This window comes from Schistocerca americana, chromosome 3, assembly GCF_021461395.2.
Source record: "Schistocerca americana isolate TAMUIC-IGC-003095 chromosome 3, iqSchAmer2.1, whole genome shotgun sequence".
NCBI classification, from domain to species: domain Eukaryota; kingdom Metazoa; phylum Arthropoda; class Insecta; order Orthoptera; family Acrididae; genus Schistocerca; species Schistocerca americana.
In genome coordinates this window covers 399,107,661-399,179,749 of record NC_060121.1, presented here as the reverse complement: position 1 = coordinate 399,179,749, position 72,089 = coordinate 399,107,661, and positions in this window count along the sequence as shown.

Here is a 72,089-nt window from a genome sequence, read left to right as displayed (position 1 = left end):
AACCAAGCTAATCGATTACACAGGGCGATTTTTCCCACCGTGTACAAACTCTAGGGACTGGTCGAAGAGAGGATACGGAACAATAAAGGTCTGATGAACGTAGGTCCGGAGACGCGGGGTTTCCATTCTAGAGATCATTTATTCAATCATACTTTATTACAGAGACTGTGGTCTAATACGCGCTGTACCATGCACCCACATTTACAGTATGCACGGTTTCCTCCTAGGCGATGGTATTGTTCCTTATACCTCATGCTCTAGCGCCACCTCCTGCCAGAGTAATTGGTAATGGTGTGTCCGATTCACTTCTCTTGCTGACTCTAGTAGTGGACGCAATACATTGTTGTACACAATGGTTCCGTACTCGACATGGTGTTTACACACGGAAAGGCAAATGGCAACAAGCGGCGGGCAGCAAGTTTGTATCAGGGGACCTATCCCCGACGCCAACAACCACAGCATTGAATATCTGCAACAGTATTTCGCCATTCGTCTGAGACAGGTTCGTTTCAGGAAGCAGGAAATCATGAAGGACGTACCCGAAATGTTCGGATACCAGCCTTGTATGAAAATGTGATTAACACTGTGGAAAGCGTCCGTGTCAGAACAATGCAGTTGGCCCGCCAGACCAGGGTAAGCCAAACGAACGTGTGGAACATTCTCCACGAGTCCTAGGGCTTATTAGCGACAGACTTTCCACATCGTCAGCAGTTTTATCACTCGTTTCTTCACCGGGCCACCATGATTCCAGAATTTGTGTCACCCACGCGATTAACAGATGAGGCCACCTTTACGCGAAGCGGTATCTTCAATTTTCATTACATTTTTCTGTGGAATTGTATGCAGAACCCCTATGGTATAGTGACAGCGAATGATCAGCATCGGTACATCAGTAATGTGTGGGCCGAAATAACTGGCGACCGTACTTTGGGACCAGTCTTCCTTCCACGTCGCCTAACATGCCGGAACGCTCGGCATTTCTTGCGGATGACATTGCTGTTCCTGCTGGAAGAAGTGCCATTGATGAATCGAAAGGTTATGTGGATGCTACATGGTGGTGCTCCTGCCCACTTGACCGTTGAAGTCCTGACGCATCTCAATCGTGTATTCCTTGGTCGATGGATCGGACGAGGGAGTCCACTTGCATGGCCTGCTCGTTCACCAGGTCTCAACCCGTGCGATTTCTGGTTATGTGGTCATTTCGAAAGTATCGTGTATGCAGAGCCCATTCCAGATATGGAGACACTGGAGTAACGTATTCATGCGGCGTCTGACACTGTTCGAAGGCAACCTAGCCGATGTTAACTTGTGAAACAGAACATGATACGGCGAGTACACGTATGCTTTGAGGCACATGGAAACCATTTTTAACACATACCATAACTGTGGCTCCATGGTGAAGCACGTATTAGACCACAATCTCTGTAACAATGTGTTGTTGTTGTGGTCTTCAGTCCTGAGACTGGTTTGATGCAGCTCTCCATGCTACTCTATCCTGTGCAAGCTTCTTCATCTCCCAGTACCTAATGCAGCCTACATATTTCTGAATCTGCTTAGTGTACTCATCTCTTGGTCTCCCTCTACGATTTTTACCCTCCACGCTGCCCTCCAGTACTAAATTGGTGATCCCTTGATGCCTCAGAACATGTCCTACCAACCGATCCCTTCTTCTAGTCAAGTTGTGCCACAAACTCCTCTTCTCCCCAATTCTATTCAATATCTTCTCACTAGTTATGTAATCTACCCATCTAATCTTCAGCATTCTTCTGTAGCACCACATATCGAAAGCTTCTATTCTCTTCTTGTCTAAACTATTTATAGTCCACGTTTCACATCCATACATGGCTACAGTCCATACAAATACTTTCAGAAACGACTTCCTAACACTTAAATCAATACTCGATATTAATAAATTTCTCTTCTTCAGAAACGCTTTTCTTCCCATTGCCACTCTACATTTTATACCCTCTCTACTTCGACCATAATCGGTTATTTTGCTCCCCAAATAGCAAAACTCCTTCACTACTTTAAGTGTCTCATTTCCTAATCTAATTCCCTCAGCATCACCCAACTTAATTCGACTGCCGTCCATTATCCTTGTTTTGCTTTTGTTGATGTTCATCTTATACCCTCCTTTCAAGACACTGTCCATTCCGTTCAACTGTTCTTCCAAGTCCTTTGCTGTTTCTGACAGAATTACAATGTCATCGGCTAACCTCAAAGTTTTTATTTCTTCTCCATGGATTTTAATACCTACTCCGAATTTTTCTTTTGTTTCCTTTCTTGCTTGCTCAATATACAGATTGAATAACAGCGGGGATAGGCTACAACCCTGCCTCACTCCCTTCCCAACCACTGCTTCCCTTTCATGTCCCTCGACTCTTATAACTGCCATCTGGTTTCTGTACAAATTGTAAATAGCCTTTCGCTCCCTGAATTTTATGCCTGCCACCTTCACAATTTGAAAGAGAGTATTCCAGTCAACATTGTCAGTGGCTTTCTCTAAGTCTACAAATGCTAGAAACGTAACAATATATGACTGAGTAAATGGTCTCTAGCATGGAGACATTGTTGTTCCGTATTCTCTCATCGATGAATCCATGGACTTTGTACACGGTGGGAAAAAATCATCATGTATATCTGACGAAAGTACCTCCCCGACGTGGGTTCCATACAATAATCATTGTTCAAAATTGGTCGATTATCTAGTAAGAGATGATTAGTTGTGTTGCTGGTGATTTCCATGCAACTGTGAGGCAGCCAGTAGAGTAGAGGGCAGGCCCTGCGCTGCGCGGCGGACTCTGCACTCTGCGTCGCTATCGGGCGTGCCGCCGCTGCCGCTGCCGCCGCCGCCGCCGTCGCCAGCAGCCAGTATCGCGCCGTACGGCTGGTTAACCACTGCCATTGTTTGCAGCCAGGTTGGCGTGCCATCTGCGTACGAAACGCCGTCGCTAGTCGAGCCGCGTTTTACGTTCTTTCAGATCTCTTGTATTAAAACTCCTCGTGTTAAATGGTTACAAAAATTTTCACGTTTGATACGTGTTTTTCTGAGCCAATATTTTAGGAATTTGTGCTCTACAGTGTATTACGAGTACCTACAAGAGGGAAAATGTATAGACGAATAAACTCTACAGCTTAGAATCGATATTGGATATAAAAGTAAAGTACGATTTCTTTCTCGATAGATGGGTGCCTTTAAGCACCTTGAGACCGTATAAACAGGATAAATGACCTAAAACGTGCACCACAAATATTGCAGAAAAGGAAACTGCTGTTGATGTGCGGTTTTGGCAGAATGGATTGGTAGTCAGAGGCTCTTACTGTTAGCCAATAAACACATAGAAATAATACTTGGGAAGTGCATTTTTCTGCAAACATACGCTTTTTAAAAAGGAACAATGCCTATTGATTCTAAAAAACTAAAAGTAGGGTAGATTAGTATGTCAATAGTGTTTGTCGTAGGATACTAACGCGAGTCGTTAACGAGATAACGTATCTTGAAAAGGTTCCATACCGACACCTGTTTGTGCAATCCAAAGAGAGTAGTTGCTAGATACGACGTTCTTATGTTTGATTACAGTCTGATCGTGTGTTCCTTGAGAGCACTGCGACTTGCTAGTTAGTTGGTGTGTGACAGAGCAAAGCAGTAGGTCGTGAGTGGACGCTAAGATTAACCAACGCAGAAGAAAGCAGACACGCTCATGGTGTATGGAGAGTGTTGGGAAAATGAAATTTCGTTCTTGTACGGTGTATGCGTGAAGATATCCCAATAGACGGCAATCAGGTCGTCAATTATTTATCAACCTCTTCAACAAGTTACAGAAAGGTGGTAGTGCAGCACCTAGAAAAGGTAGCAGAAGGGAACAAGTTACGACAGGAGACGGGTAAATTAAGGTTCCTGCTGCTGATCAGTTGGTCCGCACGTTAGCTCACGTACAATCGCACGCTGAGGAGGCATCAGTCAGCCAAGTGTACTACGCATTCTCCATCGACGTTGGTTCCATCCCTGTCACATCTGTCTCCATCAAGAGCTGCATGAAAACGATTATTAGAATCGTGTTAACTTCTGTGCAAGGGCAGGAAGATAGGATAGTCCAGATGTATCATGCACCTTGTTTTGTGATAAGATCGCGTTTACCTATCACGTCCAGGTAAACTGTCGAAAAACGCACTACTGGTCTGTCGACAATCCCCGTTGGCTTCATCGTGGACCGTCAGCGTCCGTGGAGTATAATTGTGTGGTGTGCGTTAGTGAACCGTCAGCCTGTAGGCCCTTTTTTCATAGACGGAACACTGAACATGTACAGTTATCGAAAGCTCCTAAGAGACAGTCTTCCACGTTCTTTCGCAGACAAGGAGGAACCTACGGTACCAACATTATGGCTGTCTAAACCATAGAGCACACAGCACTACAGTAAGTGTTCACGCAGTATCGTTGCATATCATTGAACTGAACGCAGAGCATCTTCATCTTAGCAGGCTCGTTCACCAAGTTTGTCCCCTGAAGACTTTTTCTGTGCGGAAACATGAAAGATACCGTGTGCAAGAAAATATCCAGTACTCCCAATCATGCGCAACGACTAATTACTGCAGCCTGCTGGGACATCTCCGCAGAAATGCCAGCACGTGTGGAAGCAATCACACATACCGGACTGGAAGCGTCTATTGCCATTAACGGTGGTCATTTCGAAAACAACCTGTGATGGTCAACTGTCTCGTGATTGGTCAGAATGCACCTAATAAAACGTGACCTACCACCGATATTGTACAAGTGTCGGTGTGGAAACTTTTTAAAATACGATACCTGGAAACGAGTCGCACTACAGTCCTGTAACAAACACAACTGACATTCTACTTTAGCCTTTTAATTTGCTAATGCCAATGTCATTGTTCCATTTAAAAGATGTATGTTTGCACAAAAAATACGTTATATAAGTATTGTTACAATCTGTTGATTGAATAACAACATGACTACCAATCCATTCAGTGAAAACCGCACATCAGTAGTACTTTTCATTTCCACAATATTTACGGTGCAAGTATTTAGTGTTTCTCCCAGTACACGCATTAATTAATAACCTATTAGGTAGTAGGCCTTATCCCTTGTCGACATGACATTCATAAAAGAGGCGTACAGATATTAGCTTAAGATACCGAATATTTGTTTACCATTCTTCACGCAATCCTGTATACATTGATCTGTAGCTACGTTTGTGTAGCTCACAAATGACAATAAGGATGACATAAAACGTATTCCTTTTTAAAATGATAGTTTTAGAAACGTTTCAACGTATAAACGAAGCATGTTAACCATAAAATACACGAACCTTTTTGGTAGTAAACTGAGCAAACGACGGCAGTATCTTCGTTAACATTCTGCTTTCTCAGGTGTAGGTAGGGTGATGCAGCTTGGCGAATGATGGAAAAAATACGACAGACCTTTCCTGTTCGTGAGCTTCGGGCATGCTTCTTCAGACATCTGCATGTGGCTTTCCGTCTGATACGACCCAGCTTGGGCCCCTGATGCCATCAATATAAACAAAACTCTTCCACGTTAGTTAATTATTAAACCAATTACGAAACAAAAAACATTATTTTCTGTTCTTCTGCAGGCGGCATTTCAGTAATAATATTTTACTGATAGCCTTTCTAAAAGATTAGTTAGACAATAAAATTTATGGTTTGTTTACAAATACTTGTCTTTGTAGGCACTATAAGTCAGCATCGGAATGAACCAAGAGCAGAATTAAGTGGCGAGATTAGCTTCTGATATAGTGCCGGAGTGATATCACTAAAATTACTCGCACCAAGTCCAGTGTTGTAGATCTTGTTTTGCAGTGCAAATACCTTGAAAGCCCTTATTCAGACATTCGAACTGGTACGCGTCAAACACGTGATTATGGACAGCTAAATTCTGAAATGTACTTCGACATTGCGAACTCCACTAAAGACTTTCGTTGCATCCCATATGACGTGGTCAACAACAGAACGGTCCGCCAAAATGCCACTGATCACAAGAGTGAATTCAAATCCGTGGTCAGAAAGTGTAGCCATTGTTCAGTGGAGCAGTGGAAGAATATTACAAAGCAATGACTTACATTAAATAGGGCGTATATTGACTTTTGGGCACCTGCTGATTACAGGCCGTAGGATGTACGTATGCGCTGGCTCAACGGCTGCAGGCTACGCGGACGGTGTGTGTCGCTCTGGATTTGGTGGTTTCCTTTAGGATGGTCCATCGAGTGGAGGTTAATCGTAGGCGCAACTGGTACGGCCACGAGCTAAATTATATTTCCAGCTGTGGGCAGGCTTTCTTCGTGATCGGATTTGTCAACAGACACCAGCATGTTCCTTACTTACGGGTTAACAGTGAGAGGACACCTCAGTTATTAGACTACGTATAGATGCGTTAACAATTACATCAAGAAGACTAAATGAATACCGGGAGTGTTTCCGATCCATGGCATAATTAACAGAGGTGACTACAGTCGGATCATATATATTTTTTTTAAATGTGGTCCGAAGTAGAAGAAACAAATGGCTCAGAGATAACTGCGAGAATATGGATAATAACGAGAGCAGACGAAGAATTCGTTCTCGCCCGAGCGCTCAAAAACACGTACCACGCACCGGCGTACAAATCGAGCCATTTAAAATACCACCGTTGAGAAATCACTCACGTTTGCACATGAAATAAACAAATTGCAATATGCAATAGGTGCAGGTTCTGATACACCAACTCCTCTATGCTTCTGACATCCATCATTGCTAGTATCCATCAAAACAAGCCATTACATTTCGTCACTGAGACGTGCGACAGAGATTTGTGTCTCTAACGCCTCACCGCTGGCGAAGGCGTAAGGAACTTGATGGTATGATCCGACGGAAAAGTTTATGTTCGGACATATACAGCAAACTTTCATCGTGGAGAGTCGACAAAATTAGCTACCGGTACTGTCCTAATCACATTTTGTCACAGCACTAGGTCGAAGGATAAGTCTGACTAACAAGACCAGGTCAGAGAGTTTGTTTTTCCTTCATCTCTTCCACCCGTAGAGGAGTAATTGAGGTGTTGGGCGGTGATGGATTGTGGACTTCGTCCTAAAAATAAAAACAAACACCTTTTACTTGAAATTCCACCAATCATAGCATCAGCGTTGTACTTTTTGCTCACAAGACAGTCCTCTGATATCAACAACTATCAAATATCAACAGCTGTTGGCAATGAGAATACGTAGCGTCAAACATATATGAAAATTCTGTAACAGATGTTCCGTTTCTAATTCTTTATGGTTGTTATCAATAATGACCGGCTTTCAGATCCCAATAGGGAATACTTTTTCCAGAATTTCTATGCCGTTCAGCAGCAGACAATTAACTTCCCACTGGCTGCTTACTTCCACTTTAATTGTACACTTCATCTCATGATAATCAAGTCAGCAAGTGGACTGGCTCGGCTAATTGTTTACCAGAAGAAGAGACTGCACTCCAGTTGCTATAAAAGATCAGTTCCTATAGGATGCCTACACTTCGCTTCAAGATGGCAACTAGGAAACTCGCTGAATTAGGCTTTAGGACGACGCTCCCAGCCACATGATAACTGTATAAGATTTCATATAAGAAAGACATTTGTCATTTGGAGAAAAATACTGGTGTCAGTAACTTTTAAGAATTACATGTTGTAAAACCATTATCAAGTTTATACGATTATTAGTGTCATATCCTCTCATCTTCAAATAGCCAAAAACATTTACATCTCATAATCCCTTCTTCCAGTAAAATTTGTTTCTTACTCTATGCGACAATGACTTATGTATTGATCTTTGCGACAGACTCACATGGTAATTCCTACTGCTACAGTAACATATTTTATTTTTCCTTCAAAATAATCCTGGATGTGTAAGGACATTTTCCATGAGCATTTGTCTTAGACACAACATTTCTATGTAACATAAATAAGTAAATAAATGAAACCACTACTTTATTAGGACATCATTTCGCGCTCACTTTTGACTACGTTCTTTTTTTGTTTTGAAATCGCGTAGCGATGTTAATATTACACTATTCTTGTTTTTCAACCGTGAATCCAAAAAGGATGATGTCTTAAAATTACCTAAAACACGTGGTCACACACATAAAAACCCCAACACGAAAATCGCCTTTTTAATCCTCTCTAAACCTCACGATAAGAAGGGGAAGCCGGCCGATGTGGCCGTGCGGTTCTAGGCGCTTCAGTCTGGAACAGCGCGACCGCTCGCAGGTTCGAATCCTACCTCGGGCACGGATGTGTGTGATGTCCTTAGGTTAGTTAGGTTTAAGTAGTTCTAAGTTCTAGGGGACTGACGACCTCAGCTGTTAAGTCCCATAGTGCTCAGAGCCATTTTTGTTACGTCCCATACTGCTCAGAGCCATTTCAACCAATTTGAAGAAGAGAAAATTCAGCGGCAGGAATGAAAGTAATGTGGCCGAACCTGTGGCTGGCTAGTAACCGGATGATTCACACGCTGTGCAACACACTAATATCTTCAGCCTACAAGCTTAGGCTGGGTTTCAGACACTGTACAAAAACCCAAAATTTTTTTCCCACACTTATCCCATTCTGCAGTATAGAATAAGTGTCAGACCGTAGTTCCTAAACAATTTCAAGTAAGTTGTCAGTTGTTTGGAAAAAACAAATCTAATAAATTTTCGCAACAGCAGACATAGGAGGAAAATCACTCGATGCCGTACCGGAAGGGGATATGCATGCAGGTAATACTAACAGTATTACGCAAGACGAAGGGTTCTGCAATGCCGTGCACAACGCCAAATATGCCGTATAAATTTTTTTGATTCGGGTGTACATGGATACGTTGGGAACTGTTTCATGAACTTTTCAAACCACTAATCCTGTGCCCACCATATTTGAGTTTAGTAAACCATGTATTAATAGTTCCTGGAAGTTGATAAGACAGTTTCAGTTCTGTACCTTCCCAATTTGATTTCGAGTATTTCAACCATCAGAATAACTCTAACTGGTTTCATGAAGCATTAGTGTTGTTCCATAACAAATGCAAATGCCTCTGTTTTGTGCCACATTGTTGTAGTTGTTGCTGTTGTCTTCAGTCCTGAGACTGCTTTGATGCAGCTCTCCATGCTACTCTATCGTGTGCAAGCTTCTTCATCTCCCAGTACTTACTGCAACCTACATCCTTCTGAATCTGCTTAGTGTATTCATCTCTTGGTCCCCCTCTACTATTTTTACCCTCCACATAGCCCTCCAACGCTAAATTTGTGATCCCTTGATGCCTCAGAACATGTCCTACCAACCGGTCCCTTCTTCTTGTCAAGTTGGGCCACAAACTCCTCTTCTCCCCAATTCTATTCAATATCTCCTCATTAGTTATGTGATCTACCCATCTAAACTTCAGCATTCTTCTGTAACACCACATTTCGAAAGCTTCTATTCTCTTCTTGTCTAAACTATTTATCGTCCATGTTTCACTTCCATACATGGCTACACTCCATACAAATACTTTCAGAAACGACTTCCTGACACTTAAATCTATACTCGATGTTAACAAATTTCTCTTCTTCAGAAACGCTTTCCTTGCCATTGCCAGTCTACATTTTATATCCTCTCTACTTCGACCATCATCAGTTATTTTGCTCCCCAAATAGCAAAATTCCTTTACTACTTTAAGTGTCTCATTTCCTAATCGAATTCCCTCAGCATCACCCGACTGAATTCGACTACATTCCATTATCCTCGTTTTGCTTTTGTTGTTGTTGTTTTTGGGGAAGGATATCAGACAGCTAGGTCATCGGTCTCATCGGATTAGGGAAGGAAGTCGGCCATGCCCTTTCAGAGGAACCATCCCGGCATTTGCCTGGAGTGATTTTAGGGAGATCACGGAAAACCTAAATCAGGATGGCCGGACGCGGGAATGATGCTTTTGTTGATATTCATCTTATATCCTCCTTTCAAGACACTGTCCATTCCGTTCAACTGCTCTTCCAAGTCCTTTGCTGTCTCTGACAGAATTACAATGTCATCGGCTAGCCTCAAAGTTTCTCCCTGGATTTTAATTTCTACTCCGAATTTTTCTTTTGTTTCCTTTACTGCTTGCTCAATATACAGGTTGAATGACATCAGGGACAGGCTACAACACTGTCTCACTCCCTTCCCAACCGCTGCATCCCTTACATGCCCCTCGATTCTTGTAACTGCCATCTGGTTTCTGTAAAAATTGTAAATAGCCTTTTGCTCCCTGTATTTTACCCCTGCCACCTTTAGAATTTGAAAGAGAGTATTCCAGTCAACATTGTCAAAAGCTTTCTCTAAGTCTACAAATGCTAGAAACGTACGTTTGCCTTTCCTTAATCTATTTTCTAAGATAAGTCGTAGGGTCAGTATTGGCTCACGCGTTCCAACATTTCTGCGGAATCCAAACTGATCTTCCCCGAGGTCGGCTTCTACCAGTTTTTCCATATGTCTGTAAAGAATTCGGGTTAGTATTTTGCAGCTTTGACTTATTAAACTGATAGTTCGGCAATTTTCACATCTGTTAACACCTGCTTTCTTTGGGATTGGAATTATTATATTCTTCTTGAAGTCTCTGGGTATTTCATCTGTCTCATACATCTTGCTCACCATGTGGTAGAGTTTTGTCAGGACAGGCTCTCCCAAGGCCGTCAGTAGTTCCAATGGAATGTTGTCTACTCCCGGGGCCTTGTTTCTACTCAGGTCTTTCAGTGCTCTGTCAAACTCTTCACGCAGTATCATATCTCCCATTTCATCTTCATACACATCCACTTCCATTTCTATAATATTGTCCTCTAGTACATCGCCCTTGTATAGACCCTCTATATACTGCTTCCACCTTTCTGCTTTCCCTTCTTTGCTTAGAACTGCGTTTCCATCTGAGCTCTTGATATTCATACAAGTGGCTCTCTTTTCTCCAAAGGTGTCTTTAATTTTCCTGTACGCAGTACCTATCTTACCCCTAGTGACATAAGCCTCTACATCCTTACATTTGTCCTCTAGCCTTCCCTGCTTAGCCATTTTGCATTTCCTGTCGATCTCATTTTTGAGACGTTTGTATTCCCTTTTGCCTGCTTCATTTACTGCGTTTTTATATTTTCTCCTTTCATCAATTAAATTAAATATTTCCTCTGTTACCCAAGGATTTCTACGAGCCCTCGCCTTTTTACCTACTTGATGGTCTGCTGCCTTCACTACTTCATCCCTCAGAGCTATCCATTCTTCTTCTACTGTATTTCTTTCCCCCATTCCTGTCAGTTCACTCTAACTTCAAGCAACAATTATTCAATATGATTCGGGAATAATGGGAATCAATCTGCCTGTAGTGTTTCAGAACACATTGTGGTCTTTCCCAATGATAAACACGCAGAATAGTAACAAAAGAGATATCGTATGTGCTATTTAATAAAATGTCTGACGAGTTTGTAATGAACAGCAATAGCCGCGCGGGATTAGCCTAGCGGTTTGGGGCGCTGCAGTCATGGACTGTGCAGCTGGTCCCGGCGGAGGTTCGAGTTCTCCCTCGGGCATAGGTGTGTTAATCTGTGACAGTGTTCATTAATATCGAGAACGCACTGTTATTCTTGAATTTCGAAAGGTAAATTGTGTTGGTTCCGATGAGTGGATAGGAAAATACGCATTTTGCATAACTGTTACTATTAGAGTCTACGCTGCTCTTGCAAGGGGGAACTATTTCTTTCTACCGCAACCAACACCCATCAAAATGTGGAACACACTTGGTAAAAAGTAATTAAAACAATCGTTGGGATAAACAGTGATAGTTACTCTTATCTAAAAGTTATGCAGAGACAAGCCGAAATTCGAACAGCTGCCAACACTCGCGAGCTCAGCACTTACGCTATGCCAGCAGCTCCGCAACTACGACCCAAGGGCAATAACCTGCGTTTTGAGACGCTTCGACGGCACTAAACGGGCTGCATACATGAGCTCAACCGCACAATTGTCTGTCTTGTCTTGTATAAAAGCTGACCGCCCGGCTGCCCTGGGATGTCCACACGGATGGGTTTCCAACCAGCTTCTACTGTATATTAATTGCCGCTTTGAGTCTACCAGTGTTGTTCCTGTTGTAGGCCGCCGGATGGGGCCCAGGGTCGAGCCTCTGTCCGACGTGCTGGGGCACATGCAAGCGTCAGAAACTCGCATCAACCAGCAGCTTAAAAACATTAAGCCTCCGCTTCTAACACTCCGCTGCCGAACCTTGGTGCTAGTGAGACCATAGTTACTGGCATCCTCAAGACGCCGTGGACCAATACATCGACACTTGGCGACGCCCATGGAACACGGACGCCGTGGGTCGATGCCAAGCCGCGCCACCGGAGGAGGACACTCTGCGCAGCTTTTTAGAGTAACAAAGAATTTACCGGCACCACCTTTATCTCCAAAGGACTCGCGTAGCCCTTGCCAGCCGATCGAATTCACAGTGCCCAGGTGGGAAAGTCACTGCAGTCCTGACCATCAGAAGAAAAGCTCTTCCACCTCTCTGTAGTGGCCATTGCACCGCCGACACGCTACAGAACCGTGACTCAGGCTATCAAGAGACTGATAAACTGGGAAAAGGTCCATCTTCAAAAAGATTAAAGATGTAGATCAGACGAAAGAATGTAGTTAGAATTAAAGTTTCATGTGGAGTTTAAGAGCTTTGCAGAATGTCTTACTTGCTTCGTGTAATTAATGTACATACAGTGACGAGTTATCGTTGACTTTTCGTGCTGATTACGTCTTTGCTAATAATAATAATAATAATAATAATAATAATAATACAGGCTCAATACCCTGGTGCAAGTGTTTCACCTGGACGTAATTCCGCCGACTTGCTTATCCCTGTGTTCCCACGCCGGTTTTCATCCACATACTATCTGGGCCCACCGTTGCTGAACGTTAAGTGGTCGGACAATAATAGTGTCTCGTAATTAGCGACAAGGCCGTTGGAATGCTTCTCCGCTGATTCATCTCGGATGTTGACTGCTGGAAATTATACATGAAATGAATCATGTATAATATTAGCAAGCAAGGCGACTTTAACGCACAATTAGGTAAAGAGAAAAAATACAGGAAAATCACCGGAATCCATACAGCTCACAAGAGAACTAACAAGAATGGGGAAAGATTGATAAGCTTTTGCGAAAATTTCGGCCTCGTAATTATGTCAACACAATTCAAAAACCCAACAAGAAACTGTATACTTGGAAGTCGCCCAACACAATGTTGGGTGAATTCCAGATAGACCATGTGGCCATCTCCAAGAGTAACACAGCAGAAATTCTGAATGTGAAAACGAGAAGAGGATTTTTTGACTCAGACCACCATCTTCTACAGATAAAGACCAGATTACAACCCAATAGAAAAAAACCAAAACTAAACAAAGTGCTGAGACCAAACCCCGAATACATAAAACTCAACAAGGAAAACATCTTACAGGAAATTAGTCAGACAAACACCACAAACTGGACAGAACTTGTGGACGTCCTCAAATCCACAATGAAATTGGGTCAACCCCCGAGAAGGAGAAAACACAGGTGGTGGAATATAATATGTGACCAAGCAATAGAAGAAAGGACCAATGCCTGGAAAAACTTCAATAGTCACAAAACATCAGAAAAATGGCAACAATTTCTAGTAATCCGAAAACAAACATCGAAAACTATTCGGAGGGAAAAAAGAAATTATGACAAACGGCGACTAGATGAGATAGAACAAGAATTTAAGAAGAACAACACCAGGAATTTTTATAAGACGTTTAAAGAACATATTGCAGGATACCACCCACCCAATCTTTGCTTCAAGAAACTGGATGGTTCACTAGAAACTAACACGAAGAATAACTGCCAAATCCTCGCAGACTATTTCAACAAACTTCTCAACTGTGAAAGACCTACAGAGGACATTCACTACAAGACGTCTACACCAAATCCTGACGCTAAACTGCCAACCATCAACGAAATTGTAGAAATTATCAAGACACTGAAAAACAATAGAGCCCCAGGAGAAGATGGAATTATTGCAGAACTATGGAAACTAAATGATGAAAGATTAACAGGAAAAATTCACAAAATCATATTAAACATTTGGGAAACAGAACAGATCCCTTCTGAATGGAAATGCGCACTCATCCATCCACTCCACAAAAAAGGGGACAAAACTGAACCAAATAATTACAGGGGTATCTCACTCGTACCGGTCACATATAAAATCCTATCAAAAGTTCTCATGAATAGATTAGAAGAACAAGCTGACCCACAAATAGGAGAATACCAGGCTGGTTTTCGCAAGGGACGATCATGCATAGAGCAGATCTGGAATCTGAAAATGATTCTCCAGATGAGAAACACCCGAAACACAGTGGTTACTTTTGTAGATTTTAAAAAGGCCTACGACTCAATAGACAGAGTAGTGCTCTGCAAGACGCTGGAAGAATTCAGCATTGACAGAAAGACAAGAGCAATAATTCAGGAAACATTAACTGACACAGTCTCCAAGGTTAAATTTATGGGGGATATCTCGGAACCATTTGTAATCCAAACTGGAGTGCGACAGGGTGACGGACTTTCACCATTACTCTTTAATATCATTCTTGAAAAAATCATCAGGACATGGGAAAAAGAAGTCAAAGGAATCCAAATTGGCATTAGAAAAGATAATAGATTCAATGTGAAGTGTTTAGCTTTTGCAGATGACCTTGCAATCCTCACAAATAATAGAAAAGAAGCCACTAACGCCATAGAGAAGTTACACGAAATTGCACAAAGAACTGGCCTGCAAATCTCATATGAGAAAACCCAGTACATAGAAAGAGTGCCACAAGACAAATTGCCTATTGTGACAACCCATGGGAAAATCATACAAGTACCACATTTTAAATACCTGGGAGAAATCATTCAGCCATCAGGGATCAACCTAAAGGCCAATGAGGAAAGAATAAAAAAATTACAGAAAGCATATAAACTCACGTGGAACTATTATAACAAAAAGTCCATATCCACTAACGCAAAATTGAGGCACTACAACACTGTCGTACTTCCGGAGGCACTGTATGCATCTGAAACAACACAAATAGGTGGGCAAACTAAAATCAAAGAAATAGAGAAACAAGAAAGGAAAATTCTCAGGAAAATTTTTGGCCCGATACAAGAGCAAGGAATCTGGAAGAAGAGACCAACATCAGAATTATATAAATACACAGACAAGATTACAGATACAGTAAGGAAAAGAAGAATGCAGTTCTACGGACATATCCACAGGATGAATGAAAACAGAATTTCAAAGCGAATTCTTAAAGTCATCAACTCAGGCAGGGGAAAAACAAAATGGATAAAAGAAGTTGAAGAGGACCTCAGACAAGCACAAATAACAGTAAACGATGCAGAAAACAGAACTGAATTCAGGAACATCATCAAAAAACATAAATTTGACACCACAACACAGAAGAGACCAGGATGCAAATGGACAGCGGAGCGAAAGAAACAACACAGTGAACACATGAAGAAAATTTGGGCTCAGAAAAAACACAAACAATCATCATAAAGGAATTCAAGTTCAAACGCTCTCTTAAATGGGAATAATCGAAAATAATAATAATAATTAGCAAGCAAGTCTACTATGTTCGTGTGCCCATTATTTTTAAACACTGAATGTGATTTCGTCTTCTGAATTCGTCTGTACTCACCAGCTGTTTACTCCCACGTCCCCACCTTCTGTTCACTCTCTCTGTTTCTTTTACTTATGATGAGTTGTTATAGAACGTTATTCGTCATACAATTGGTAGTGCATTATTTTAACATAATTATTCTTTGTCTTTTATAATCAGTTGTAATCACCTGAGGATGACATAAGGGCCGGAACGGGTAGCATAAAATTTGGTTATGTAACTGGAGCTGGTATTCCGTTCAGCTAATGTGTGTAGGGAGGGTAGAGAAACTGATGCGGTGGAGAACATCAGAACCTCTATATCTTGTCATTTTCTTTATCAGTGGCTGTTCATACAATTTATCGGCAGGATAAAGAAGCCATCAGTTGCCGCTGAGTTAGTGCAGCGAAATGATATTAGATTTTTCACCAAATTTTGTTTCTACCGTTAATTTCTACAAGTAGTAATTATTGTGTAGTTTATTTTTATATGCTTGTATAATTGGAATGACTTTCGTACTCTGTGACTTTCATATATTTAGTATACTGCATTTGATACGATTTGGCACACAATGGCTGGGAGCGTTATATAACAACACAGTGTTATATGGTAATTTTATTGCAATTATAATGTTGAATATGTAGATGTAGAACACCAACAAGGAAATGCTAACGTCTTCGTGAAGCATCACCAAATATTTTACCTCTAAGAAACATTTTTCCCAGTTATGTGATCTATAACTCCAAGCAGTTTGATGCAAAGACCTTGAAACGCCCTGTTTGAAACAGAAATTTAAAAATTATAGTGCATTACTTCGCCAGACTTGATGCACCTTTTTTTCGCAGTGTTTGGATAAAATGGCGCAGTGCAAAAAGCGGGATACGTGTGGTTTCATACAAAATGTAGTTATCCACAAGTCATATAATTTTAGCATTGTGAGATGGATTCTCACATACTCACATGTTTCTAGACATATAGGTCAAACAGTGATAGACGGCCATGATTTTTTCAGAAACGAATAACAAAGTATAACACTCAAAAAACACTGGAAAATTTATGTGTATTGCTTTATATATTCATAAAAGGTAAGATTTTTTACACTAAGTTGGAGCAAATTTCAAACTTACAACGATTTTTTTAAAAATTATGTAGTGCTTGGGCGTCTCACTCATGTATTAGGGTTAGAGGGCCAGACACGCAATGGGTAGATGGACAACTGGCAAAACACTTTAAAAACAAATAGCAAATGGTAACTGTGGTGTCACCGCCAGACACCACACTTGCTAGGTGGTAGTTTTAAATCGGCCGCGGTCCATTAGTACATGTCGGACCCGCGTGTCGCCACTGTGTGATCGCAGACCGAGCGCCACGACAAGGCAGGTCTCGAGATACGGACTAGCACTCGCCCCAGTTGTACGGACGACATTGCTAGCGACTTCACTGACGAAGCCTCGCTCCTTTGCCGAGCAGATAGTTAGAATAGCCTTCAGCTAAGTCCATGGCTACGACCTAGAAAGGCGCCATTAGCCTTACATAGCAATTGATACTTATCGTATAAAGCATGTCTCATCAAGAACGATGTATACAACAAGGATGGATTAAAGTTAAGTATTCCAAAAGCTACGTAATTTTCTTTATAGCATTCATTACGTATCCTGTTTCAGACCTCACGCCATCCTTCGTGTGTTTATAGGGTGCATTGCGGTCCCCTCAAATCACACTGTGTCGGCACTTCTGTCGACACATCAGTAACCAATACTGTTAATGTGTGTTGATGGAACTACTTGCAACAGGTAAGTTTGTACAGAAAATTATCGGATACCACACAAATTGTTCCTCATTGGTTTAACCCAAACAGAAACCTGAACACAGTGTTATTTTTTGATTACAGCCGGTTTTTTATTGCCGTCTCGAGTTTCCCTTGGAATCTTAAACTATTTAGAACCTTTTCTGACTGAATGAGTATAATTTTTTGCTTTCTTAATAACAATTTATAGTGTTCTTCTCCCCATCTACCTTTAGAACAGTCAGTATAGCTATAGCACGTCGTCAAATATGGTGGATGAGAACCGAAGGGAAAAAAACCTGACTGTAGGATGCTCGACCTTTACAGTCTGGAAATGTATGTTTCCGTAACTACTCACAGTCTGAATTACGGAGAAATGGAAAACTGTTGACATGTTATATAATGTTAAGGTGTATTAAAAACAAAAATTCTGAAAAATACTTATTTTTGATGAAATAAGATACTGAGGGGAACATCAACGTGTAACTCGACGCAAAGACTCACTATCAACCGACGGTCTATAATTACCGTCGCTGTAACTAATATTTCAGTTGTTTGGAATTATGAATATAGAAGATCGGTCTATTGTCGATATTTTACAGTGGACAAACCGAGGACAGGAGCTACTCTTCAATAGCATGTAATATATTTATACCTCTTTATAGTGTCCCTGTATCAGGAACGGCCTACAGAAAGTGTGTGAACCATTGGCGCCAAATACTGGCCGGGCCTCCTTAAATTAACGGCTCTGAGTAATGGAAATCCTGACAAAACGGAATTAAGCGCTGAGAGCCGCTCAATTAATTTCCCCGGACTCGCGGAGCCATTTGCGCCGAAAAGTACTCCCTGCTCGGTTTATTCGAAGCCGGCAGCGCGCTCTGGCCGCTGGGCGGCGAGTAGGCTGTCCCGCTAGACGCGGGCTGTTCCCGCGTAGCCTGCCTTTATCCACGCCCATTTATTCCGGCGCCGGCGCCGCGTGGCTTTCCTCCACCTCCTCCTTCTCCTCCTCTTCCTCCTCCTGCTCGCCAGTTTCTGTTACATAAGCTTTATTTATTTATTTGTTTTATTCGGTGGGCATGAATAACTCGGCGAGCGCGGCCCCGCGCCGGCGCTGTGGCTGCGGCGGCCGACAGCCCATTCTTTACAACAGCCAGCCGCGAGCCGCCAGCCGCCTTCACCCCCGTTGCTCTGCCTTTGTGTTCTCCGCGTCCCTACTTGGCCTGCCACCGGCGGTTTCCAGACGCCTCATCTTACTTGTCTATACTGCCTCGGCTGTTCGGTGTTATTAACTGCTCTATACACGACTTGTGGCTTTCTCTACAGGTACTTGTTGCACTGACGAAAGGAGAAAATTCAAAGAGTGGAAGAAATGAAGTAGGCAAAAGAGACCACAGATGTCTATAAAATGAGACTCGCAGAAAGAGACTCTATGATGTGACCTCACTGGTGGTGGACTGGTATTCGCATCGCTCTCCAGCTTTATCCTATGTTTCTAATATTTTTTAATGTTTTTGCTAATATTTGCCCTAAAAGTAGTTTGTTACTGGAATTATATTCATCTTTGACTATCTTGTATTGCTTCGAACGGTCAGTTGTATGTGGGTATGTACAACGGTACGTCGTGTATGGAAGTCTCTCAGCTATGTTTACTTGTAGTTACTACCAGTTAGTAGTCGAAGCGGTCTGAAAGATAAGTACTGTTAGATCTCTTTTTCTGTGTTTTAGTGCGTTATTAATCTTAGAAGATTTCAACCGGTATTTCTAGAGTTTCTTGTGAAAGAACTATAGAAGGCAGTTTCGGGAAGTTCACTCACTGTGTAAGATTCAGCTTTCACTGAGTGTGAAACTTTCGTTTTTAAGTAATAAGCTTGTGAATGATTGTGATTGTAGTATTAGTGGTGAAGTGGTAGTGTAAATAGTGGTACTGGGTGATGATAATTAAAGTGAAGCTACCGAGGCAGGTCGAGTTAGGGCCGTAATTATCATACGACAGCGAAACTTCGTACAGTTGCTAACCCGTTCATGTGGAATCGCTTTACGCTGTAAAAATATTAATTCAAATTTTGGCCACCAGGTGCAAATCAAATGCTGTACAGCAGCCCGTCGACTTCTCTGGTACTCGTATTGAACAGCTTGTGTAGGCGGCAGTTAATAACAAAACAACACTATACCTGTCATACTTCTTTGATATTTTCTGCCCACATCCCTCTCCTAATCCATTACGTATGGAGCAATGTCAACATAACTTTCTTGATCCACAGTGCCAGATATGAAAGTGCTGGACAGAAGTTTGAGTTGTTTTCCAGTTTAAATCGGTTCCACAAAGAATGGGGAAGCCAGTGGGCTCCTGGAACTGCAGGATAAGTAGTAGAAGAGGAGCATGAGCATAATACCTGTGACCTTCAAGTGCGGGAGGAGCTAGATAGGGTGAGGAAGGAGAAGGGGCTGGGGAAAGGCAGCTAACAGCTGGTGAAAAGGCAGCTAGGAAGCGGATATATTCAGACAATTTGACATGGTATATCGCCAATAGATTTGAGCAAATGTCGGAGTTTACAGAAGAGGAACCTCTTGTAGCTGTAGGTGTAGGAAATAGCAGACCTCAACATTTAAGAAGTCTAAGTCAATTGTCCGTTCACATAGAGGAAAAGAAGATGGTGCTGTTAGGTTGTTCTCATGGAAAATGTGTAGGCCAACGGTTTCGCGAAGTCTTTGGGAGTGAGTACCAGGTCACGGGATTGTGAAGCCTAGTGGTGGGCTGGTTGGAGGTCTACTAACATGCGGTAGTTCTGTAAGAATTTTATTAACAAATGATCAAATCCTGATTGTGGGGATAGCTTTGAATAGTTTTAATAGGGAAGGGGACTATGACACACGTGATGAACGTGGAAAAGATAGTTATCAAAATGGTGGCACAAATGTGCAACTTATGCAGCTGTTTCGGCATCATGGCCGGCCTCATCTTAATATTGTTCTTAGGCATGCTACTGTTGGTCTTGAAGAGCAGTCATGACACAGGACATGTCTCACATTGTAGTGATGCCAGGCTTGACTAGGCATGGCCTGCATCTCGATAGGTATGGGAAGGGGAGGTTGGCATAGCTTGTAGATGTAATGGAAGGTGGTAAAATCACTTATGTAAAAATTTCGTTAGTAATTGAAGTTAGACCTGCTGCTTTTTTAAGGTCGAAACCGGCTGATAGGTATCACTGCTTAAGGGCACCCTCCCTGACAAAGGAACCACCTTCAAAAAAAGGTAAGGTGTCTAAATAACTGTGCATCTTTCATGGAGTTCTTTGGGGAGTGGGAGAGTGACCATACACATGAAAGACGGTATTCCATTGACGTATTAAAGTATTGCACTTACCGTTGAATGTTGTGCAGTGGTAGTTGAATTAAGTAAAATTAAACTTTTAGTTATAGTTGTCTGTAGGTTCCATAGCTTTTGGGACTTTTCATTCAAGCTAGAGACAGTTATTGGTTTACTTGACAGAAAATATGAGACATTAATAGTGTGTGGTGAATTTAACATTAATTTTAAACGTGTTTGTGCAAGGAAAAGAATTTGGAAGATCTCCTAAATTCGTATCATCTGATGGAGACAGTATTATTATAGCAAGAGTTCAGAGGAATAGTAACACAACTACAGGAATTTTCGGTCTTTCCTCATTACTAGAGGGGCATTCTGTAAGTAAAAGGATAAATGACCTTTCGGGCCATGATATAAAAATATTAGCATTAAAAGTAATATGTGCACATATTAATGCTAAACATAACTACTAACCCTTTATAAATGTAAATATAGTGTCAACACAGACTTTTTAAACCTCATGAAAGAGGAAGACTGCCAAGAGGAAGAGGAGGAGGAGAGATTGGTTTTTAACGTCCCATCGACAACGAGGTCATTAGAGGCGAAGTACAAGCTTGCATTAGGGAAGTATGGAGAAGGAAACGGCCGTACACTTTCGAAGGAAGCATCCCGGCATTTTCCTTAAGCGATTTAGGGAAATCGAGAACCTGAATCAGGATGGCCGAACGCGGGTTTGAACCGTCTCCCTCCCGAATTCAAGTCCAGCGTACTAACTCTGCTTTCCATTAGAACGTTTAAAACAGGGTAGTACCACTTACAGGCTAGCTAGATATCTTCTCAATGACTAATGAAGAACATAGTGAGAATTATAATGCAGCGGTAGGGATTGTAACATTAGAGCAGTAGCCCTTTACAAAATGTACTGTAAGGTGTATAAAAATGTCATTAGGAGGGCAAAAAGGAACTTAGGAAGAAAGATAGAATAACTGATTCTCAGAATAAAACTATGACTATGTGGTGGGTCGTGAAGGAAACGTCAGGTCAAGAGCACAAGATTGTTTTTGTTACCAGTAAGTCAGATATCTGCACAGTATTTAAGGAAACACTTTTTCTACAGGACATCATGTAACTCTCTTAGGAAATAGCTTTCCAAGACTTCTAACTGAGATACACCTTTGCGATACTGAGAATGGAGAGGTTGAGACTTCTGAGGTACACTTCTGTAATATTGTGTCGGAATAAGCTGAGACAGTCATCATATAGCTGAAAACATGGGTGTGATGGTGTATCTCTCAGGATAATGAAACACTGTGCTGCGTATTTCAGTCCAGTACTTAGACACTTCTGCAATATTTGATTTAAGAATAGTGAGTTTCCTGAGCGATTGAAGTACTCAACAGTAAAAAGATGCTTTATAAAAAAGGAGAAAAGTATAATGTAGACAGTTTTAAGCTTATTGAATGCTTTGTAAATGTTCTTGAAAATCATTTCTCTTATCCCTGTGACACTAGCTAACAGCTACTGTGCTCTGCGTGTACCCCCGAATATTTGTAATTGTTCCCCGTGTTCCCATAATGCGAAACAAAGGCTCATCGATGTAAAGTTTGTTGGACACATATTTCAGCACGCTGCATGGTATCGTAATATGAAGAATATTCTGGTGCAGAGTGAAAATGTCACTCTGGGCGAGTACGTCAATCAGTGGTGTACAGTCTGAGATGTCCCGTTGCGCAGCTGAAGACTAGGCGCAAAGAAATGTGTGCGGCCGTCACTAAGTGAACTAAGTGGTCTTCAGCGATTCTTACTCTAAACAAATTTCCAAAAATTCCTCAAAAAATCTCTCTTTTTTAAAAAAAATGAACGACAGTTCTTCAAAGCCGCGTTAGCCGTACGAGGTTCCTTTATTAGGCAAAACAACCGGTTTCGCACTATTATAGGGGCATCTTCAGGGGATAATCTTTATTGAATACGAAAGGGTTTTTTATAAATTGTTGTTAAAACATAGTGTATAATAATGGGAAAAAATAATAAATTTTTACTCACAATCTTTCACTTCGTAAGGCTAGAGAGAATGTACGATGCCCCAATGTTCAAGTTGTAAGCCAACTAATTGCGTAACCTCCTAAAAGGTTGATCATCGAATAGAAAACTTATAATCTATAAGCCGTAACGTGAATGTCGAAAGCGTCAAAACTATTGCTAACGAACTGCCGTGCTCCAACTACTGTCCAATACCAGTGTTTCTGCCTTACATGTTCAAATTTGCAGTGATTTCCCAAGGTATTTTATTTGAACATTAGGTTTGACGCTTTCGTCGACCACCTTACGGTGTATTAATTGCGAGTTGATTCATTCGACGATCGATCTTCCAACAGATAACACAAGTAATAGGTTTGCAACGTTTAAGTTGGGTCATTCTACATTCTCTCTACCTTTACGAAGGGAAAACTTGTGACTAAAAACTTGTTCTCTTTCATCGCTATTATACGGTATGTATGAACACATTTTGTAAAAACACTTTTGGTATTCAATACAGATTATAATGTGACCGGTTGTGTTGGTTAATAAAGGAAACTGTATCCAGTTAATGAGGTCTTCATGAATTTCCAGCAAAAAAAAAAAAATTAAAGGTTTTCTTAAGATTACTATGAAGGATTTTAAAAAATTCATTTGTAGTAACAATGTGTAATCTATGATGTAGTTGCACGAACTACAAAAAGTCGGTCTCCAATGTGCTCCATTCGCAAGACAGCGGGTTAATTTCAAGCAAAAAAGATGATCAGCGCATGACAACATTAAACAATCTGGAAACGAAAAGCTTTAGATCAGTGTCTGTGAATGAAATATTTGGCAGCGACATAAAGCAGCGAGGTGGAGCCTGTCATGTTTTGTTTTCACGATTTCCCTACAGCACGTCTTGATCAAAAGTATTTTTTATTATGGATGTGTTACATACAGCATTTCACAAAGGAGAAATGGGTTTTCTGCCTAAGAAATATCCGTGTTGTGTGCGATAGTAATAAAGGATCACGTCTAGTTGTATGATACAGACTCGTGTGTGACCGCGATAGTTACTCGGACATCACCACACCAGACTCATTACGAGAAATTCCCAAGTCCCATGAAGCTCAACATTGCTGAGAGACAAAATAAGAATTTCCGAAAAGTCTTGAGGAGGCCTTTCGAAGCGTAAATAGTTTGATGCTCCACAAAATGACAAGGAGGTCATGGAGACGCATAGATGTCTGTGTAAGGTACGGTGGTTCATATAATGATCCACTGATTATGTACTTTTTATGTGCAAGAATCTATAAAAAACTTTCCGTCTGAGGGAGGTGCTGCAGCGTTTATACGACGTAGCGCGACTTAGAAACAAGCTCGGACATGCAGGAAGGGATTAGCGTAGCAATTGTATCTTTCCGTCGTGCGTGTGATAAATGAGGTAACGTGAACTATGCCGACGTTATGAACAATTTTTTGCAAACAGGACTTACGCGTTGTTATTCCTTTCTTGGCTGCCGAAGGACAAACACCAGTAGACTGCCACCGGAGAATGTATAAAGTGTATGGGACATCGTCTCTGTCGAAAACCATTGTTGTGGAATGGTGCTCGACAAGGGCTGCTCCTGCTGCTTCATAATAACGCAAATGACGCACGGCCAGATGTCGCAATCGTCGTAACACAGACGTAAGGCAATCTGAAATGGGAGACACTCGAGATTCCGTCCTGATCCCTCCCCTTGCTATTACCACACCTACGTTCTGACAAAAAAGGTCTTGAAGGGTCGACGATTCCTTTCGGACGAAGACGTGCATCAGGCAGTTACGAACTTATTTAAGGAACAGGACATTGTGTTTTACCAAACGGGTATTTCCAGCCTGGTACGTCGGCGGGATGGGTGCCTCAATGCTCACGGCGATTTGGGCAGATTGCCATATCTATTCTGAACTGTTCGGCTTACGTATGGAAACTTTTTGGTCGCCCTTTGTAAGTACTCCAATATAAAATTTCCGGTGCAGTCGGTTCAAAAAAATAATTGCGATTGTAACTAGTTTATTAAGATCTTCATGGCATTCAGAACAAGGATGCCCCTTCTAAAAACATACAAGAAAATCAAGCTACTTCATCCAGACAATTACAGACTTAGGAAACACAGCTTTTGTTGTGACTAGTAATCAAGGGGAAATTGGAGGTAGTAAATAACTTTAAGTCGTAGTAGTTACTGTAAAGTCCTCTTAGCTTGCCAGCGCAGTCGATAGGCTGCGATGCAGCCGTGTGTCTGCTGGGTACCATGCGAATTGCGCTTTTAAATTTGTTTTTGTTTCTGAGATAATTTGTGCGATCTGTAGAAAAGGTGAAAGAAACTGCACGATTCACCGTTCTAAAAATCACTACTAATAAAACTGTAAAACCGTTGTGTCTGCCAGAACACGCAAATCTTCATAACGCTCAGACGAATTTCCATGGGGTTTTTATAGGTGCTTTGAGTGTAGCTCGAGGCAACGTAGAGGCTCGATTTAATCGAAATCGGGTCACGGATAAGAAAAAGGTACAGTACATTAAAATTTTTAAGTGACAAAGGGAAACATATATTCTTCGAAAAATCATTTTGAGTTTTGGAATGTATTTGTGAAAATAAATGCTTTTATTAATTGATATATTCTAAGTGATACGCCTTAACGTAATGAATACAATTTTTATACAACTCTCAATGTGTGTCATCCATCTTTCCTTAATAATATCATTAAATGTGAAATCAACTCTGTTAGTTTTTCATGACTAAACTGTAGAACCGATTTCGATGAAATAGTATGGGGAGATCGTGAACGCTGAGGTAGAACACATGCTATTTTAGAAAAAAAAAATGGAGCCCTAAGAGTGTGAAGTAAGGGATGGAACATGTTTCTTTTTCTTTTTCCTACAACATCGAATATAAACTATGTTATATTGTTAAATTTGTTGCATAACATCCGTGTTGTAAGTTGTATAATTACAATTCCACTAGTGCTAGTATGGTTGTGAACATGCCTCTTAGCAGCGATGCCAGGCATGCCGTCATGTCGTGCAATGTGGCAGTAGAGCGGAGGGTGGCGGGGCGTCCCTAGCTATGCTGCTGGAACAGGCGGACACGTGAGTGCAGCTGACATTATCTCACAAAAAACAGCTTCCTTATACACCATCAGTCATCATAACAAAACTACAGATATGTGAGCGAATCATGTGGAACAGCTATTAATTGTATATATACTCCGCAAGCCATTGTACACAGAATAGAACAGTGCATATCGTACCAATACTGTCGCATTTCTTACCTAGTTCATTCGCAAACAGTGTAGGGGAGAACGACTGTCTATGTCTGTATGTGTGCCCAGTTTCTTATAAGTCCTACGCTATGGTGGTGACAGCATAATACAGTTTTGCTACATTTACTCAGCAGGGTTTCACAAGAACTAATTCGTCCTTCATGGTTTCTCATCTTTCTCAAACATTTGTGTTACAGTTCCTAATGGGCTATAGCCTATTGCAGTTCTAGCAGCGCAGCTATGAATTCGCTTGGTGTCCACTGTCATGTTTATTCGATAAGGACTACAAACACTGGAATAACATTCTAGAACTAGCTTCATTCACTTCACTCACGTTCACGAAGTTATTTCAGAAAAAAATTATTTTATAAACTTTCAGAAGGGACAGATAACGTTCTATGGGAATCTCCAAAATCACTGGTGGTAGTGGCAACCAAACGATTATTCATTGATGGTGTGTAGAACATACGAGACTGTCAATATACCATAAGACATTTGGAAAAATATCATCCACACAATTCCTAAGATTGTAAGAGCAAAAAAATGAGAGAAATGTAATACAATTAGCTTAAAGGCAATGCATCCGAGGTGCTGACATAATACACAGAATAATGGAAAAGAAAATTCAGGATCTGTTACATGACGAACAGTTTGGCTTTAGGAAAGGCAAAGGCACGAGAGAGAAGTTCTAACGTTGTAGTTTATTATGGAAGCAAGACTAAAGAAAAATCAAGACACATTCTTAGGGCCGGCCGCTGGTGGCCGAGCGGTTCTAGGCGCTTCAGTCTGGAACCGCGCGACCACTACGGTCGCAGGTTCGAATCCTGCCTCGGGCATGGATGTGTGTGATGTCCTTAGGTTAGTCAGGTTTAAGTAGTTCTAAGTTGTAGGGGACTGATGACCTCAGCTGTTAAGTCCCATAGTGCTCAGAGCCATTTGAACATTCTTAGGAATTGTTGATCTGGTGAAAGCGTTCGACAACGTCAAATGGCGCAAGATGTTCGAAATCGTGGGAAGACTAGTGGTAAGTTATAGGGAAAGACAGATAATGTACAATACGTACACGAACCAAGAGGGAACAATAAATAGGGTGTAAGAGAGGGATGTAGTCTTTGACCCCTCTTGTTCAATCTATACGTCGAAGAAGGTGTGATGGTAAGAAAAGAAAGTTTCAAGAGTGGAACTAAAATTCAAGGTGTAGGGATATCAATGTTAATATCCGCTGATGACGTTCCTATCCTCAGTGAAAGTGAAGAAATACAGGACCTGCCGAATAGCATCAACAGTCTAATGAATACAGAGAATAGATTAAGATTAAATAGAAGAAACACGAAAGTAATGAGAAGTAGCAAAAAATGACATAGCAAGATAGGAACCGGAATTTGGGATCATGAAGTAGATGAAGTTTGGAATTCTGCTACCTAGGCAGAAAATAACCCATGATAGACGGGGCAAGGAGGACATAAAAACGATGTAGCACGGGGAAAAACGGGATTCCCTGCCGAGAGAAGTCTACTAGTGTAAAAAAAAGAAAAAAAAACGATTTTAACTGTGGCTGAAATTTCTGAGAATGTATGTTTGGTGCACAGCATTGTATGGCAGGAAGATATGGGCTGTGAGAAACTCGGAAGTGAAGAGGGCAGAAACATTTGAAATGTGGTGCTTCAGAGGAATGTTGAAATATGTGGACTGGTAACGTAAGGAATGACGAGGTTCTCCGCAGAGTTGGCGAGGAAAGGAATATAAGGGCAACACTGATAAGAAGAATGGACAGCATGATAGGACATCCGTTAACACATCAGGGAATAACTTCCATGGTACCAGACGGAGCTGTAGAGGGTAAAAACTGTAGAGCACGACAGAGATTGGGATACATCGAGCAATAATTGATGATGTAGGTTAAAAAATACCTACTGAGAAAACAATCTATTACGAAGCCACTTCTTTTTCTATGCAATTCTAAGCCGTTTTGTTGTGGTGATTGTTAAATTGCTGCCGGCCGAAGTGGCCGTGCGGTTAAAGGCGCTGCAGTCTGGAACCGCAAGACCGCTACGGTCGCAGGTTCGAATCCTGCCTCGGGCATGGATGTTTGTGATGTACTTAGGTTAGTTAGGTTTAACTAGTTCTAAGTTCTAGAGGACTAATGACCTCAGAAGTTGAGTCCCATAGTGCTCCGAACCATTTGCACCATTTTGTTAAATTGATTTCTGAAATTTAGTTCACAAATTGCATCAGTTTCTAAACTTTTCATGTTAATTAAGGATACAGAAAGATGGGGCTTTTTTATTGTACTCGTAGTTCTGACCAAGAAGCTATTCTGGCAGCTGGTGTAGGTGGGTTTTGTTACACCCATCTTTCGATTTCTTGAGGTTATATTTCCATAGAAACTTTCATCCCCCGACAAATATATCTGTATCCCTAACCGAGATGTCGAATGACAACTGTCATAGATTTAGCTTCAAAAAAGTTTTTATATAGAGAAATATTTTCACAAAAATTTTCATCCCCTATTTCACTCCATTGAGTGTCGCATTTCCAAAAGCAATGAAACACGTAATTTTTTTACTTCTAATTGAGAAGCGAAATTCAAATTTTCATAGATTTACCATTAAAATTGCTTTCATAATGAAACATTTAAAAAACAAATTATGATCAATTTCACCCGCTTATGATTTGAAATCTTAATAACATTGAAATGCGTTTTTCTTATTCCTGTCCGAGAAGTGATGTATCAGTTTTCATAGACGTAGCTCTTAAAATGCTTTAACCATTCTTTAATAATTATTCGATAAAAACTTTCACCCACTATTTCGTCCTTTTAGGATTAGAATTTCCAAATCTTTTTTTAAATTTCTGACCGAGAAACCAAATACCAATTTTCGCAGTTCTAGCTTCAAAATTGCTTTAATAGCGACACAATCGTTCTTTCATAAGACTGTTCATCCTTATTTCACACACTCAAGAGCATAATTTCAAAATACTCCTTGTTAAACGATCCCTACAATATAAGGTCAGCACCCTTTCCTAATTTCAAGTTTCTCTCCTGAGCAGTTTGGTTTGAGTAATAACGAGTCAGTGGATCAGGCAGGTCATTTCCATTTATATAATTATAGAGATTAGTCACACTAGCGTTTTTCAAGCGATTTATTTTATCGGGTCCTTGCACCTTTTCAGAATCATTCCACCAAATCTATACTGATTTTATGTGCTCGCCCCATTTCGTACTGCTTTTTAATGTTACCCCTAAATACTTATACGGTTCCATGCTTTGAAATTATTCATCAGTAGTCCTGTAGTCGGCTGCTGTCTGATTCGTTGCCGGCCACGGTGGCCATGCGATTCTAGGCGCTGCAGTCCGGAACCGCGGGACTGCTACGGTCGCAGGTTCGAATCTTGCCTCGGGCATGGATGTGTGTGATGTCCTTAGGTTAGTTAGGTTTAAGTAGTTCTAAGTTCTAGGGGACTGATGACCTAAGATGTTAAGTCCCATAGTACTGAGAGCCATTTGAACCATCAGATTCTTTCTCTTTAATACAGGCAGTATCCTTAATTTATTAAATTTAAAGGAAGTTATCGTGTATTAAACGAAGCGTACTTTTTCAATGCCTTTCTGCATTTCCTTATGGCCTTACCTGTTTCAAAGATATCGTGTCTGCACACGAAAATGCCAGAGCAGGGTAGTTAAATTTAGCCAGCTGCCAGAATTTAATCCCAACGAGGGAGAGGCATGTCCTGAACTTATCTAGCGTGGAACCTCGTTTGTCCAAACTGTATTCCATACAGATTATCGAAAATTTGGATAAACCGGAAGTTCGGAAAAAAACAGAATGACGTTTATTAAATGCCATAACTTGCATGTAATATTTATTTTCACTTAAAAACACAATTTGTGCATTATTTTCACATAAACCTTGAGCAGGAAAAAAAAACAGTTTTATACACTTAAATAATCATCCTAACAGCATCCGTATGTCGTTTATGTGCAGCACGATCATACAGGCGTTCCAAATAATCCAGTATTTTGTGAAGCTGTGTAACGCCTCTATTAGGTTTCACATCGCCTTCGTTAGACAGTCAAGCATCTCTATCGTCATTAGCTTCAGATGTAAAAACTGCGGTAACTTAGTCATCAGAAATTGTAGACTGTCATTTCACGTCATTAACATCTATTTCGGGTCATCCTGGAATGAATGCAAATGGGTCAACAATCTTTGACGAATCGAAATTCTCACCAGTTTCTTTATTCAATGTGGAAACTGCGCGAGTGCCTCACAAGTAGCTGGTCATAGATTATTCTTCCTGTATGACATAGTTGAAGATGCACCATATTCAGACTTAATGTTTTTCAGTGACTGAAGATTGGAATGTCAATCATTTTAACTGTTTAGCATATTTGCCAGGAGACTCGAAAGCAAAGTTTTTTTTTTTTTTTTTTTTTTTTTTTTTTTTTTTTTTTTTTTTTTTTTTTTTTGTACGTAACTTCCTTGTATCCAAGAAATTGAGAAAGTATTCAGATACCAGAGAATTATGCTACTCACCTCATCACCGCCAAACGAAAATGAAACAAATTAGAAAGTAAATAATTTGTTAATAATGTTCTAGGTACCACAACAGGGAACTGAGTGACGCTACTTACCAGTATGAAAGCTTTTGATTTAACTGCCAGTATACAGAGACACAGATTCTTATTTGTGTTGATGCAAGTATTGAAGTACTACAGTAATGTATTAACTATTAGAACTGTAGTCAACAAAAACCACTTCTCATATTTATTACATTTTTTACAAGAGAATAACAAAATGAAGTTCATGGAAAAAAAATCTTCAATATTGACTTCTGTTTCTCATATAACACCAGTCTTGGTATCAGATGTTTCAAAGTTTAATGTTCCACTGGAGGAGAAATGGTTTTTCATATCATTTTCCAGATACAAATTGCATTATCTGCTTACTTTTTCAACTTTCTTTTTTACTGTTTTTTACTCCTAAACTACCTCCTTCCATTACAAAGATATACTGATGTAAGTGCAAGCACATTTGCATTCTACTTACCACGCAAACTGCACTTAAACGAAGTGAAAGAATCTTTGACGGATGGCAACTGTAACATCACAGGGAAGCACTGTTTAGGACACAAACTGTGACTCCATATAGCAGTGAATGTTTTAAACATTTTCTCCGTAAATTGGTATCTGGAACAAGTCTAGGAACACGCAACATGGTGCCCAGAACATAACAGCACACAATATGCATGTTATGAAAATGCATTCGACATTTCCATTCTTGAATTGTTTTTTAGCACATCACGGAACCTACGTTATGGCTAACGGGTACTTCCACCAACTTTCGCTTTAATGTGCAGTACTGTACAACCCGACTCTAACTTGACGTATTTGGAATTCCGACATTAGCCGCAGTCGGGCATCGAAATAAATTCAACTGCGACAAGTGAAAATTTGTGCCGGAATGGGTCTAGAACACTGATTTCTCGCTTTACGCGTGTGGTCACCTGAACTGCTTCGAATATCCGAGCATCCCCCTCGTCCAAATTCTCAACTTGTCGCAGGCTGCATACGTACAGGAGAATTCGTCGCCGTTCTAAACAGACAGTATATAAAACGATAGAGAACATCGAGTTCGCCACAACAGCTGGAGACAAGAAGAATCGCATGAAGTGTGTTGCTGCTACTGCACTTGTCGACGGACCTTGTGTTTTCTGTGGTTGTAGACTTAATTTTAGTATTGACATTAATGATACTTTCTCACATGGTAATGGTTGGCTTACTGTAGGCATTGTACGTGGAGGTACAGGAGTACCTAGTGTTCCTGGACTTGTAAGTTTTGTTGATAGAGACATTATTGCCTATCGTACCTACCATATGGCAGAACTTGCACATAAAGACTTTACTAAATCAGCTTATATGTCTACTTCCGTATTTTCTTTATATACCCGTAATAAGGGAAATATATCTGTAAATGAGTCTGTATTCATTTGGCTTAAAGGTAAACGAGTATGTGAATGTGTAAAGTTTGTTGTTGACTGTACTTTGTATTTTCATAAATAAATTGATCTCTATGCAAACTGATCTGTAGCGTCAGCCATGAACCCTGTGTTGCGTCCTCAGACACAACACACATAAAATCGACGGTATAGGATGCATTTACGGTGGTTCGTCGAGTTTAAATTTAATGATTGACGTAGTAATTTTTAGCCGTTCTTGCTTCCGGAACATCGAATACTGTACGGTTACTGTACTTAAAGAAATTGCAATAAACCAGTCCAGATGGACCTGGAAGCCGAGTTAATGAGTGTGGGATGCACGATATTCCACTGTAGTACTTTCTGTGTTTCATCTGCTACTACCCGCACCATCCCCTGATTTCAAATGGTTCAAATGGCTCTGAGCACTATGGGACTTAACATCGATGGTCATCAGTCCCCTAGAACTTAGAACTACTTAAACCTAACTAACCTAAGGACAGCACACAACACCCAGCCATCACGAGGCAGAGAAAATCCCTGACCCCGCCGGGAATCGAACCCGGGAACCCGGGCGTGGGAAGCGAGGACGCTACCGCACGACCACGAGATGCGGGCTCCTCTGATTTAATTCGACTCCGTACATACGTGATACTCCAGCGCAATGTTAGATACAGAGAATCAGAAAGAAGTGTGCTATGGCTACCATCATTGAAGGAAAATACTGTGTGGAACATGGAATTTCCTTAACTAGGTACATGGGTACCTTCTCGGCGTAGCGTTGAGCAAAAACTGCGGGAATTTCGGGTCTGGTGTTCTGGCGTGGTGGGCTTGTTATGCAAATGCAGAGGCAGCGGCGGCGGCGGGCGGATTATGTTTCACTCGTGTTTCTTAGGGGGCGCGGATTACGCGGAACAAGGCTCACCGGCCCAAACCCAAATCCGATTGTTTTTGCTAACCCTGTTTCCCCGCCGGTCGTCTCGATCTGAAATGTTTATTCTACCCTATAGCTTTGGCTGCTATAATAAGCTTATAGTGCAAGGTGCGCTAAACATGAGAGTTTAATCCGCTGCACGAATCGCTCTTCAGTTCTTTCGCGTTCTGTTTAACGTTACGCTGTGTTACAGCCTCACTTCCGTACTACAAAGGCGTGGGGCAGCTAATGTGCTAATTACAGCGTGAGAGACTGCTAGTGGAATCAGCGGACTTTCAGTGCGTTCCTTTTATTTCGAAGAACCGTTATACGAATAATTTTACATCTTATTCGGCCCACATAGGATAATAGGGATAGTCATAAGGCATTAATCATCATCCCGAAAAAAAGTTACGTATTTAGTATTTTATGGTATTTTATTTATTTGTAGTTATATGTCCGCAGTCGTGGTAGACATAGATATTCCCATGTTACAGTACCGTAGCACACCGCTGGAGGAGCTTTGGCATTGCATTACCGCAGCCATTATGTACTTTATTAATAAGCTGCGGAATTTTGTCTCATGACATCTAGTGGCATGCTACGATACTGCGGCATGAGAGTATCTGTATCTACCACGATTGCACACGTATTATCATGCTCAGATGTAACCGAACGACCAAAATTGCGTTCCTCCTATTTAAATGCAACCCACATGATGTACGTGTCTTCCACGTTTTCTAATCACTATTCGGTACAGTCGTTTGACTATACACAATGGTTGCTACAAGTAACCACTAGAGAATACTTCTCTGTACGTACCACTTATCAAGATACCACCACTCTCATTAGGGGAAGATCCGGCGACTTTCCTGGCCAAGGCAGTATCCGGCAAGCGCGGAGACGAGCGGCTTGTAGTGAAACTTGGTGCTTATGGAAAATCGTCTCAGTTATGTGACTGGATTCGTGATCTTCTGTCAGAGAGGTCACAGTTCGTTGTAATTGGCGTTTGCCGTCCCCAGTGGAAATATTTCAAAGAACTCGAACGTGATATTAATGAAAAAACAAATATAATGGACGAGAGTTTCATCTCGATATTAATTATGATATTGTGCTTGAATATTGACCGCTCAGGCGGTAGATAATTTTTCTCATGTATTATTATTACGTCTTCTTTCTTCTTCGCGGATGCATCACTTAGGATCACGCGTAATCAACATTTGTTGGCCTTCCTTTTCGCCCAGTATTCCTTCATAAGCAACGAATGGGCTAGCTTTCGTTGCGCAGACCACGTATGTCGGTTAGTTTTTCTCTCTTCCTCCTCAAAACCCCGTGTGTTTGTGATTATAAGTTTCTATAAGTTTCCTTTAATTTACGTCTATAGTTATAAACTTTTTGTTTACAGATTCTCGGTTTCAGTCTTTAATTACCATCATCAGATCTGTTTCATAGAAACAAAGTCCTAATGTACTGGAGCTATAGTGGCTGCAGTACATTAGGACTTTGTTTTTATGAAGCAGATTTGATGATGGTCATTAAAGACCGAAACCGGTAATCTGTTAACAAAATGTGACCATAGACGTAAATTAAGGAAACTTATTACATATACTAGTCACAGTTTTTTCGCGAAGATGTCGCAGCTTGTGATATTATTTCTATTATTAAAAAAATTATTATTATTATATAAAATTCTGTTTGAGACTTTCGAGTGCAAAGAATAGAAAGAATGTACTCTGACAATAATGGACAATGTAGACGAAAAAGGACTGTTCAGTTGTCTTCTTTTATCTGTTCACTCTCTCTCTCTCTCTCTCTCTTGTCTTCGGTGCGAGAAGTCGGACATATTGGCGAGTTCTGATGAATGTAATATCAACTGTAATCTTAATTTCATAATGTATTAGTTTCATGTTACTATTCATCTTTATTTGTAGGAGGTGACCCCTGTCTCATGTCCGCTTCCTTTAAGTACCTGTATTTCAAGTAATTTTCAGCGCAACAGTTGCAGCTGCCTCTGCAGCCATAGACGCCATTACGTGGAAATCTTAATTTATAAAATTAGCCGAAGCGAAGAATTCGCCCGCGTAAGTTATAATAGTATTTTTTCCACCGCCGATAAACGAGACAGCAGGAGACGTAGTTTTAAGATTTTCATTTTCAGTTCAACAGCCGAGATCCAGAGCTCGATTCGGACTACAATGCATTATAAAAAAGTGGTAAGAAATAATTCTTTCACGCTATGTCGGCAAATGCAAATAATAATCAAAGATCTCATGCGTGAGCGGAAAAGTTTAGCCGAGGCAAAAATATAAAAGAAAAATTTATTTCATCTTTCAACTTAACTGTAACGTGTTTCAGTATAAGTGTGTCTTACAGTTATTAAAGTGATTAATAATTTTGCTCAGGATTAACTTTTATTAAACAACCAATTTTCCAAATAGCAGTTTGATTTAAATTAAAAAATCAAAACCAAAAACCAAATTATCAATTATTCTGAGAAAAGCCCAATACGTTACGACACCAAAATAAAAAGAAATATTTTATTATATTTCCTCTCATTTAACGACGTTGTCTGTGTAGCGCGAGAGACGGAAAGTCATCGAGTAAAACAGAAGTAGTTTTTGGCGTTCCCCAGGGTAGTGTTATAGACCCTATACCGTTCCTTACCTACATAAACGATTTAGGCGACAATCTGAGCAGGCGTCTTAGGTTATCTGCAGATAATTCTGTCGTTTATCGACTAGTAAAGTCATCAAAAGATCAAAACAAACTGCTAAACGGTTTATAAAAGATTCCTGTATGGTGCAAAAGTTGGCAATTGACCCTAAATAACGGAAAGTGTGAGGTCAGATGCATGAGTGCTAAAAGGAATCCGTTAAATTTCGGTTACACGATAAATCCGTCGATTCTGAAGACCGTACAATCAACTAAATACCTAGGAATTACAATTACGAACAAGTTATACTGGAAGGGATACATAGAAAATGTTGTGGGGAAGGCTAACCAGAGACTGCCTTTTATTATCAAGACACTTAGAAAATGTAATAGATCTACTGAAGAGACTGCCTGCATTACGCTTGTCCGTCCTTTTTTTACAATAGTGCTGCGCGGCATGGGATCCTTGCCAGATATGACTGACGGAGTAGATCGAGAAAGTTCAAATAAGGGCAGCACGTTTTGTATTATCGCGAAATAGGGGAGAGAGTGTCACTGAAATGATACGGGATTTCGGGTGGACATCGTTAAAACAAAGGCGTTTCTCGTTGCAACGGAATCCCCCCACGAAACTTCAACCAACATTCTTCTCCTAATGCGACAATATTTTTTTGACGCCTACCTACATAGGGAGAAACTATCATCATAACAAAATAAGGGAAATCAGAGCTCGCACGGAAAGATACAGGTATTCGTTCTTACCGCGCACTGTACGAGATTGTACATTACTGGCCATTAAAATTGCTACACCACGAAGATGACGTGCTACAGACGCGAAATTTAACCGATGGGAAGAAGATGCCGTGATATGCAAATAATTAGCTTTTCAGAGCATTCACACAAGGTTGGCGCCGGTGGTGACACCTACAACGTGCTGACATGAGGATATTTTCCAACCGATTTCTCATACACAAACAGCAGTTGAAAAGCGTTGCCTGGTGAAACGTTGTTGTGATGCCTCGTGTAAGGAGGAGACATGCGTACCATCGCGTTTCCGACTTTGATAGAAGTCGGATTATAGCCTATCGCAATTGCGGTTTATCGTATCGCGACATTGCTGCTCGCGTTGGTCGAGATCCATTAACCGTTAGCAGGATATGGAATCGGTGGGTTCAGGAGGGTAATACGGAACGCCGTGCTGGATTCCAACGGCCTCGTATGACTAGCAGTCGAGATGACAGGCATCTAATCTGCATGGCTGTAACGGATCGTGCAGCCACGTCTCGATCCCTGAGTCAACAGATGCGGACGTTTGCAAGACAACCATCTGCACGAACAGTTCGACGACGTTTGCAGCAGCATGGACTATCAGCTCGGAGACCATGGCTGCGGTTATCCTTGACGCTGCATCACAGACAGGAGCGCCTGCGATGGTGTGCTCAACGCCGAACCTGGATGCACGAATGGCAAAACGTCATTTATTCGGATGAATCCAGGTTATGTTTACAGCATCATGATGATCGCATCCGTGTTTGGCGACATCGCGGTGAACGCACATTGGAAGCGTGTATTCGTCATCGCCATACTGGCGTATCACCCGGCGTGATGGTATGGTGTGCCATTAGTTACACGTCTCGGTCACCTCTTGTTCGCATTGACGGCACTTTGAACAGTGGACGTTACATTTCAGATGTGTTACGACCCGTGGATCTACCCTTCATTCGATCCCTGCGAAACCCTACATTTCAGCAGGATAATGCACGACCGCATGTTGCAGGTTCTGTACGGAACAGAAAATGTTCGACTGCTGCCCTGGCCAGCACATTCTCCAGATCTTTCACCAATTGAAAACGTCTGGTCAATGGTGGCCTAGCAACTGGCTCGTCACAATACGCAAGTCACTACTCTTGATGAACTGTGGTATCGTGTTCTACATCTACATCTACATCTACATTTATACTCCGCAAGCCACCCAACGGTGTGTGGCGGAGGGCACTTTACGTGCCACTGTCATTACCTCCCTTTCCTGTTCCAGTCGCGTATGGTTCGCGCGAAGAACGACCGTCTGAAAGCCTCTGTTCGCGCTCTAATCTCTCTAATTTTACATTCGTGATCTCTTCGGGAGGTGTAAGTAGGGGGAAGCAATATATTCGATACCTCATCCAGAAACGCACCCTCTCGAAACCTGGCGAGCAAGCTACACCGCGATGCAGAGCGCCTCTCTTGCAGAGTCTGCCACTTGAGTTTGTTACACATCTCCGTAACGCTATCACGGTTACCAAATAACCCTGTGACGAAACGCACCGCTCTTCTTTGGATCTTCTCTATCTCCTCCGTCAGACCGATCTGGTACGGATCCCACACTGATGAGCAATACTCAAGTATAGGTCGAACGAGTGTTTTGCAAGCCACCTCCTTTGTTGATGGACTACATTTTCTAAGGTCTCTCCCAATGAATCTCAACCTGGTACCCGCATTACCAACAATTAATTTTATATGATCATTCCACTTCAAATCGTTCCGTACGCATACTCCCAGATATTTTACAGAAGTAACTGCTACCAGTGTTTGTCCCGCTATCATATAATCATACAATAAAGGATCCTTCTTTCTATGTATTCGCAATACATTACATCTGTCTATGTTAAGGGTCAGTTGCCACTCCCTGCACCAAGTGCCTATCCGCTGCAGATCTTCCTGCATTTCGCTACAATTTTCTAATGCTGCAACTTCTCTGTATACTACAGCATCATCCGCGAAAAGCCGCATGGAACTTCCGACACTATCTACTAGGTCATTTATATATATTGTGAAAAGCAATGGTCCCATAACACTCCCCTGTGGCACGCCAGAGGTTACTTTAACGTCTGCAGACGTCTCTCCATTGATAACAAAATGCTGTGTTCTGTTTGCTAAAAACTCTTCAATCCAGCCACACAGCTGGTCTGATATTCCGTAGGCTCTTACTTTGTTTATCAGGCGACAGTGCGCAACTGTATCGAACGTCTTCCGGAAGTCAAGAAAAATAGCATCTACCTGGGAGCCTGTATCTAATATTTTCTGGGTCTCATGAACAAATAAAGCGAGTTAGGTCTCACACGATCGCTGTTTCCGGAATCCATGTTGATTCCTACATAGTAGATTCTGGGTTTCCAAAAACGACATGATACTCGAGCAAAGAACATGTTCTAAAATTCTACAACAGATCGACGTCAGAGATATAGGTCTATAGTTTTGCGCATCTGCTCGACGACCCTTCTTGAAGATTGGGACTACCTGTGCTCTTTTCCAATCATTTGGAACCTTCCGTTCCTCTAGAGACTTGCGGTACACGGCTGTTAGAAGGGGGGCAAGTTCTTTCGCGTACTCTGTGTAGAATCGAATTGGTATCCCGTCAGGTCCAGTGGACTTTCCTCTGTTGAGTGATTCCAGTTGCTTTTCTATTCCTTGGACACTTATTTCGATGTCAGCCATTTTTTCGTTCGTGCGAGGATTTAGGGAAAGAACTGCAGTGCGGTCTTCCTCTGTGAAACAGCTTTGGAAAAAGGTGTTTAGTATTTCAGCTTTGCGCGTGTCATCCTCTGTTTCAATGCCATCATCATCCCGGAGTGTCTGGATATGCTGTTTCGAGCCACTTACTGATTTAACGTAAGACCAGAACCTCCTAGAATTTTCTGTCAAGTCGATACATAGAATTTTACTTTCGAATTCACTGAACGCTTCACGCATAGCCCTCCTTATGCTAACTTTGACATCGTTTAGCTTCTGTTTGTCTGAGAGGTTTTCGCTGCGTTTAAACTTAGAGTGAAGCTCTCTTTGCTTTCGCAGTAGTTTCCTAACTTTGTTGTTGTACCACGGTGTGTTTTTCCCGTCCCTCACAGTTTTACTCGGCACGTACCTGTCTAAAACGCATTTTACGATTGCCTTGAACTTTTTCCATAAACACTCAACATTATCAGTGTCGAAACAGAAATTTTCGTTTTTATCTGTTAGGTAGTCTGAAATCTGCCTTCTATTACTCTTGCTAAACAGATAAACCTTCCTCCCTTTTTTTATAATCCTACTACCTTCCATATTCAGGGATGCTGCAATGGCCTTATGATCACTGATTCCCTGTTCTGTACTACAGAGTCGAAAAGTTCGGGTCTGTTTGTTATCAGTAGCTCCAAGATGTTATCTCCACGAGTCGGTTCTCTGTTTAATTGCTCGAGGTAATTTTCGGATAGTGCACTCAGTATAATGTCACTCGATGCTCTGTCCCTACCACCCGTCCTAAACATCTGAGTGTCCCAGTCTATATCTGGTAAATTGAAATCTCCACCTAAGACTATAACATGCTGAGAAAATTTATGTGAAATGTATTCCAAATTTTCTCTCAGTTGTTCTGCCACTAATGCTGCTGAGTCGGGAGGTCGGTAAAAGGAGCCAATTATTAACCTAGCTCGGTTGTTGAGTGTAACCTCCACCCATAATAATTCACAGGAACTATCCACTTCTATTACACTACAGGATAAACTACTACTAACAGCGACGAACACTCCACCACCGGTTGCATGCAATCTATCCTTTCTAAACACCGTCTGTACCTTTGTGAAAAATTTCGGCAGAATTTATCTCTGGCTTCAGCCAGCTTTCTGTACCTATAACGATTTCAGCTTCGGTGCTTTCTATCAGCGCTTGAAGTTCCGGTACTTTACCAACGCAGCTTCGACAGTTTACATTTACAATACGGATTGCTGCTTGGTCCCCGCATGTCCTGACCTTGCCCTGCACCCGTTGAGGCTGTTGCCCTTTCTGTACTTGCCCAAGGCCATCTATCCTAAAAAACCGCCCAGCCCACGCCACACAACCCCTGCTACCCGTGTAGCCGCTTGTTGCGTGTAGTGGACTCCTGACCTATCCAGCGGAACCCGAAACCCCACCACCCTATGGCGCAAGTCGAGGAATCTGCAGCCCACATGGTCGCAGAACCCTATCAGCCTCTGATTCAGACCTTCCACTCGGCTCTGTACCAAAGGTCCGCAGTCAGTCCTGTCGACGATGCTGCAGATGGTGAGCTCTGCTTTCATCCCGCTAGCGAGACTGGCAGTTTTCACCAAATCAGATAGCCGCCGGAAGCCAGAGAGGATATCCTCGGATCCATAGCGACACACATCATTGGTGCCGACATGAGCGACCACCTGCAGATGGGTGCACCCTGTACCCTTCATGGCATCCGGAAGGACCCTTTCCACATCTGGAATGACTCCCCCCGGTATGCACACGGAGTGCACATTGGTTTTCTTACCCCCTCTTGCTGCCATATCCCTAAGGGGCCCCATTACGCGCCTGACGTTGGAGCTCCCAACTACCAGTAAGCCCACCCTCTGCGACCGCTCGGATCTTGCAGACTGAGGGGCAACCTCTGGAACAGGACAAGCAGCCATGTCAGGGTGAAGATCAGTATCAGCCTGAGACAGAGCCTGAAACCGGTTCGTCAGACAAACTGGAGAGGCCTTCCGTTCAGCCCTCCGGAATGTCTTTCGCCCCCTTCCACACCTTGAGACGACCTCCCACTCTACCACAGGTGAGATATCAGCCTCAATGCGGGCAGTATCCCGGGCAACCACAGTCGTAGTCCGATCGGGGGATGCGTGGGACGAGCTGGCCGTCCCCGACAAACCCCCATCCGGAACCCCACAGTGATGCCCATTGGCAACAGCCTCAAGCTGTGTAACCTAAGCCAACTCAGCCTGCATCCGAACACAGCAGTTGCAGTCCCTATCCATGCTAAAAACTGTTGTGCAAAGAACGTCTGAACTAATCTACAGAGAGCGCAAACAAATCGACACAAAATTTAAACGGTTTTTAAAATACAAGATTGCCTACTTGCGCACTGCTGACACACTGCTCGGCGGCGGAAGGAGACTACGCGATTTTACACTATTCAGGTACTAAAACGCGATGCTACAACTCTCAAATACTATAATACGCCAGAAATTTATGAATTAGACAATGCAAGTACCAAAAACACGCAAAGAAATTAAGAATTAAACTATGTAACAAATGAGTGAGCTAGGAGTATACGATTTGCTGCTGCAGCTGCTTATCCAACGGCGGCAGGGAGCACACTGACTGTGACCAACCGACACTGGCCGTTCAAAACAAAAACAGAAGCTGCATGGGCAGCCGTACCTGTACATGCCATCCTAGCTCTGTTTGACTCAATGCCCAGGCGTATCAATGCCGTTATTAGGCCAGAGGTGGTTGTTCTGGGTACTGATTTCTCAGGGTCTATGCACCCAAATTGCGTGAAAATTTAATCACATGTCAGTTCTAGTACATTTGTGGAATGAATACCGGTTTATCATCTGCATTTCTTCTTGGTGTAGCAATTTTAATGGCCAGTAGTGTAATAATAGAGAACTATTGTGAAGGTGGTTCGATGATTCCTCTACCAGGCATTTACATGTGATTTGTAGAGTATCCACGTAAATGTAGATTTAAAGGGAGTAGAAACTCGCGCCGTGTGTGGTCGGGCATTATCTTGCTAAAATGTAGGTCCAGGAAGGCTAGCTATTGATAGCAATAAAACAGAGTGTAGAAAATCGCTCTGCTGTAAGGGGCCCTGGTTTACGACCAATGTGTTCTGCTATGAAATGAAATGGCGAACAAGATTATCACTCGCGGTTACCGAGCGCTACTGCGGGCGACGGTCAGGTTGTCATTCCGCCGCCCTCCGGGGCGTCTCCAGACACGTCTTGGCTGGTCACCGGTGCTCAGTTCGAAGACAATACTATTCCAGGAAATGAGATTCCAGGCCGAATATGCCCGACACCACTGCAAACGGGCTTGTTGGCGTACAGTGACAGTTGGCGCAAGGGGCGCCGTGAGCTCAGCTTCCCTTTTGGGAGCCACTTTTTAACGGTCCTTGTGGTCACTGAAACACCAGTAGCACGTCGGATCGATGATAATGATGAACTCGGAGCTTGGAATGCCTCTCTGAAGGCTGGCCGGGGTGGCCGAGCGTTTCTAGGCGCTACAGTCTGGAACCGCGCGACCGCTACGGTCGCAGGTTCAAATCCTGCCTCGGGCATGGATGTATGTGATGTCCTTAGGTTAGTCAGGTTTAGGTAGTTCTAAGTTCTAGAGGACTGATGACCTTAGAAGCTAAGTCCCATAATGCTCAGAGCAATTTCAACCATTTTTTGAACCTCTCTGAAGACTGCTCTGTCCTCCCGTTCTGTCCGCACTCTATAGGTCGACCGCTTCCTTCTTGACGTTATGTTCTGCCATGTTTCACCCATTCCTGCCAACCCAATCGAATAGTAGTATGGGCCCTATGAAAATGTCGAGCGATTCTCTGATTACTCCAAGCAGTTCTTTGAGCCCGGGTGCACGTCCTCTCTGAAATGCTGATGTCTGTGTACGTTATTCACACGCCTGTCCGTGGGGCATAGTTACTATCCAACTGAGCATAAGGAATGAAATTCTCAAAGACTCTGTGCCCTGGTATGGACATGTTCCTCGTCAATTATCTTTGCCAGCTGCACGGTGAAATTGCGCTGCAGCGTCACACATTCATTGACCTGCAGCCCAAAATTTACAATTTTGGATTTTCCTTCTGTACCTTATGAGTATCAGCTTGTGAACAATTTCCGTAACTCCTTCGTTGTGCCTCATTTCTTTTTGTCTTAGAGTGTATTGGTAAGGCTCACGACATATTTAAACGTTTTCTATTAATGTCTCATAGTGAAACACCGCCTTGAAGTAAGTTACGAGCGAACGTATTTGAAAGGAAATGTCCCAGTTGTATTGCCCGTCCTAAATTCAGTTAGGACTATGGTTTCCTACACTAAGAGAAGAAGTCTCTTTTCGAAATTGAATTCATCTTCAAAGCAGTTTGTTGTAGCTCATTGAAATATTTATTCTGACATACTTCAAACAGTTCATTTCGAAATGAGTCAGTAAAGGCTGTTGTAGATAACGAAGGCACCTCTGATAAAATGATGAGATATGACCACCAAATAACCGGTCATCTTATAGCATTTCATAACCCATTTAAAGAAGCCATAGATGATGGAGACTAGGAGCCAACAGTACACTCAGTTCTACCGAGGTTTTGCGCCTTAAAGCACAGTGTCTTCTGCTGGATAAAGATGAAAACGTATGAAATTTTACATCTGCATCTCATAGTGCGCCTTGTGCAGTCTGAGTGTTGAAATAAATGTATTTTTAGTACCTGAAATCTTTGAAACAAACTGCTGTTGCCTTTCTTGAGCAGAAAATGGACGTTGTTATATTGCATAAAACTGATACGTTTGTGGTGCACTTTCATGAAGTTGACCGACGATGAACAAACGTGTGTGCAACCAAGTAGCTAGACCGATGTGTGCTTAAGGTAAGTTTCTAAGGTACCGTACATATTACTTTAATTATGTGCGTGTTAACTAATGGTAGGACCCCAACAGTATTGTGATAATATAGATCTGAGTTTATCTATTTTCAATGTAATGGCCAATCACAGCAGCCAAGAAGCACGTTATGAACATTTTATGAGGACGAATTTTGAGGATTGGGCAGAAGATTCTCCTCTACTACATGAAGTTGTTAGTAGATGCTTACTACAAAGCTATACGAGTGACGGAAGTACTCTGCAGTGGTGGAAAAATAACTCCCACCGGCTTCTTTGGCTTCCTTGTGATACGAGAAAAATGTTGAGTCTTTTTTCTCCGGGGAAACATAATTAGTGAAAAACGACCACGTTCTCATGCAGAAAGACTAAACGACCACGTTCTCATGCAGAAAGACTTAACGACCTCGTTGTAACTCATTCAAACTATAGTCATTACAGGCATTAATAATACAGTCAGCCATAATGCATCAGAATTAAAGACCATAAGAAGTGAATAGGAAAATATGATTTATAATTTTGTGCCTTAGTGAGAACTTTCCTATAGCGTGATTTTTCGGAGAGAATTTCTGAGTTAGGAGACATCTGAGATATTATACACAGGGTGAAAAGTCTTTAAACCGACAAACTCTGGGAGGATGTAAGGGACATCAAAACAAATATTTTTCCCTAATGTCATTTTTTCGCATGAGGCCGTATTAAGCTCTTCAGTTGTTAGAGGGTGTATTACGCCCTTCCTTCAGTTGTAGGCAACTGCTGTCCACCAGTGTAGTAGTGCACTGTCTCTGTTTACTAATGGAGCGATACACCTGGAGTGAGTACACTGATATGGTTGGTGCGTACTACGTAGTGCACCACAACGGACGAGCTGCACAGCGGGTTTATCCTAATCGCCGTATCCCGCATCATACGACCTTTGCTGCTGTGTACCAACGTCTGTATGAGGCCGGGTCATTTAGCAGATTACCTGGACAGGGACGCCGTTGCACGGTAAGAAAACTGTAATCGCTGTCTTGCAGGATGTGGAGCGGGATCCTTCAATCAGCACTCGTGCAATTGCACGTAACATGGGGACGAATCAGACGAATGTAAGAACAGTCCTTAGAGAGAAATTGCTACGTCCATTGCACTTACAACGTGTCAACAACCTGCAACCAGCTGATTATCCACCCAGAGCACAGTTTTCGCAGTGGCACCTGGAACAGTGTGAAATGCATCCTACATTTCCATCCCCTGTGTTGTTTACCGATGAAACAACGTTCGGGCATGATGGAGTCTTCAACATTCACAATTCGCATGTTTGGAGTGAGGATAACCCACATGCCACAGTTAATAGCGCTCATCAAGTGCGGTTCTTCGTTAATGTGTTGGTCGGTGTTGTTGGGGACTGTTTAATTGGGCCGTATCTGCTACCTAGGCCATTAAATGGCAGGCACTATTACAATTTTCTCGCCAGAGCATTGCCAGAATTGCTGGAAGACGTCCCGCTCCCTACAAGATAATGCATGTGGTTCCAACATGACGGGTAGCCGGCATATTTCAGTGGTCGTGTGCGTCGATTCGTGGACCGACGGTTCCCAGAAACGTGGATTGGCATAGGTGGTCCCGTACCATGTCCTGCTTGATTCCCAGATATGTCCCCTCTGGACTTTTTTGTGTGGGGATAGATGCAAATCCTTGTTTACGCAATTCCTTTTACATCAGAAGAGGATCTAGTTGCCCGGATAGTGGCAGCAGCAGGAACAATTGACGACACTCCTGGGGTTTTTGCCCGTGTCAGACAGAACATGATCCGACGTTGTAACCTTTGTTAACGTATCGATGGAGGCATTTTTGAAAATCTACTGTAATAGAAATTGGGTTGTGTTAATGTGTTGTCTCTTGGTCATAAAAAAGTGGAAAAGTGTTTAATGGTTTAATTACTTTTCCACCAGAGAAATCATCCTCTACCGGTTTAAATACTCCTCATAGGAAAAAAATGACATTAGGGAAAAATATTTGTTTCATTTCCCTTACAACCTCCCAAAGTTTGTCGGTTTAAATACTTTTCACCCTGTATACATTTCAGTTTTGTTCGAAATTAAATTATTCGATTTAAATCCTTTAAAATGATATTTATTATTGTTTACAAACCATTCTCAACTACTTATTTTCTCTAACTTAATGAAATACGTTGTTAGGAAGATTTGGTTTGGCTGAAATAATTAATTTACTTAAACTGAAGGATTTTTTGTAAACATTTAAATCTGTCTTCCAAACAAAATAATCATTTGCTATAACTAAGATAGCTCAGGGTATAAGATGCTTAAATAAATTATACACTGTGTTGAGTCTCACATGCATACCGAAAAATAATTTCCGTCCTGCACTTGGATGTTAGCAGGAGCCTCAATGCTAGATTTCGGAAACTGAAGAGTTATACATTATCGAAGAATACCTAAAATATTACCTATAAGACTCCTGTAAGGCCTGGTAAATATGACTTAAAATGTAAACTAAATCAAAAATACAAAATTCTGATGATATTCATCGTTGTGCGAAGAACGCCTAATATCAGATGAAAGCCTCTTCTTTCATACATATATTTTTTTAGATTAATATAGTAATAAAAACGAACTTCGTATTTGCTAAAAGGCATTCAGGGACTTAGAATGAATTACTTTGGCCATTGAGAATGAAGTCAGCGAACACACAATACCCATCCTGGAAAAAGTAATTAAAATTGGCATATTTAGTGTCATATTTGGATGAAACACACTTAGGTTACAGCAAATAGGCTTCCACAGCCTTACTTTAGTTGGCGTTTCAGTACAATAGTAATCTTCTGGTTCTCACATGCAAAGGATCTCTGTTTTCGGATATGGTTCTGCTTACTACAGAAAACTTGTATGAGAGGTGATCAGATGATGGTTCGAACTGAGTATGGCCAGTACCAGCCGAAAGAAGGTGAATTTTCAGAGAAAACCGTTCATATCTAAAATAAATAAGACCGAGAAACGCCGACAAGAAAAAAAGGATAAATTAAATCCACCATTTCCTAGCCCATAGTGATGCAAACAGATTATTATCATATTAGGCCTCGTCTTGATATACTAAGACAAAAATAGGACTTTTTTTTCATTTTACGAGCCCTGCTCGTAACACTCAGACGGAAGCGTACAAAATGAACTGATACGTAGCGTAACGCCGCGGAAAGACGGCCAGGCATCCAAGAATCCTTTACTTTCCTTGGGATGGGCACAGCTTGGCTTGGATGGAGTAAAACAGCCTGCTTGTTTTGCTGCTAAGGTGCGGCTCTCTGTCTGCCTGGCTACTAGGAAAGCATGGACAGGTTGAAAGCGGAATGTGTACACCACTGGAAGAAGTTGTCTCACCTGAAGCTGAGGTGCACCTAGCTGCTAACGACAAGGGAGGTTACCACAGATTCTGTGGCACTCGCGCCGTACTTTCGTTTGAACTGATTTTCTACTGGCAACACTGATGCGAGCCACTTATAATTCGAACTGTTGGGTATGTTTTTATTTGAGCTGCAAGTGGACAAAAAAGATTTTCATAAAGCGTCTGTCTTTATTAATTGGTAACGCAACAGTAATGTAACCTCACGTTTCGAAGGAACCCTTGACGCGACAGTTACGTTGCCTCAGGTTTCGAAGGAACCGTTGACCTGCGCTTCTGGACACAAATGACTACATCAAAATAATAAGCGGGAGGTTTGGTTCTCGAATATACAAATTTATATTCCTAGTGATTCGTTTATTTGCCAAAAACAAACATTAGGTAGCTCTTAACTGTAAACCAGTTATTACTCGACTGCATTGTTACAGCACATGAGAGTGAGGGCGCTTCGGTTGGCTTATCGTAAGTCACGGCGTAATCGGGGCTGATAGCGTATGTAGAACAGACTGAAAGCCTTGACAGTCAATGTGGTTTGCTTAGTCATCACTGTACTTGTTTCCTATAACATCATCGCCTGTTTCCGGTAACGGTCCAGTGCAAAAATACCGTGGTCGAGTAGTAGAGAGCCGGCCGCTGTGGCCGAGAGGCTCTAGGCGCTTCAGCCCAGAACCGCGCTGCTGCTACGGTCGCAGGTTCGAATCCTGACTTGGGCGTGGGTGTGTGTGACGTCCTTAGGTTAGTTAGGTTTAAGAAGATCTCAATCTAGGGGACTAATGACCTAAAATGTTAAGGCCTATAGCGATTAGAGTCATTTGAACCAATCAAGTATGTAAAGAAACTGGTTCTCTACTTCTGAAAAAAAACCTATTAAATAATAAAACATGACCTATACAAGGAATCTGACTACCCCTGTTATCATGGACGAAAAAAAAAAATAATTTGGCATAGTCTTTGTCAGAACGTGCAGAATCTTATGTGGGGCCAATAAGACGTCAATTTTAATCTAAATATGGTATGTCAATGTTTACGTAATAAAACAATAAATTAGGTAATTCAGAACAATTATTATATAGATGCGATAAATCACTTTAACGGGGGCCAAATGAACAATTAAAGTCAATATAATTCCAGTGAACCTGCAAAAGTAAAAAAAAAGTATTGTAGGGGCCTACATAGACATCGCGCATCTGATAGATTCCCACAAATTACATAATTTTGTTTTGAAGTTGACAGCCAATGAGAAAATAGGAGCAAAAATACTACTGGTCAGTTTTCAAGCAGTAATTGCGGACAGCATCAGCTGGTAAATTTATGGTAGCAATTTTACTGCACAAAAAAATACACTCCTGCAAATGGAAAAAAGAACACATTGACACCGGTGTGCCAGACACACCATACTTGCTCCGGAGACTGCGAGAGGGCTGTACAAGCAATGATCACACGCACGGCACAGCGGACACACCAGGAACCGCGGTGTTGGCCGTCGAATGGCGCTAGCTGCGCAGCATTTGTGCACCGCCGCCGTCAGTGTCAGCCAGTTTGCCGTGGCATACGGAGCTCCATCGTAGTCTTTAACACTGGTAGCATGCCGCGACAGCGTGGACGTGAACCGTATGTGCAGTTGACGGACTTTGAGCGAGGGCGTATAGTGGGCATGCGGGAGGCCGGGTGGACGTACCGCCGAATTGCTCAACACGTGGGGCGTGAGGTCTCCACAGTGCATCGATGTTGTCGCCAGTGGTCGGCGGAAGGTGCACGTGCCCGTCGACCTGGGACCGGACCGCAGCGACGCACGGATGCACGCCAAGACCGTAGGATCCTACGCAGTGCCGTAGGGGACCGCACCGCCACTTCCCAGCAAATTAGGGACACTGTTCCACCTGGGGTATCGGCGAGGACCATTCGCAACCGTCTCCATGAAGCTGGGCTACGGTCCCGCACACAGTTAGGCCGTCTTCCGCTCACGCCCCAACATCGTGCAGCCCGCCTCCAGTGGTGTCGCGACAGGCGTGAATGGAGGGACGAATGGAGACGTGTCGTCTTCAGCGATGAGAGTCGCTTCTGCCTTGGTGCCAATGATGGTCGTATGCGTGTTTGGCGCCGTGCAGGTGAGCGCCACAATCAGGACTGCATACGACCGAGGCACACAGGGCCAACACCCGGCATCATGGTGTGGGGAGCTATCTCCTACACCGGCCGTACACCACTGGTGATCGTCGAGGGGACACTGAATAGTGCACGGTACATCCAAACCGTCATCGAACCCATCGTTCTACCATTCCTAGACCGGCAAGGGAACTTGCTGTTCCAACAGGACAATGCACGTCCGCATGTATCCCGTGCCACCCAACGTGCTCTAGAAGGTGTAAGTCAACTACCCTGGCCAGCAAGATCTCCGGATCTGTCTCCCATTGAGCATGTTTGGGACTGGATGAAGCGTCGTCTCACGCGGTCTGCACGTCCAGCACGAACGCTGGTCCAACTGAGGCGCCAGGTGGAAATGGCATGGCAAGCCGTTCCACAGGACTACATCCAGCATCTCTACGATCGTCTCCATGGGAGAATAGCAGCCTGCATTGCTGCGAAAGGTGGATATACACAGTACTAGTACCGACATTGTGCATGCTCTGTTGCCTGTGTCTATGTGCCTGAGGTTCTGTCAGTGTGATCATGTGATGTATCTGACCCCAGGAATGTGTCAATAAAGTTTCCCCTTCCTGGGACAATGAATTCACGGTGTTCTTATTTCAATTTCCAGGAGTGTATAATATGTACTCCCTCCAATAGAAGTTACACACAAACATTAAAATAAGATTTTAATGAGCAGCAAAATGTCTGAGAAAAATTTTGAAAGAAAATTATTAATTGAACTTTAATTTGGCGGGTTTTCAACACTGTCAAAAAATGGGTCTGAGCACTATGGGACTTAACATTTGAGGTCATCAGTCCCTTAGAACTTAGAACTAATTAAACCTAACTAACCTAAGGAAATCACACATAGCCATGCCCGAAGCAGGATTCGAACATGGGACCGGAGCGGTCGCGCGGTACCAGACTGAAGCGCCTAGAACCGCTCCGCCACACCGCCCGGCTTCAACCCTGTCAACAAGACGAAATAATGGAAAGAATATTTATTGGAACCAAAGAAAATTGAACCATGATATTGTGATAGAATTTTTAAAATAGATAATTTAACTGCAATTGTCTTTAATTTTGAAATGAGAGAGAGCGTAATAATTTTCTTTTAACGTCTTAACTGTTACTGCAGGCAGTCCGATGACGTCAGCGGTGGTCCGCGCTGACGATGTGTGAAGTTAATCCTGGTTCGTGGCGTGAAGATAATGATGGATCCCCCTGTTTCATTAATATTCCAGTTACGGCGGTGGTCCACGTCTCCGTTGTAATCGAATCAGCTGGCAGCAATTGCGCGATGATAATACGAGTAGTTCCAGTGTGTACCTTGTAGTTACGCGCGCGACGTTTTTATTATTAAAAGTTTATTAATCACACGGTGCGGATAGGTCGGAGTTAAGCAGTGTCTTCAGTTTTTATGATATATAGCCGGTTAATGCCAATAATTCGCACAGTTCTGTCACCATGTTGCCACAGGAAAACAGTCACATGTGTATATCACTATAACAGTCCGTTAAACATCAACTCAATTTACGTCGTCGTCTTTAAGACAGTTTGAATGATATAATAAATGTTTCTTGATCAAATCACAGCACTGTTCTTTTACTTAACATTTTGGTTTATTCCACTTTCACGCAGTTCTAAGAGTTAGTGTCTCCACACGACAGAGGTGTCTGGTTCACGGCTAATTGTCACAAGTTCACACAGTATGTAAAATCGTCCGCGCAAACACTCGATATACTTTTCAGGTTTTACTGTTCACTTACCAACGCAGTACCAGTGATGCCGGCACGGTAACTCAGCGTGTTCGGTCAGAGGGTTAGTTGCCCTCTGTAATAAAAAAAACTGAGCTAATGGATCAACTACGAACTGAAACGGGTGTATTGCGACGTCCGCGCCGAGCAGATACAACGAACGAAAACGAAGAAAATGAAACTACAAAAAAAAAAAAAAAAAGAAATTGATTAGATAAAGGCTTGTCATGCAGGGAACCCGGGTTCGATTCCCACTGTTCGCAAATTTTTACAAAATAAAAAAATAAAAAAAGGGGTAGCGTCTTTGATTCATAATCAATAACGTCTTCGGTCCCGGGTTCGGTCCCCGCCACTGCCTAAATTTTGATAAATAATCAGCATTGGCGGCCGAAGACTTCCGGCATAAGAAGTCAGCCTCATTCTGCCAACGGCCTTGTCAAAGAGGGCGGAGGAGCGGATAGAGGTTCAGAGTACTCTCTTGTCCTAGGGGTGGGAAATTGCCCCTAAAGGCGAAAGAATCAGAAATGATCAACGACATGAGGATGCAGAAGGCAATGGAAACCACTGAATTAAAGACACGTAACGTGTATCAACAGGACATGTGGCCTGTGATTGAAGAAGTGTCATGATGATCTCTCCATTGGCAAAAGATTCCGGAATAGTCCCCCATTCGTATCTCCGTGAGGGGACTGCCAAGGGGGAGGTTACCATGAGAAAAAGATTGAATAATCAACGAAAGGATAACGTTCTACGAGTCGGGGCGTGGAATGTCAGAAGCTTGAACGTGGTAGGGAAACTAGAAAATCTGAAAAGGGAAATGCAAAGGCTCAATCTAGATATAGTAGGGGTCAGTGAAGTGAAGTGGAAGGAAGACAAGGATTTCTGGTCAGATGAGTATCGGGTAATATCAACAGCAGCAGAAAATGGTATAAGAGGTGTAGGATTCGTTATGAATAGGAAGGTAGGGCAGAGGGTGTGTTACTGTGAACAGTTCAGTGACCGGGTTGTTCTAATCAGAATCGACAGCAGACCAACACCGACAACGATAGTTCAGGTATACACTGAAAGGTCTCTGTTGGATTCCTTTCATGTTAATTTCTTAAATATGTTGTCACTTACGGTATGAATTCCGTTTCTAAATTTACTGTGGTGTTTCTGACTATCTGGGAGGAGACTGAGCAGTGAAACGTGTTACTTTTACACATAAACAAGAACGATCTGTCACACTACTACACTTTAAAACACAGTACATACGTAATTGATGTCACACAGTCTCATACGGAACCTACATCCGCTTTCTTTTATATACTGTATATGATAGGATACTGTCATACACCTTCCCTTCGGTTTGAGAGGATGAATGAGCAAATGTATTTCTAGTTGCATGCTGGATGGTAGCAGACAAGCCTGTCTGCTAGAGAGCAGTAGGACCAACGTCGGAACGGGTAGCTACGCTTTCTAAAAGCAAAGAGGTTTCTATCCTTAGTGTGGTCCTGTCCGTCCCTTGTCATGTTGGTATAGGAGGGGGGGGGGGTTGGGTTGTTTTGGGGAAGGAGACCAGACAGCGAGGTCATCGGTCTCATCGGATTAGGGAAGGATGGGGAAAGAAGTCGGCCGTGCCCTTTGGAGGGAACCATCCCGGCATTTGCCTGGAGCGATTTAGGGAAATCACGGAAAACCTAAATCAGGATGGCCGGACGCGGGATTGAACCGTCGTCCTCCCGAATGCGAGTCCAGTGTCTAACCACTGCGCCACCTCGCTCGGTGGTATAGGAAGCTGCCTCTCTGGTCACTTCCGTTTTGTATACGGAAGCACCCTTGGTAGGAGCCCAGGTGTCCGCGGAGAGCGTCTGAAGTGGTAAGATCTCCTGCTAAGCGCGTGTCTGCTAAGTCCGTAGGACAATGGATTTCTTGAGTTCATCCTAACCGAAAATTTAATCACCTTTATTTCAGGTTTAGCTCTAAAATATCTAATGTTATCTTAAATTGCAACACAGTGTATTTCGAGTGTGAAGTTCAGAATATCTTCCAGTAGTTGCTCTGTCACTACTTTGTGAGTAAAGTGCAACCATGTGTTGATCAGCAACTCTAGCTAAGTTCATCAATCTTAAATGCGAATGTGCGTGAGATTATAACGTCTCGTCTTTACAATATTTTTCAATATAGCAACTTTTATTTATGTTCAACCCACGTGGGGTGTACATTGTGAGACCAGTACCACGTGCTTATACAATTGTTTGACCCATAAGGTTAATAGTAAGACGATAGTAACCAGTTCGAGGTTTTTCTTTTATAAATTGCGTTTCGATGTACTTTATTTTAATTATCAAAATTATTGTTGTGTAAACCAAGTTGACCACGTGAAGCATGTGGTGTAAGCATCAAAGTAGCCCTCAGCTATTCTGTTCGGGAAGATTTCACAGAAAGTTAGTACGAATTTAGTATACCAGTGTGTGGTAATTACATGACGGACAGGATTGCGCTACGAACGTAACTTCTTTGGGTGAAAATTGAATCGGTTGGTTGTGGTTAATTTGCTCTTGCATATGTTTCAACGTTCTTCGTGTGTTATTTTATGGATGCAGTGTTGTATGTAGTCTCCCAATCTTGGCTCCCTATTTGATGTCTTCCGTAAGATTACAATCTCACATTTTCACAACCCTAAATAAGGCACCAGCTTAGTTATGAATCAAGTTTAACATGCTGAAATTTCAGTGATCAATGTTGAAATAAATTTCCAAATATAAACTGATTTATTACTTTTTATTTAAATTCTCTTTTATATATATATATCACTAGTTGTCGTATGACTATTAAAAGATTATAATTAATGTTAGTCTGGCTGGGAATTTGGTAAGCTAGACTGGAGACCTGGTGAAACAGTTGCTCAGTAATGCAAGGTTAACTTCCCCAGACAGCTCACAGCTTTTAACCCACTTTTATGGTCTTGAATAGCAGCACTGCTTGCCTAACAAATGAAGAAACAACATTCCACATGGCGACCCTGTTCTGTGGTTCCGCTAGACTCTGGAATCTCTGAAACGATGGATTGCGAGCGTTGTATAATCTTAATTTTTTTCCCCTGCAGCGCTCAAACAACTTCTGCGTTGTTTCTGAACAGACTTTCAAAATATTCACGGCGTTGTTGAGCGGCGTTGTGTTGTTTGACTTGTTTTGTTTTCTATATTTGTGTGTTTTATATGTATGTGTTTCTTTTTCTCGCTTGTAAATTGCACTGACTTCGGTCAAAGATATAAATTTGATGTGTGTGTTTTATATGTATGTGTTTTTTTTTCCTCGCTTGTAAATTGCACTGACTTCGGTCAAAGATATAAATTTGATGTGCGTGTGATAAAGTGCGTACTAAGTTGGGTACCTTTCGTGTGACTGTCGTAATTTTTGCGGGATTGATTTATTCTGATTAGTGTGTTACGTACAGGGTATAAATTGAACTAATGCAGACTCGTAACCAAGTTAAAAGTAGGCGGCCCAACAACTTAAGCAACATGGACCAGCGGATAATTTGATTTCGCATATTAACACGTCGGACGGTTACGAAAATGCAATGGGGAATACTTCAGAGGAAATCTAAAATAGGATGAACGGGCTCACAGCAGAGCTAGAAATTAATTAACCTCCAACTAACCAAATTGATTTGGCAGAACTCATAAAAGCCTTATTGCATCAAAATAAAGAAAACGCAGAGAAATCAGGAAAATCGTTCCGAGAACAAAAAGAGTCATCCGAAAAATCGATCCGAGAGGTAGGCGAACAAATGACGCAGAAATATGAAAAATCGATCCGCGAGCTAGGCGAACAAATAGACGAAAATCTAATCCAGCAGACAAATAAAGTCGACAAGTCAAAGCAGAAAGTGTCCGATGATATCTCACAAAGAATAAACAATCTGGCAAGTGAAACAAAAAGTGATATTATGAAAGAATTAGGCCCTACATTTGAACAAATCGATGATCGTCTGCAAGCCTTAGAACAGGGCAAGCGGAGTCGCGATGCGGAATCGAAAGAGCGCGAAGAACAACTGCTTAGGAATTTCCAAGCGCTAAAAGAAGAATGCCAAAGGGAACGCTGGCAGGTACTCTCGAAGGTCCAGGAGGCGGAAACGCATTGTCCCACGTCCGTTAGCAACACAGAAGCGGACAACAGTCAAGCGATTCACGCACTCGAACAGCAAGTAGAACAATTGAAGCAGACTGGGGCGGAGGACAACAGACAAATACATGATAAGATTGCGGCATTAGCGGACATCGTAGGCACGATGAAGGTGACGGAAAGCGAGAACAATACTACACTGGTAGCGGTCGCAGAGACCGAAGAAGTGCGTTCGCTTCTTACATTTCAGAAGGGACAGTTGGAAGTGAACATGCGGCACAAAGCTGTAACAGGCGAACCACAAGAACGCGTGGCGCATCTGGAAAACCGCATGGCGTGTGATCCCGAACTCGCCACTAGCACTAAAAATAGCTGTATGAACAGTGCAGAGAGGGACTCCAGCCATGAGGGAGATTTTGATGACAGGGAAGAATGTATTTTGAGGGGCAGACATGAGAAAAATAGAAACATACAAGGGCCTCACCGGGAGGAAATGTGGGGATTTGATTTCAAACATTTCCTTACGGTGAGAAAGTTTGAGATATTTCGAAATTCGCAAAAAGGAATACATCCACGAGCATAGCTCGAGCAATTTGAGTTCTGTCTTCCCCCCGACTGGGCAAGTTCACATAAGATAGAATATTTGTGTGGCTATTTGGAAGGCGAACCGGCGATTCGCATCAGGTCGGCAGCGCGTCACTGCAACTCCGCTCGGGAGTTTCGACAAGCCTTTCTGTCCGCCTATTGGTCGGAAGCGGCACAAGGTAGGGTCAAGCATGGCATAATTATGCTTCCAAATTTGAACCAGTCTGGTTTCGGCAGCCCAGTACGCCTATTCGACCACATGCTGCAGGCAAATCAATTTTTATATGACCCATACGGGCCTGCGGAACTAATTAGGATATGCATCACCAAATTGCCGATGCACTTGCGCCACGTCATTCTTGCAGGACGATGCAAAGAGGACGTGGAAACGTTTAAGACACTTCTCCAAGAGTTGGAATACAATACAGGAGAATGCCCGCCTAATCAGGCACAAAGTTATTACGGGGCACAGCAGCGCGATGGGAGTCGTGGCCGTAGTACTAATCAATGGCGTGACTGGTCGTCGCGACGCGAACGGAACAATAATCGGGACCGGCAGTATAGAAACTGGGGTAACAGTCGCGAACACAGGTGGAACAATGGAAATGATCGAGGACGTGGACAGGATCGTGAACGCAACAGTTACGGCAACCGGAATCGATACTACGGTGAACACGGTGGGAATAGGATTGTAGGCGGAGCACCTCATGATGTTGAAATTCGGCCGAATAACCCTAGACATAATCCAGCAAATGGAAATGAACAAAACCGGCAATGACAAATGATCAGCGCAGAAGGCGCCCAATCGGAACAAATGAGCGACATGGCAAAGGAGTGCATACGGTATATAGAGAGGGAAGATATTAGAGACGATTTGTTGCAAGAAACTACGAGTGCTAAAATTTCGGGAATAAATACAGTCGTGACAGTTGCAGTAAACGAAATATGTTTTAAGTGTGTCATTGACACTGGAAGCCCTTTCTCGAAAGTGAGCGAGGCAGCATTTCAAAAATGCGAAGGGACTGGGACTTGGCCCGTTTTTCAAGTGCCAGGAATAAAGGTGAAGGTCGCAATCTACGGTAAGAGCGTAGAAATCCGAAGGCAGACTCGGCTTAATTTTACCTGCCAGGGAAGAGAGTTTGATTACAATTCTTTGTGCTCCCAATGCTGAATGTGGCAATGATTTTAGGAAATGACTTCATGAATGCCCACCATGCAGTAATTGACGTGGATGGAGGAGTAATGACAGTTCAAGTTGGGGATCAGCCAATTAATTTAGTATTTGATGAATGCATATTACGTGCCGAGTCAGAAATTAGTTGCATAAAATTTCAAGCTCAAACCGAGTCGCAACCCAGACTGGAGCTACTCGTGAACTATGTAAGTGAGTCGTGCTCTACCTTTGGTGAGCTGGGGAAAGATGTTGTTTCCGCTGATGCACTGAGAAAGAGCATCGTGGGTGCCAGAACCAAGGACAGGGAAAAGGAGAAATTGTATTGCCTACTTAGGAATCATGAACGGGTATTTTCTGAGACTCCGGGAGCGATTAAGGATTTTACTTACCAATTCAGAGTACGTGACCATCAGAAGTTTTCTGTTAGACCATACCCTATTCCCGTGGCGTATAAAGCCCAGGTGGAGAAGGAAATAAACAAGATGTTAGAACAAGGAATAACTGAGCGGGCAGTAAGCTCGTACAGCTCACCCTTGCTTGTCGTACCAAAACGCGACAACTCAGTTCGTTTGGTGCTAGACTCGAGACAGATAAACACAATTATTATGTCGGAAACGGACAGGCCTGAGAGCCTTGAGGAACTCTTACAACGTTTCCACGGGGTAAAGGTACTATCATATGTCGACCTCCGTTCGAGTTTTTGGCAAATCGTGCTATACCCATCTTGCAGATTATATACAGCGTTCCTGTGTTACGGAAATTGTTTCCAATTCCGGCGTCTCCCGTTCGGACTAAACGTCTCATCAGCTGCTTTTATAAGGGGATTAAATAGCATTTTATCTGATGATTTGAAACAGCGAGTGACAATTTACGTGGATGACATATTAATTGCGGAAAAGTCGTGGGAGGACCATAATGATGTTCTGAACAGACTACTGGATGTTTTTGAGAAGGGAGGTGTAACAGTCAACTTAGATAAGTCACAGTTCGGACGAGAGAACATAAAAATCTTAGGCCATATTGTCTCAGCAAATGGAATACAACCTGATCCGGAGAAAATTGCGGCGATAGCGGAGTGTGCAATGCCGACAAATAAAAAACAGTTGCGAGCATTCTTAGGCCTGTGTAATTTTTATAAACGAATTATAAATTTTAGTGTACTTGGTACACCCCGGCTATGTGGACTAACAGGGAAGAACGCTTTGTGGGTCTGGGATCAAAAGGCACAGGATGAATTTTATAAATTGAAAAAGGCATTGGTAGAGGCTCCCATCCTCGTGCATCACGACCTGACACAAGAATTCTGTTTAATGACGGACAGTTCCTTGTCAGGATTAGGTGCGGTACTGTTTCAAACGGAAGGAAATGATGATATTACAACTTGGAAAACAATCTCGTTTGGGAGCAGGGTGCTCTCTCGATGAGAAAAAAATTATTCCGTGACGGAACTCGAAGCACTCGCGATAGTTTGGGCATTCTCAAAATTTAGGTATTTCTTATTTGGGAGGACCACCAGGGTGTACACTGACCATCGTGCACTCCAATTTCTTATGAGCACAAAAATCGCGCATGGGAGAGTAGGACGCTGGGCACTATACCTACAGGAGTATAATTTCACTGTAGAATACATTCCTGGACAGATAAATGTGATTTCTGGCGCTTTATCGCGCATTTATAGGTTTGGTTCACACAGAAGAAGGGGAACTCGGTGAATATAATTTTAGCATCATATACTTGCAGAATGTAGCGTTCGAGAATTTTGTTACCACCTCTTTAGGGAGTATAGCGGACGAACAGGATAAGGACGCAGTATTTAAAGATATAAAGAAGAAGTGGGAGGACAAGGAGAATGTAGGGATACGCCAGTACTACTTAGTGCGCAATAGAATACTATTCAAGAAACGAGCCCCGGACGACTCCAGATGGGTGTTGGTGATTCCGGAGGAACTCGTAGGCAAAACTATATGGTACATACATTTGAGTTATGGTCACTTCGGAGCACAGAAATGTTGTGAAAAACTGAAAGAGACATGCTATTTTAATAACATGCTACGGCGTATTCGTGGTGTACTTAGAGTGTGCGGACCTTGTCAGCGAGCAAAGGCGGCCACAGTGACTTATGCTGCATCATTGCACCCGATAATACCAAGCAAACTTTGTGACCACGAGGCCGTGAATCTATTTGGGCCACTAATACGTTCTAAAGCAGGTTTTGCATACGTTTTCGTAGCGGTGGAGCTAACGTCCAAGTTTGTGTGTCCGACTCCGTTGAAGCGAGCCACAGGAAGGGCAGTGGCAACTGCATTTGCAAAGCAGTTTCTGCATGAAGTTGGGAGCGTGAAAAGGGTTATCTCGGATAATGGACCACAATTTAGATCGCAATACTGGCAGCGGATGCTTCGAAGGAGAAGAATTAAACCTATATATGTATCTCTATTTCACCCCAGTGAGCGTATTATGCGTGAATTAGGAAAATTATGTAGGTTATACTGCAGTCGTGATCACCGATCGAGGGACATACACCTAAAAGGATTTTAGAACATAATTAATGAGTTGCCTAATACGTCAACAAAGCTTCCTCCAATCACTGTGCTAAAATACGAGGAGCCCCCGAGCAAAATCAAAGGGGTGGTGCCTTGGCCACTAGAGTCGAGACTACGCCGGAACGCAATTGTTGACTTAGCTTTACGCAACATCAAGCATGCAGCAGAAGCCAGAGTCAAGGCGTATAAGAAAAACGTGAGAAAAACAGTGTTTCATGTAGGACAAAAAGTTCTTATCAGATCACACAAGCTGTCTAACAAACGGTCAGGTGTCTGCAAGAAATTTTTTTATCTCTTTAACGGCCCGTATCGAATAAGGAAAATGGTTCAAATGGCTCTGAGCACTATGGGACTCAACTGCTGAGGTCATTAGTCCCCGAGAACTTAGAACTAGTTAAACCTAACTAACCTAAGGACACCACAAACATCCATGCCCGAGGCAGGATTCGAACCTGCGACCGTAGCGGTCCTGCGGTTCCAGACTGCAGCGCCTTTAACCACACGGCCACTTCGGCCGGCTCGGATAAGGAAGATTCCCCATGAAAACGCCATAGAAGTGGAAACTCTTTGATCGAAGAAATCAGTGTGTCAAACCTAAAACCATACATCGAGTAGAAAGGACAGTGAGGAGTAGAGAGGAAGGTGAAGGGAAACAATTGATTAGTTTACATTTGTGATAAATGCATGTTGAATAATATGTTGGTAAAAATAGTGATAAAGATGTTTCTATGTGATTGATTGAAGTGGTGTTTGTACTTTTTTTTCTTTCCTTGTGCAATTAGGATTTAGGTTGGTTCAAATGTGAAGATAAAAGGTTTCTTTGTGAACGAGTGAAATGCTGTTTATGTTTTTTTTGTGTAAATTGAAACGAGTCGCTCCTGAGGGAAGCAAGATCTGTGCTGAATTAATGCAAAACTCAGGGGAATAGCCAATCTGTGGGTATTATGGGTCTGGCAAACGCAGGTCCCCAGCTGTTATTAGCCTTGTTTCCGATTTTCTGCTTTCAGTGCTACTATCTATCTATTACTATTGTATATCTGCCAGTATAAATGAGGATCCCTTACTATAGTATGCGTGCTGTATGAATATTTTAAGATAGGAGAACTCTGAGAAAGGAATGAGTAAGTTTAGAATCTTGAAAACAGGATGCGATAATACGATTGTTTAACCATTGGCTTCCCAACATGCGATGATATGTTAATATCTATTATATATGTTTTTTTTTTCTTTATAGCTGAGTATGTAAAGTGCTGTCTGTGGATTTCGTCAGTATATTGATTCCCTTCAAGGTGAAAGAAGAATTGTGGTTCGTGTAACTTACGTGGCCCTGAAATAGTATTACGGCAGTCAAATGACGAGCAGTTTTCCAGCAAATGGAGAATGGAACGAAAATATGGATCCTTTTTGTAGTCTTGACTGATGTTGAGCCAGAACCTGAAAAATTATTCTGCTTTAATACTTGTCCTAGAAAAGCGACGTTTATGTGTTTTGCTGATGCTGTGAGCATTACAGCTTACTGTTTTCGCTGGAGCGGGATGCACTGCAGCCTATATGATTTGGACTGAGGAAATTTCCCACTTGAAGGTAAAGGAAGATTAAATAATTTTGATTATGGGACCGAAGGAAAGCTTGGTTTAATGTAATAAGGATGAAGCAAAATATTTGTCATTTAAACTACAGGAGGATTCGGATCTTTTGTGTCTGTTGTAAGTTCAATATGTTAAGATGAAACTGTTTTACAGAATAGAGGAGACCACAATTTTGCCATTCATGAGAAATGAATCCAGAATAACCACCACAGGCGAAATAGCTGATTTGGAAGCGAAAGGTAACTTAAAGAAGGAACGAAGTGGGTAAGAATATGTAGTATAACCTGTATAATGAAAATATTTTTACCCTTCTCAGAGTCATCTGTGTGATTAATTCATGTGATAACGTAATTTTAGATGAAATTTTCTTACTGTTTTATGTGTGAATATATGAGTATGATAAATGTATAATTGTGAGTCTCTTATCAGGTGTGTCAACTGGTATAAATGTTTTGGCGTGTAAATAACCATTGTTCTTTTTACTGTGCATGTTTAAGGAAAGTTTCTCCATATTTATCATGTGACAAGACATATGCGGCGAGCGTCAGGAAGAGGACGAATTAGAACAATGTTGTAGTGGTGTAAACACTTTATTGAAGTAGCATTGTAGTAGCTTGTTGGATTAACTAGTAGTGGATAGAAGTAGAATTTTGAGTAATACATGTTTATGGGTAGTTAGTTTGTAGTATAGACCACAGGTGTGCATGTGTGTGTGTGTGTGTGTGTGTGTGTGTGTGTGTGTGTGTGTGTGTGAATAACATGTGAACCCTATGCTGCCCTGACCTATACTTGCACAAGGCATAATCCTATTCATTTTAGTGATTTATAAAAACGGAAGTGAACCACATTAGTAATGTGGATTTAGATATTATATTCTCAGTTCATTTAATTTTTATTTTTATACTGTCAAGTCATTTCACTTTTATTTTTTTATATTGTCAAGTCATTTAACTTTTATTTTTATATTGTCGATTCATGTAATTTTTTTTTTTGTTAAAAAATTTAAGTCTCACTTTTGTTCTTAAAAAATTGTGGCATTGTGTATGACATTTTGTAATCACATAACTATGATGAACAATTTCTGTGAATGCAGTTGAGAACGTGAAAACGAACCGGCTAAACTCTTACGAGTCAGCGGGAGCAGTGAGGAGGAGGACTAGTTGTAAACTGACGGGTTTCCCAGCAGGACACTTTGTCAACCGGGCCACTTCGGGAGCGCTGTCGACAACAAAAGAAGGGTATGCGGCAAACACTTTCCCTTGCACCAGGAGCTAATGGCCGGCCGCACCAGTGCGACCCTTCGTGGAGGCCATGACCTGAGATGGCCGAGCGGTCCACCGCGACGTAACCCATCTGCTGGCAACGCACCACACGCACGCGACCGTGACGAGACGGCCGCGGTGAAACGACAGAAGACAGGGGATAAGGGGGCGTGGAGCCCTTTGACAGGTACTGTCCAGAGAAACTTGCAGACGTCATCGACGACTATCTACATTTCCTGACGGATGCCCACTGTCAAGCGACAGTAAATCATTGTTCGATGTTCTCTGGTAGCTAAGGGTGGCACAAAGCAGAGCCATTAAGTGTCATCCTTGCCCAGGAATATCAATCTGGCGTGTCAAACTAGGATACCGCACGAATTTGACAACACAAACATGGAACCAAATCGAGATGTACGTGACACGGGCCACCAAGAGAAACTTCATGAGAGGGCAGAGATGGCGGGATTGCACTCAACAGATGAACAAAAATCCCTACTGACAGCTGTGGTGACGAACCCCCCCCACCACCCCCTCCTATATTGTGCCTCGTAACAGTTGAACTACATAGTGTGCCAGTGAACAGTGATTATACGTTCTTAGTCCAATGCATATACGTGTGTTCTTTCAGAGAAACTTTGATCGTGTATTTTGCAGAGGTTGGATTTGTTGGTGTTTTTTTTTTTTACTAGACTGACTCTTGTATTTTGCAGGTGTTTTATTTATTGGTGTTTCTTTTCAGACGTTGACTACTGTACTTTCAGAGCTGTTTTAATTCTCAATGTTTGTTTTTGCGTGTTGTATTAGATTTGTGATATTTTGTTTCGTAAATTCACTCCTGTGGCATTGCTTCGTTTATCAGTCAGATAGCTATTCATTCTCATTGGACTGTGATCGATTAGCCTTTGCATGGGGCATATTCATAGTGAGGAACCCCTTAAGGGTAACAATCACATAATTAATTGTAGTTGCAGTATAATGACACAGTGATCATTGTTTGCTAACTAACTGAAATATAGTAGAGTGATTAAATTAATGCCACAAAGTTATTTTAATTCTACAAATTACCAATTTTATAACATATAGAATTTTTTTGCGATAACCACTTTGTAAAACTTGTTTTCTCTCTTATCTTTTTTTTGCTTTTGCGGATTGTGCATTGTAATGTTCTGCTTTATAATACTGATGTTTTTTTCATGTTTTTTTTTTTAATTGCTATAGCACCTTTGCTATTTTCATACTTTTACTTGTTAAAAAAAACCGTCATAATGTTTCCTGTGATCAGTTGGCTCTTGCAATGAGCAAATACTGGTGAACTCCATAAGGGTAACAACCAGAAATTGTTTTCATATTAATGACACAGGAACCACTGTTTTTACTTGCTGACCGAATTAGGATTACACTATCTTTTAAATAGGTGTCACAGATTGTTTTTTTTCTCTTTGAAATTGGTAGATTCTAAAGATGTGTAGAAATTATTATGTATTAGCAAGTAGCTGGTGACCTTTTGCCTTTTCTTTACATTTTTGGTTTAAGTTGGGTGTGAGTAGCCTGTTTGGGAATGTCCTAGCATGGCCAGAAAATTCCCTGCACAGTCTTTTCCCGGAGCGATGGGATTATGAAAGGTCTCTGTTGGATTCCTTTCATGTTAATTTCTTAAATATGTTGTCATTTACGGCATAAATTCCTCTACTTAATTTACTGTGGTGTTTCTGACTATCTGGGAGGAGACTGAGCAGTGAAACGTGTTACTTTTACACATAAACAAGAACGATCTGTCACACTACTACACTTTAAAACACAGTTTATATGTAATTCATGTCACACAGTCTCATACAGAACCTACATCCGCTTTCTTTTATATACTGTATATGATTAGATACTGTCATCCCCCTTCCCTTCGGTTTGAGAGGATAAATGAGCAAATGTATTTCTAGTTGCATGCTGGATGGTTGCAGACAAGCCTGTCTGCTAGAGAACAGTAGGACCAACGTCGGAACAGGTAGCTACGCTTTCTAAAAGCAAAGAGGTTTCTATCCTTAGTGTGGTCCTGTCTGTCCCTTGTCATGTTGGTATAGGAAGCTGCCTCTCTGGTCACTTCCGTTTTGTATACGGAAGCACCCTTGGTAGGAGCCCAGGTCAGTCTGTCCGCGGGGAGCGTCTTAAGTGGTAAGATCTCCGGCTAAGCGCGTGTCTGCTAAGTCCGTAGGACAATGGATTTCTTGAGTTCAGCCTAACTGAAAATTTAGTCACCTTTATTTCAGGTTTAGCTCTAAAATATCTAATGTTATCTTAAATTACAACGCAGTGTATTTCGAGTGTGAAGTTCAGAATATCTTCCAGTAGTTGCTCTGTCACTACTTTGTGAGTAAAGTGGAACCACGTGTTGATCAGCAACTCTAACTAAGATCATCAATCTTAAATGCGAATGTGCGTGAGATTATAACGTCTCGTCGCGACAATATTTTTCAATATATAAACTTTTATTTATGTTCAACCCACGTGGAGTGTACTTTGTGGGACCAATACTACGTGCTTATACAATTGCTTGACCCATCAGGTTAATAGTAAGACGATAGTAACCAGTTCGAGGTTTTTCTTTTATAAATTGCGTTTCGATGCAATTTATTTTAATTATCAAAAATATTGTGGAGTTACACTCTTTGTGTAAACCAAGTCGACCACGTGAAGCATGTGGTGTAAGCATCAAAGTAGCCCTCAGCTATTCTGTTCGGGAAGATTTCACAGAGAGTTAGTATGAATTTAGTATACCAGTGTGTGGTAATTACATGACGGACAGGATTGCTCTACGAACGTAACTTCTTTGGGTGAAAACTGAATCGGTTGGTTGTGGTTAATTTGCTCTTGCATACGTTTCAACGTTCTTCGTGTGTTATTTTATGAATGCAGTGTTGTATGTAGTCTCCCAATCTTGGCTCCCTATTTGATGTCTTCCGTAAGATTACAATCTCACATTTTTACAATCCTAAATAAGGCACCAGCTTAGTTATGAATCAAGTTTAATATGCTGAAATTTCAATGATCAATGTTAAAATGTCTGCTTTTGATGTCCTCCTTGCCCCGTCCGCCATTGGTTATTTTACTGCCTATGTAGCAGAATTCCTTATCTTCATTGACTTCGTGACCATTAATCCTGATGTTAAGTTTCTTGCTGTTTTAATTTTTACTGCTTCTCATTACCTTCGTCTTTCTCCGATATACTCTCAAGCCATACTGTGTACTCATTAGACTGTTCATTCCGTTCAGCAGATCATTTAATTCTTCTTCACTTTCACTCAGGATAGCAATGACATCAGCGAATCGTATCATTGATATCCTTTCACCTTGTATTTTAATTCCGCTCCTGAACCTTTCATTTATTTCCATCATTGCTTCCTCGATGTACAAATTGAAGAGTAGGGGCGAAAGGCTACAGCCTTGTCTTACACCCTTCTTAATACGAGCACCCCATTCTTGATCGTCCACTCTTATTATTCCCTCTTGGTTGTTGTACATATTGTATAAGACCCGTCTCTCCCTATAGCTTACCCCTACTTTTTTCAGAATCTCGAACAGCTTGCACCATTTTATATTGTCGAACGCTTTTTCCAAGTCGACAAATCCTATGAAAATGTCATGATTTTTCTTTAGCCTTGCTTCCAATATTAGCCGTAACGTCAGAATTGCCTCTCTCGTCCCTTTACCTTTCCTAAAGCCAAACTGATCGTCACATAGCGCATTCTCAATTTTCTTTTCCATTCTTCTGTATATTATTCTTGTAAGCAGCTTCGATTCATGAGCTGTTAAGCTGATTGTGGGATAATTCTCGCACTTGTCAGCTCTTCCCGTCTTCGGAATTGTGTGGATGATGCTTTTCCGAAAGTCAGATGGTATATCGCTAGACTCATATATTCTACACACCAACGTGAATAGTCGTTTTGTTGCCACATCCCCCAATGATTTTAGAAATTCTGATGGAATGTTATCTATCCCTTCTGCCTTATTTGACCGTAAGTCCTCCAAAGCTCTTTTAAATTCCGATTCTAATACTGGTTCCCCTATCTCTTCTAAATCGACTCCTGTTTCTTCTTCTATCATATCAGACAAATCTTCACCCTCATAGAGGCTTTCAATATATTCTTTCCACCTATCTGCTCTCTCCTCTGCATTTAACAGTGGAATTCCCGTTGCACTCTTAATGTTACCACCGCTGCTTTTAATGTCACCAAAGGTTGTTTTGACTTTCCTGTATGCTGAGTCTGTCCTTCCGACAATCATATCTTTTTCGATGTCTTCACATTTTATCTGCAGCCATTTCGTCTTAGCTTCCCTGCACTTCCTATTTATTTCATTCCTCAGCGACTTGTATTTCTGTATTCCTGATTTTCCGGAACATGTTTGTACTTCCTCCTTTCATCAACCAACTGAGATATTTCTTCTGTTACCCATGGTTTCTTCGCAGCTCCCTTATTTGTACTTGTGTTTTCCTTCCCAACTTCTGTGATGGCCCTTTTTAGAGATGTCCATTCCCCTTCAACTGTACTGCCTACTGTGCTATTCCTTATTGCTGTATCTATAGCGTTAGAGAACTTCAAACGTATCTCGTCATTCCTTAGTACTTCCGTATCCCACTCCTTTGCGTATTGATTCTTCCTGACTGATGTCCTGAACTTCAGCCTACTCTTCATCACTACTATATTGTGATCTGCGTCTATATCGGCTTCTGGGTACGCCTTACAATCCAGTATCTGATTTCGGAATCTCTGTCTGACCATGATGTAATCTCATTGAAATCTTCCCGTATCTCCCGGCCTTTTCCAAGTATCCCTTCTCCTCTTGTGATTCTTGAACAGGGTATTCGCTATTACTAGCTGCAACTTGTTACAGAACTCAATTAGTCTTTCTCCTCTTTCATTCCTCGTCCCAAGCCCATATTCTCCTGTAACCTTTACTTCTACTGCTTCCCCTACAACTGCATTCCAGTCGCCCATGACTATTAGATTTTCGTCCCCCTTTACATACTGCATTACTCTTTCAATATACTCATACACTTTCTCTATCTGTTCATCTTCAGCTTGCGACGTCGGCATGTATACCTGAACGATCGTTGTCGGTGTTGGTCTGCTGTCGATTCTGATTAGAACAACCCGGTCACTGAACTGTTCACAGTAACACACCCTCTGCCCTAACTACCTATTCATAACGAATCCTACACCGGTTATACCATTTTCTGCTGCTGTTGATATTACCCGATACTCATCTGACCAGAAAACCTTGTCTTCCTTCCACTTCACTTCACTGACCCCTACTATATCTAGATTGAGCCTTTGCATTTCCCTTTTCAGATTTTCTAGTTTCCCTGCCACGTTCAAGCTTCTGACATTCCACGCCCCGACTCGTAGAAGTTATCCTTTCGTTGATTATTCAATCTTTTTCTCATGGTAACCTCCCCCTTGGCAGTCACCTCCAGGAGATCCGAATGGTGGACTATTCCGGAACATTTTGCCAATGGAGACTGATGACCTCAGATGTTAAGTCCCATAGTGCTTAAAGCCATTTGAACCATTTGAACGGGCCACGATACCACGACAACTCGCACGCTCTCTATCGATAGTCGTTCGATCTCTCTTTGACACAGTACTTCTGCCAGCCTCACCAAAGATTTACAAAACATATAAAACCAGAACAGTCATATTCGTACAATATAAAATATAAAACAGTAGCAAAATAAATGAAGAAGCAATGTGACGTATTAACAAATAAAGAATAGTTGAAATAAATGATACATACGTACAAGGTAATGCACAAAATAAAAAGAAAATATTATCGACTTTTCGCGGAAACAATGTTTTTACAAGTTGTAGAGTGTTTGGAAGTGTAATGTTAACAAGAATGTTGCCGAAAATGCAAGGTTTCCACGTTACGACCTGTGTAAATCAACTGATCGTTGTTAATACTACGGACAGTGTCGGGCTTCCATAGGTATTCTACTAGCCTAATGCATTTAATAACATCAGTCTTGGTTTAACGAATTGGGCAGCTCTTTAAAAAGAGGCACAAGTAATAATTATTACGATTATGTTACTTCCTAAATAAACCTAGCGTATGAAACGCAAAATTAAGGTTCTTAAAATGTACTGGCTAGTGTCATGGAAACAAATTTTTGATACCCGTTACGCTTCCCAAGCAAGGGATATGTGTATGCGAAAGTCACACACGAAACCAAAGCTGCGGCGTCTGTAAATCAATACAGAACACAAAGGGCACAATTAAACTGTAGTGAATAGGTCGTGATTGCACACAGACACGCAAGAGTGAGAGAACAAAGAAAAGTTAGAGTAGCTGTTGGGACCGAGCTACTTCCGCTGCCGTGTTTCATACGGTTCCATGATGATTTACCATAGCACCAAAATAGGACTTCTGTTGCTCTAGTATTTTATTGCACATCAATTGACCCACAGAATCGATATGAACTCGGATTCTTATAGTTATTCAGGGCTTTTGCCTCTCAAAAGGCATTCTAATCAGTACCAGATGATCGCCTTCTACAGAAATAAGTCCCTAAGAGATATATAGCCATGTTTGTGACTGGATGGAGTACCTACCGACAGGCACGGCGTATACTACTTTGTCCTAGACCGAGAGACACAGTATCATCCTTAGGCAATGACATAATGTCTGGTCTGCCCCAGAAGCATGAATGCCCTTATACGTGGACAAGGGGGAGGCTGTGCCATGGCCCCCCCCTCCCCCCTCCCCCCTCCCTCCTTCCCTCCCGCTCTCCGTAACTAGCTCTCAGGGAGAGGAAAAAATATAGTGCAATCAAGTGTTTTACTTTCAATAAAATGATTTAAACGTCGGTATTAGGCAGATTTTTAACAGTGTCTGATTTGGAAATTTGTTGTGGCTGCTTAAAAGCTGCTATTCGTCTTCCAAAATATTAAAAGTACTCCATACCCCTAGGTATAGACCCTTCCCCCTTCCCCTACAAACTTCCGTACGGGCGCCCTTACTCAGGGATGCATTTCAGAAATGTTGTCGTTCGCGTTGCACGTCATTGCCTCAGCGGATAGCGTCAGTAGCAAACTCAAGCTTTCCACAGCTGTTCACGTGAGAATGGGCTCCAGCTTATGGATATCAGTAAAGCACCTGAACTAAGAATCAAGTGATTGCAATTCGCTTCAGTCGAATCAGTTCCGACTACACACGGACACAAATACGGAATTTCATTTTCTGACACCCGTATCTCGGAGTGTCTCTTTGAACATACGTGAGACAGCTGTTGCAACGATGATACTGTATATCGACAGTTTTGTAACTGGGGAGTGTGTGAACAAATATTTCCCAGGTAAGTAGCACATATAATGAAATAACGTAGCATCTGACTATCTGTCCATCAACTGCCTGTAATACAGCAGTCGTCTTGCGCGTTCCTACATTTTCGTTTGTTACTGTGTTTGGAGCCTTAAGACGACTGATACTCCTTTGATGGACGACGCTGCATGGTTCTACGTTGGCAGAACTTCACGTGCCTGGAGGTAGATACCGCAGCGCCGAAGGAAACCTTGAGAATGACGTCAAAATGTGCTGAGCTCCTTCGTATCAATCGAATACGTACTTTTGGGGTATCACAAAATCTTTGTAATTGTTATAGACCTAACGTTCAGGATTCAGCTCTTGTGACAACTTGGTTTCATTACAGAGTAATATTCGTGACTGTCAGAATAGCCAGGGTCAGGAATGGTTGAACCAATTCGCTGCGTGTAGACATTTCAAGGTGTGCCATTCATCGGATATACGGTATGCCCAAATAATAAACAACAACCGGCGACATGCATGTTCAATGAGGAGTTGATAGGAAAGTTCGAGAGTTCTGGAAATGTTGATATTCAATGTGCGTTTATACACCGTGGGAAATAATACGATGGAAGAAGTTGCAGTTTATTTTCTTACTAAGTTTAGCGATAGGCTTGAGCTAAGCACCAGTAAAGCACTACTTTCAAATTCTTCCCATCCGTTATTCCTACACTTTCGCTTACTGAAGTGAAGTTGTATACACGCTAATAAATATCTACGACTGTCTATTCAACTGTTGTGTTCTGAATACTGACGAAGAAACAGGTGTACAAGTCATCAGTCTGAGTATTTTGATAACTGATTTAATGAAATGATCTAGGTATAATAAATTTAGGGGTGTCATGGTGTGAGAAATGATTCGGTATCACTAAGGAATCAACAGCGCCCGCAACATCAGTGCTTTTACTATGGTTCACGTAATTTGCAACGCACGGATTGACGTCGGTAGCTGGCCGGTGTGGCTGAGCGGTTCTATACGCTTCAGTCTAAAACCGCGCGACAGCAACATTCGCAGGTTCGAATCCTGCCTCGAGCATGGATGTGTGTGATGTCCTTAGGTTAGTTATGTTTAAGTAGTTGTAAATTCTAGGGGACTGATGACCTCAGATGTTAAGTCCCATAGCGCTCAGAGCCATTTGAATCATTTCTTTTTTTTTTTTTTTTTTTTTTTTGACGTCAGTAAATGTGAATTTATAACATGATTTGTAGCTGGATCTCTGATGGGTTATTTTCTTATACTCTGAAGGGACAAAAGTCATTCGATAGCTTCTAACATGTGTGTCGGACCTCCTTTTGCCCAGCATAGTGCAGAAACTAGTCGTGGCGTTGACTCAACAAGTCGTTGAATGTCCTCTGCAGAAATATTATAGACCTCCATATTTGTTACAGTCTTGCCGGAGCAGGATTTTGCGCACGATTGACCTCTAGATTATGTCCCGTAAACGTTCAATGGGTGTCAAATCATTCGCTCCAACTGTACAGAATGATCTTTAAACCAGTCACGAACAATCGTGCCCCGGTGACATGTCAATTGTCATCCATAAAATATTCCATCGTTGTTTGGAAACGTGAAGCCCATGAAAGTCTGTAAATGTTCTCCAAGTAGTCGTACATAACCTTTTCCCGTCAATATTCAGTTCACTTTGAGCAGAGCAGTAAGTCCATTACATGGAGACACAACCCACACCATTATTTACCCACCACCACCTTGCACAGTGCCTTGTTCACAACTTGGGACCAAGGCTTCGTGGAGCCTGCACCACCCTGGAACCCGACCACCAGCTATTAGAAACTGAGATAAGGACTCATCTGACTAGGTTACTGTTCGACAGTAATCTCGGGTTCAACCGTAATTGTCACGAGATCAGGAGGGGTGTTGCAGAGGATGCTGTGCTGTTAGTAAAGGCACTCGCATTGTTCGTCTCCTGCCATTAATGCCAAATTTCACCTCTCTGTGCTAACGTATACGTTCGTCGTAAGTCTCATATTGATTTATGTAGCTTTTGTTGTGACTTGGCAAGACAGCCAAGCCACTATGAGGTAGCCGAAAGGCACGCGTTTAAGCTCACGCAGGCTGGCGTGTGGTCTGGAACAGTTAAAGGAGTTGAGTCTAGTAAAAAAAAGTACGTAGCTTCTGGAATACATAACTTTAATCCATAATTGGTGAACATCGGTCTGACGGTACATGC